Source organism: Trachemys scripta, chromosome 25 (assembly GCF_013100865.1).
Source record: "Trachemys scripta elegans isolate TJP31775 chromosome 25, CAS_Tse_1.0, whole genome shotgun sequence".
In the NCBI taxonomy this organism is placed as follows: domain Eukaryota; kingdom Metazoa; phylum Chordata; order Testudines; family Emydidae; genus Trachemys; species Trachemys scripta.
The window spans coordinates 6,078,384-6,148,524 of record NC_048322.1 but is presented as its reverse complement, the minus strand read 5'-3'; the positions used below and the strand labels follow the sequence as shown (position 1 = coordinate 6,148,524).

Below are 70,141 nucleotides of genomic sequence, written 5' to 3'. Positions count from 1 at the left end.
CGGTCTACGTCTTGGTACCGTCGGGATCATCGGTACCGATCGGACTCAAGACGTAGTTCTCGGCACCGGTACGAGCGCCGCTCCACTTCGAGGGGCTGCTCCCGGTACCACGTTTACTCATGGTCGTCGTCTTCTAGGTCCAGATCCGGATCTCGGCACCGACATGGCCACCGGCACCGATCCCGGTACCGCTCACTGGCACCGCGCAGGGATCGGTCGCCTACGGACCAGCACCAGTCGGCACCGTACTGCACCGAGCCAATTCCAGCTCGTTTGGCACCACCTTGGCCCTCGAGATCAGCGTCTCGCTCCTCAGACGGGGCTTCGAGATCAGCGTACCCTACTCAGGGCCAGGCTGCTGTGGCTGACTTGGGCCACTGGCAGGAGATGGCAGAGGATCCTGCGCAGGACCCTACGCATTGGTCTTTCTGGACCCCATGGGCATATCACCAGGCGCAAGGGGCTCCACCATCAGCCTCTTGCTCGGCATGCTTTGAGCCAAGAGTCCCGGAGGCCACCATCTCCCGTCCTTCCCCAGGGGGCATGGAGGCTCCCATGCCTACACTGCCTCAGGCCCTGGGTCCGGGGTAGGTGATGCTCCACTTCAGGGACCCTTAGAACAGGACCCTCCGTTAGACCTCTTGCCCCCTGAGGCATCCTCCTCATCTTCCCCGGATGAGGTGGTGGCGGGTACAACAACCTCGGGTCCGCCCCTGATAGATCTTCGTGCCCACCAGGACCTATTACGTAGGGTGGCGCGTAATATGGCCCTCCAGGCGGAGGAGGTAGTAGAGGTGCAGGACCCGGTGGTGAGCATTCTCTCGGCTGATGCCCCATCCCGGGTGGCATTACCAATAATTTGGACGATTCAGGCTAATGCCACTACTATATGGCAAACCCCTGCCTCTATTCCACCCACAGCCAGAGGGGTAGAAAGGAAGTACTTCGTCCCTTCCAAGGACTATGAGTACTTATATACTCATCCCCCACTGTGTTCACTAGTGGTGTCCTCAGTAAGTGCAAGAAAGCGTCACGGCCAGCAGGCAGCAGCGCCCAAATCGAAGGGCACTTATCGCTTCGATTGCTTCGGGCGTAAGGTGTGCTCGGCGGGAGGGCTGCAGCTCAGAGCCGCAAACCAGCAGGCACTCTTGAGCCGCTACAGTTATAACTCATGGAACTCCATGGGGAAGTTCAAAGAGTTGGTTCCCCAGGACTCAAGGGAAGAGTTCGGGGCCTTAGTGGAGGACTGTAAGAAGGTGGCGAGGACCTCCTTACAAGCCTCATTGGACATTGCGGACTCGGCCGCCAGGACGCTGGCATCAGGTATCGCCATCCGGCGAGTTTCCTGGCTCCAGGTCTCGGGCTTGCCGCCGGAACTGCAGCAGACCCTGCAGGATTTACCCTTCGATGGCCAGGGGCTGTTCTCAGAGAAGACGGACTCTTGGCTGCAGAGCCTCAAGGACTCGAACGATCATGCGCTCCCTAGGGATGCATGTCCCAGAGCCCCAGCGCAGGCCCTTTAGGCCCCAGCCTCAAAGGTTCTCCCCTCCCCCGCCTCGTCCGAGACAGGACTTCGCGAGAAGGCGGGGATGAGGTGGTAGGTGAAGGTCGACCGGCCCTCAACCCAGTCAGAACCAGGGTCTGCCCAGACCACCTTCAGGTCCTAGGCAAAATTTTTGAAGGTGCGGTCGAGGACGGCGCCCCAGCCACTACCCAGGATCCATCTCCCTCCTTTCGGGATCGCCTCTCCCGTTTCCACCGTGCTTGGTCCCTCATAACATCAGACTGTTGGGTCCTTCGCATGGTGGAGAGGGGTTACGCTATCCAATTTTCTTCGTTCCCCCCCCTCCAACCCCTCCCTCCCCATCCCTCTTCAGGGACCCTTCTCACGAACATCTCCTTATACAGGAGGTTTCTAGCCTCCTATCTATGGCAGCCATAGAGGAGGTGCCACCAGAGTTAAGGGGCAGGGGGTTTTATTCCCGCTACTTCCTGATTCCCAAGTCAAAAGGGGGTCTGCGACCCATTTTAGACTTAGGCGAACTCAACAAATTCATAGTAAAGTTGAGGTTCCGCATGGTCTCCTTGGGGACCATTATCCCTTCCTTGGATCCTGGAGATTGGTTTGCCGCCCTCAACATGAAGGACGCATATTTTCACATTGCGATCTATCCCCCTCACAGGCGCTTCCTTCGATTTGTGGTAAACAAGGTGCACTACCAATTTGCCGTCCTTCCCTTCGGCTTGTCCACGGCTCCGAGAGTGTTCACAAAGTGTATGGCTGTCGTGGCGGCATACCTTCGTCGGCAAGGGATACAGGGGTTCCCGTATTTAGACGACTGGCTGGTACGCAGCCGCACCAGAGAGCAAGTTCAAGCTCATGTCCACATAATAGTACAAACATTCCACGAGTTGGGCATTCTACTCAACAAAGAGAAGTCCACTCTAGAGCCAACCCAGAGGATAGAATTTATTGGGGCAGTCCTAGACTCTAGACTTGCCCAAGCTATTGTACCAGACAATCGCTTTCATACCGTTACAAGCATCATTCGAGGGCTCAGGGCTTTTCCGATTACCACAATAAGGACATGCCTTGCCCGATTGGGTCACGTGGCCTCTTGCACTTATGTAACCAGGCATGCCAGACTTCGACTTCCCCCACTGCAGGCCTGGGTATTGTCAGTGTACCGCCCTCATCAACACAGTCTAAACATGGTGGTCACGATCCCGACCTCGGTCCTGGTCTGTCTCGCTTGGTGGCTGGACCACAAGGCGGTTTGCGCAGGAGTGCCATTCCACGCCCCTCAACCCTCCCTGCATCTGGTCACGGACGCCTCATCTCTAGGTTGGGGCGCTCACCTTGGAGAGCACCATACCCAGGGAATGTGGACCGCACCCCAACTAGCCCTGCACATCAATGTTCGAGAGCTGATGGCAGTGCGCCTGGCCTGTCAGGCATTTCTCAGTCTCCTACAGGGCCGTTGCATGTTAGTCCTCACCGACAACACCACGACCATATTCTACATCAACAAGCAAGGAGGAGCCCGGTCGTCGCTTCTATGCCAAAAGGCCATTCGCCTGTGGGAATTCTGCATTGCCCATTCAATACATCTCACGGCATCGTTCCTTCCTGGAGTCCAGAACACTCTAGCGGACCGTCTCAGCAGGTCTTTCCAGACGCACGAGTGGTCGATTCGCCCGGACATCATCTATTCCGTCTTCCAGAGGTGGGGATTTCCCCAGGTCGACCTGTTCGCATCTTGAGCCAACAGGAAGTGCCACGCGTTCTGCTCCCTGCAAGGGCGTTCTCTGGGCTCTCTGTTGGATGCGTTCCTTCTAATCTGGAAGGACCACCTGTTCTACGCTTTCCCTCCGTTTCCACTGGTCCACAGGGTACTGCTCCAGCTACGCAGAGACCAGGCACGGGTGATTCTAGTCGCTCCGGCTTGGCCAAGGCAGCACTGGTACACCACGCTTCTGGAGCTATTGGTACAAATTCCGATCACGCTTCCCTTGTGCCCGGACTTGATCTCTCAGGACCACAGCCGACTTTGTCACCCCGACCTGCAATCGCTCCACCTTACAGCGTGGATGCTCCATGGCTGAATCGGACAGAGATACGATGCTCACATCTGGGACAGATTCTGCTGGGAAGTAGAAAGCCCTCTACACGGTCCACTTACTTAGCCAAGTGGAAGCGTTTCTCCTGTTGGTGCGAGCAGCGAGCCACGCCCCCCCTTGCAGGCGTCTATTCCTCTTATACTTGAATATCTCCTATCCCTAAAACAGCAGGGCTTGGCGTTATCTTTGGTCAGGGTTCACCTGGCCGCTATCTCGGCGTTCCACCCAGGAGAACACGCTTCCTCGGTCTTCTCGAACCCGATGGTCGTCAGATTCCTCAAGGGCTTAGACCGACTGTACCCACAGCAACGCCAGCCCGTTCCGATGTGGGATCTCAACCTGGTTCTCTCCAAGCTCACAGGGCCTCCGTTCGAGCCATTGGCTACCTGCTCACTCCTGTACTTATCTTGGAAGACAGCCTTCCTTGTAGCTATCACTTCAGCAAGATGTGTTTCTGAACTCAGGGCGCTCACGTCTGAGCCTCCGTACACTGTGTTGCATAAGGACAAGGTGCAGCTTCGCCCCCACCTGCCTTTCTTCCCAAGGTAGTTTCACCTTTTCATGTGAACCAGGATATATTTCTCCCGGTCTTCCATCCTAAGCCACACGCTACTTGTCAAGACCAGCATATGCATTCCTTGGACGTACGCAGAGCCCTGGCTTTCTATATTGACCGTACAAAGCCGTTTAGGAAGACGACACAACTCTTCGTTGCAGTGGCCGACTGGATGAAAGGCTCACCGGTCTCCTCACAGTGCCTGTCCTCTTGGATCACGTCCTGCATTCGTGCTTGCTACGACCTGGCCGGTGTCCCGACGCCACGCCTCACCGCTCACTCCACGAGGGCCCAGGCCTCCTCGACTGCCTTCCTGGCTCAAGTCCCGATCCAGGACATTTGTAGAGCTGCAATTTGGTCGTCAGTCCACACATTTGCTGCTCACTATGCGCTGGTACAGCAGTCCAGAGACGATGCTGCATTCGGATCAGTGGTTTTGCACACAGCAATGTCTCACTCCGACCCCACCACCTAGGTAAGGCTTGGGAGTCACCTAATTGGAATCGATATGAGCAAGCACTGGAAGAAGAAAAGACAGTTACTCACCTTTGTAACTGTTGTTCTTCGAGATGTGTTGCTCATATCCATTCCAAACCCGCCCCCCTTCCCCTCTGTCGGAGTAGCCGGCAAGAAGGAACTGAGGGGGCGCTGGGTCAGCTGGGGTATATATCCAGCGCCTTGAAGGTGCCACTCCAGGGGGCTCCACAGCCGACCCACCGGGTTTTGCTAGGGTAGAAAATTCTCCGACGATCGTGCACGTGGCGCGCGCACACCTAATTGGAATGGATATGAGCAACACATCTTGAAGAACAACAGTTACAAAGGTGAGTAACCATCTTTTCTCTTGGCTCATTCCTATCTGCTGCTCCCCAGGCCCGACGTGAAGGGTGACGGGGGCCACGTGAAGCCAGCTGCCCGCAGGAACCTCGACCCCAGGCTGCCTGAGGCCGGCAGGAGAGAGGTGAGTCTGCCGTGGCGGGGGGGATGGGCGCTGTCGGTGTTTGGGCACCGTGCGGGGCTCTGGGGCTGGGCTCTGTGGGTGCTGTGGGGGGCTGTGAGGCTGGGCTCTGTGGGTGACAGGCTCTGGGGATTGCTATGGGGCAGGGCGCTGAGGGAGAGGGCTGTTTTGCATCCTGAGGGGTCGCACCCTTCCCCCAGGGCCTGGGGCTCTGTTCCCGGCCGCTCACCCTCCTCCCCCCCCCTCTCCCACAGGTGGGTCCCCCCCGGCGCCCGGCTGGCGCCCGGCCCGGCCCTGAGAAGACCCACGGCGCTGCCAAGGGCGGGCGGAAGGCAGCCCAGCTCGGTGCCCGCACCGGCAAGGGGGGCGGCGTGTGGAGATGAAGCGGGTTCCCCGTGGGGCGTCCTGATGCCATCACACCCTGCACCCCCTGGGCACAGACCCCCCCACCCCTCAGTCCCAGGGGTCTCCCCACTGCCTGAGGGGCCCTGTTCTCAACCCCAGTTCGCATGTTGTGTTGGTGCCAGGGTGGCACATGGGGCTGGGCGGTTCCCCATTCGCACCGTGTTGCGTTGCTCTAAGTTATTGCCCCCCTGTTGGGGCGTTGTTGGTTATTTTTCTAAATAAAGAAGAGTTGGGTTTTGCAGCAGATCCGGTGCCGTGATTGGGGGGCCCAGCTCGCCAGCCCTTTGCTCCCGTGCCCTCCTCCGGGAAGGGTAGGAACGCTGGGCATCGTCCAATGGTAGCAGACCCATGGGCCCATCCACCCAGGTATCCCGCTTCCTGCCTGCTGCCCGGCTCAGCCCCATGGGCCCATCTACCCTTGCGTCCCGCTTCCTGCCTGGCTTAGCCCCACGGGCCCATCTACCCTTGCGTCCCGCTTCCTGCCTGGCTTGGCCCCACGGGCCCATGTCCCCCGGTGCCCCGCCTCCTGCTTGCCGTCTGGCTTGGCCCCACGAGCCCATCTACCCCGGCATCCCGCCTCCTCCCTGCCCAGAGTAGCAGAGCCTGTGCAGTGATTGGCAGAGCTGGGTTTGTCGGGGGGAGGGCTTCCCCCCTGTGCCCAGTCCCTCCTCCAGGCTGGGCACTGCCATCTGCTGCCCCCCCCCGGCAGTGCATCAGGCCACCGTGATTAGCTCTAATCTGCTTTTGTGCGAACGTGGCTTACACAACCCTGCGGTGCCCGCCCCGCGCGGATGCCTTGGGGCTGGCTTTCTCCCCGCCATCCCGTGCTGTGTTCCTTTCTCCCGTGTGACCCCCCCTCAATCGGTGCCCGGTGCTCGCTCGACGAGCCCCTCGGCGCGACGTGCCCGTCTCTTTTAACGGGCAGCCCGCCGATGTGAATCCTGCGCTGGGGAGACAGCTCCGGGAGCTGAGCCACGCCTTAATTTCTCCTCCCTCTGCCCTTTTTTCGGGTGCCCCGGCGGGCACACGGAAAGCATGGCAGACACATTTGGTGCCCACTGGGAGAGGGTCATGCCCACCATCTCCTGGGAACTCGTGAGAAGGGCCAGGCCGGGATCCGACTCTCCAGGGCATGTCCACACAGGGAGAAAAGACCCGCGGCCGGCCCGGGTCAACGGCTCCATCTCCCGGGGCTAAAAAATTGTGCCAATTTTTCAGCCCCACGGCCTGGGCCAGGCGTGGCTTTCTTTTATCCTGATGTGGACGTCCAAGGCCGGACACGGGACCTTTGCAACCGTCCAACCCGTCCCATGCGACCCCTCCCCAAATCGCTTCCAGAGCAGATGTGGTTGAAACCCCGCTCCTGATGGTGTCCCGGTTAATGCCTCTCGCCGGTGAAAACGCTGGCGTCTTTCCGGTGGGACTCGTCTTCAGCACTCAGCCCCTGGGTCGCGTCGGCACGTTCGTCTGGTTAGCCACCAGCAAGGCCGATTTCAGGGTCCTGGGTTCCTAGGACAGACACACTTCCTTCCTCCCGCCCCATCCTGGAAGTCTGATCCACCTTCTTTGCTCCTGGATGGCTGTGTTTACACCGAGCCGATTAAAATGAATCGTTGCTTGATCAACCAAATCAGCGACCCAGCTTCATTTCCCCGTCCTCTGCCAACTTTCTCGGGACCAAATGAACTGGGGCGCCCACCTGGACAATGCCTGTGCCCAAGGGGGCTCAACTCTGCCCCCCCCCCCCCGCGGCGTTCTTTTGCCTTGTGCTGCTGGAGTCGTTGCCGGCGATAGTACAGTGTTATCCCCTTGGTGGAGGGGGTTGGCCAGTGCCAGTCACTCCCCTTCCGCTCCCCGGGCTCCTCTGCCAGTGTCTGCCCCTTGGTTCCCAGTTCCGCTCTCCTGCCCCACAGGACCCCCACCCCCTGCTCACCCAGGCACTCTCGCCCCATGGGAGCCCGCGCCTGCCTCGCCTCACTGCCTGGGACTCCTCCCTAGAGCTGCTCAGCCCGCACACGGGGTCCTCTGATCTCCCTCCCAGCAAGCTGTGGTTGACGTGCCTCCCACTTCCCCCTGCGTCCCCTTTCCCTGCCAACAGGGGTGGAAGGGAACAGCCAATCCATGGAGACACCCCCTCTCCCTCCCTCACCCCCCCCAACACACAATCCTCCCCCCTTCACACAACCTCTCACACACCTCCTCGCAACCGAATGCACAGACCGCAACCCCCCGCACCCTGTCCCACACATGCCAATCCCCCCATCCCTGTTTGTCTCCCCATACAACAGATGCCCGCACTGCCCCCGCACTGCACCCGCACAGCCCCCCCCCAACAACACACAGCCCCCCAGCACCGGTACACATTGCACTCCCTCCATGCAGAACTCCACAGGCGCATGCACCCTCTCTCTTGCAACACCCCTGAGCTCCCACACCTGGACACACACCCTCCCCCCCCCCTTCCCCCTGACGTGCGCACAGACACTAGTCCTCTACGCACTGTAACACACGCTCTCCTACCCACTGCTCAGCCTTTCCACACAACCTCTACACACAACACACCCATACCACACAACACACACACACACACACACCCACGCACAACCTCTACCCAAATCCCAACACACACACAACCTCCACACACAAATCCCAACATACAACCTCTACACACACACACACACACACACACACACACACACACACACACACACACACACGCCCCCAATCCCCCCCCAGGTCCTCCACACACACAAATCTCAACACACACCCTCTACACCCCCCCACCCTCCGCACACAACTTCTATGCACACACCATACAACCTCTACACAACCTTCACACATGCACACAAAACACACACAACCTCTACACACACCCGCACACCCACCCACCGTCTGCTGTCCACCCCCCATGCACAACTTGCTCTAACACACACCAACACACAACCTGGTCTCCCCGGACACAGACCCACACCCAACCTGCCCAGTGCATGCACTCCCACGTCCCCCCCCCCCCCCCCCCCCCCCCAAGCCCAGCCGGCTGCATGGCCCCCCGCCAGCACCCTCTGTGTGTGCCCCCTGTGATCCCCCATCTTCCCAGGCACCTCCATCTCAGGCCCACTGTCCCCGGCATCCGCCATTCCCTCCTACAGCCCCCATTGCCACATAGATGCGGGCACCCCCACATACCCTCAGCCCCCCATCTCCCTCCTGCAACCCATTAGTCACCATCTCCCTCCCGGCACCCCATCCACCACCCCTTGGTAACCCCATCTGCTCGCGCCGCTCCCCTGGCACCGTCTGCCTGGCTCGGCTGGGAACCGGCCACCCCTGTGCTCCTGCCCCCCCCACAGCCTGTCCCAGCTCCCCCCACCTCCAGGACCCATAAGCTGATTAGCTCAGCAAAGACACAGGGTGAGGATTATGGGTGTTAACCCCCCCGCACCCCCGGCCTCATCCCCAGGTGCTGACAGCCCTATTCACACACGCCACGCAGACCTGCTACTCTTGGGGGGGACCGGCCAGCGCAGGGGGACCCCACGGCCAGAGGCCAGCCCTGTGGGACCTGGAGCTCTGCTGCGTGGGCACCCCTTTTACCCTCGGCACCTCTCAAGGACCAGCAGTGCCCCCCAGGATTGGACTTGGGCTCCCCCCCCGCCCAGCTGCTATTTCTTCACTCACCCCCTTTTTGGGATTCCCCTCCACAGCCCCATCCGGGGCCTGGAATATTTCGGACAGCGTCTGTGGGTCGCCCAGACCACAGAGCCAGGTAAAGGATTGGGGCAAGGACTCTGGGGTGTGTTGGATTGGAGCGGGGTGGAGCTGGGAGCCAGGACTCCTGGGTTCTCTCCCCGGCTCTGAAAGGGGAGTGGGGTCTAGTGGTTGGGGGGGTGGGGGGAGCTGGGAGCCAGGACTCCTGGTCCTTTACACTGACTTGCTGGGTGAATTCTGGTTGTTCGCTGGTTTTGCCAGTTTCCCCCAGTAGAAAACAAAATTATTTTTTGGGGGGGGGGGGGGGTGTCCCTGCTCCTCGTACCTGTTGAGTGCTCTTGGTCCCCGCCTGAGCAGAGAGCCCCCCCAACACACTCCGGGGAGGGCACAGTCTAACTCCCCAGGCGGGGGGGAGCGGAGAAGGGGCTTGGGGTCAGGAGACAGGGGGTGCAGTGTGGGGAGCTGTCTGCTCTGGGGGGAGGGTGCAGAGCTGAGGGGGGGAAATAGAGGGCAGGGGCCGATGCTGCCCTGCCAGTGGGTGGAGGGAGCTGGCTGCCGGCGGTGTGCAGGGGGATTAGGCCGGCTCACACCTGTCCGTCTCGATAAGCGGCTCTGCCGGGTCCCGGGGGGGGAGGGGGCTGGGGAGCGAAGAGTTAAATGCTAAAGCCAATTAATAACACAGCCGGCCTGCCCCACCGGTGGAGAGAGCTGGGGGCCTGCGCCGGCCTGGGCAGGATGGAGGAGGAATGGCAGGAGGGAGGGGTAGGGTGGGGGGATGGAGTGTATGCGGGGGAAGGAGGGATGGATGGGGGATGTTATTGTAGGGTCTCTGGGGGCACTGGGGCTGTTATTGTAGGGTCTCTGGGTGCACTGGGGCTGCATGTGTAGGTGTGTTGTGGGGTTTCTGGGGGCGCTAGGGCTGCATGGGTGGGTGTTATTGTGGAGTCTCTGAGGGCACTGGTCCTCTTGGTATGAGTTGTACACCACAAACCTGCATTACTCCAGCCTTTGGGGTGGGGGAGGGCGTGCTAGCCATGGGTTCCAGACCAGAGATGCCCCCTGTGTATTGCACACTCCCATTGGCTTTCAGAGCAACGGTGTGGGGGGGAGTGGGGGGAGCAGCATCAGCCAATTGGCTACCAGAACACTATGGGGGTTGTGTGCTGGGAGAAGGAGGGATGGTCCCCTGCATGGGGTGTAGGCTGCAGTGTGTGTGTGTGTGTGTGTGTGTGTGTGTGTGTATCCCCGGGGCCAGTGTGGTACCAGTCCCTAATCCTGTGAACTGGAACTGGGTGGATTTTTTGTTTTGTTTTGTTTTTGCGGGACAGCACTATTTACCTCTTTCCATTCTGAAAACTGACCATTTATTCCTGCCCTTTGTTTCCTACCTTTTAATCAGTTACTGATCCTGGAGAGGACCATCTCTCTTATCCCATGGCTGTTTACTTTGCTTAAGAGCCTTTGGTGAGGGACCTTGTCAATGGCTTTCTGAAAATCTAAGTACACTAGATCCACTGGATCCCCCTTGTTCACATGCTTGTTAACCCCCTCAAAGAATTCTAGTAGATTGGTGAGGCGTGATTTCCCTTTGACACTTCCCCCCAACAAATCGTGTTCATTTCTGTGTTGGATCATTCTGCTCTTTACTAGAGTTCTACCAATTTCCCTCATACTGAAATTAGGCTCCCTGGCTCGTAATTGCCAGGTGCCACCCTGGCTGACCCCTTTGATCTATTTCCCGGATCATGCCCGGTACACCTCACAGTCCTTCGAATGAGTGGGAGTGATCTTTTAGCTGCTTTGCAGCAGGAGGTCACGGTGCCTCGTCAGCTCAGGTGGTGTCTTTTGGTCTTGCTTGTGGGTCTGTTGTGTGTATCATTTGGCCCAGGTGTCGTGCCAGGAGCTGTGAGCAGTGGCGTCTGTACTATCGGCAGTTTCAGACGGGATTTGTTTCCGTGCAATCTGCACGGTCGGAGTGGCGTTTGGATCACACCAATGTTCGGTTTTTGTTTCACTTCGGTTGAGATTTTCTTTCTCCCCTTGCGTAAAGCCGAGGGAGTCCTTGCAACCTCCTGTCATGGCTGGGGCCTGGGTGCTCAGGGCTGGGGCACTCTGCCTGGGTTCAGAGAGGGATCAATCAGGGGCTATGGGGGAAGCTGTCAGTCCGGCCTTCCGAGGCGGGACTTCCTGTGGCTCCACAAGAACTATGTGGTGATGCGTTCGGCCTTACCATGGCTGCCGGGTCCTGTGCCCTGAATGCCCAATAGATAGTGGCGCATTAGGTAGTTGCTGTTGGGTTCTGCGCATCTGTCTTGTCTCAGCCCCCAGGCTAGCCTGAGTGTTTCTTTCCACTGCATAGATATCACCCGCCTGCCAAAGCTCAGCCTCGTCCCTTTGGGCCAGATTGATGGGGGTTTGGGCGCTAATTTTGCACCCATCTGCAGCTCTCAGCTGGGCTCCCCGAGAGTGCTTGCATCTTTCCTCTCCATTATTCGCCCAGAGCGAGTTAGCTCCTCCCTGGGAGAAGAGTCATTTGGGAAGGCTGGGTGGAGCCAAGCTTGGAGGGTGAATTGGTGCTGGGAGGCGTTAATGGCGGCCATCGACCAGTGCTTTGAACTGTAGACAACTGTAGAGGTGCTGGAAACCAGGGCTACCATAACTGGATGCCAGCTGCTTGGTATGTCCCGTTTTCTCATCCCTTCCCCTTTCAATTCCCCCCCCCCCCCCCAAATGAGTAGGATTAAGAACATAAAAACGGCCACACTGGGTCAGACCAAAGGTCCATCTAGCCCAGTGTCCTGTCTGCCGACAGTGGCCAATGCCAGGTGTCCCAGAGGGAGTGAACAGAACAGATAATCATCAAGTGATCCATCCCCTGTCGCCCATTCCCAGCTTCTGGCAAACAGAGGCTAGGGACACCATCCCTGCCCAGCCTGGCTAATAGCCAATGATGGACCTATCCTCCATGAATTTATCTAGTTATTTTTTGACCCCTGTTATAGTCTTGGCCTTCACAACATCCTCTGGCAAGGAGTTCCACAGGTTGACTGCGTTGTGTGAAGAAATACTTCCTTTGGTTTGTTTTAAACCTGCTGCCTATTAATTTCATTGGGTGACCCCCTAGTTCTTGTATTATGAAAGAGAGTAAATAACACTTCCTTATCTACTTTCTCCACACCAGTCATGATTTTATAAACCTCTCTCATATCCCCCCTTAGTCGCCTCTTTTCCAAGCTGAAAAGTCCCAGTCTTATTAATCTCTCCTCATACGGCAGCCGTTCCAGACCCTTAATCATTTTTGTTGCCTTTTTCTGTACCTTTTCCAATTCCAATATCTCTTTTTTGAAATGGGGCGACCACATCTGCACGCAGTATTCAAGATGTGGGTGCACCATGGATTTATATAAAGGCAATAGGATATTTTATGTCTTATTATCTATCCCTTTCCTAATGGTTCCCAACATTCTGTTTGCTTTTTCGACTGTCGCTGCACCTTGAGTGGATGTTTTCAGAGAACTATCAACAGTGGCTCCAGGATCTCTTTCTTGAGTGGTAACAGGTAATTTAGACCCCATCCTTTTATACATATAGTTGGGATTATGTTTTCCAATGTGCGCTGCTTTGCATTGATCAACATTAATTCTGCCCAGGGATGCCTGGAAGAATCCCTGAAATTTTTGAACAGGTTGGGTGTGGCGTTCAGAAGTGGTCGCATCCCATCCCCAATGGAAAAACGCCGTCCAGTTGAGCGCAAGGCCTGTGGTTAACCCGAGATGCTTGCGTCTGACACCTCGGCAGCTTAGCAACACACTGGTCAATCAGCTTCTCCGGGTACTTGGTCTTGCTGGCATAGGAGAGACCCATCACTCATCGACTTCAAGGCCAGGACGCAGGCCGGAGAACGGCCTCCGGCTCTGGGAATTATCGGATCTTCCAGAAAAAACAGCCAATCTAGATTCAAAACAATTGCCAATCACGGAGAATCCGCTGTGACCCTTAGCAAATTCTCCCCAGTAGTTAATTACTCTGTCACGGCTAAAAATTTGCACCTTATTTCCTGTCTGAATGTGTCTAGCTTCAACTCCCAGCTGTTAGGTCGTGATCTACCAACCTTTCTTGGCTAGATTAAATATTTGTCCCCCACAAATTGGGGTCAAATCATCCTGTAAAAGTCTCTCTAAGCTAAATAGCTGGAGCTCCTGGAGTTTATCACGAATAAGGCCGATTTTTCTAACCCTTGAATCATTCTTGTGGCTCTTCTTTGATCCCCTCTGCAAATTAGCCACGTCGTCCTTGAATTGGGGCCACCAGAACCGGACACAGGATCCCAGCGGCGACCCCACCAGGGCCAAATCCAGATGTAAAATCACCTTTCTGCTCCTACTCCAGATTTCCCCCATTTATACACCCCAGGGTCGCGTTAGCTCTTTGGGCCGCAGCATTGTGCTGGGAGCTTGTGTTCAGCCAATTCTCTGCCTCCAGCCCCTGAATCTTTTCCTGAGTCCCTGCTCCCCAGGAGGGAGTCCACCAGCCTGGAGGTCTGGCCTGCGTTCTCTGTTCCTAGATGTAGTTACACTAAACTGCTTTCGTGTAGGACACTTGGTGGGTTGAGACCGTCTCCTCCCGCTCGGCTTATGACTTGGCTGACGTTGTCAGAGCAGCTGGGTGCCTGTACGTAGAGCAGCTCCCCGTTCGGCCCGCTCCTTTCCCTGTCAAGCGAGAGCCTCCGGACGGGCTAATAGCTTGATGTACAGTATGTGTCTCCTGGCTCTATACGGGTGTGTGCAGGTGTCTGTCTGTTTCCTGGTGCTATAGGGGAGTTCCTGGATCCATAGTGGAGGTGTGCACACCCCCGGCTCTGTGTGTGTGTGTGTGTGTGTGGGGGGGCTTGGCTGTATAAGGGTGTGTGTGTGTGTTGGGCCCCCTCTGGCTCTGTAGAGGTGGGGGCCCTATCTATTTAGGAGTGCATGGGGACCCTGGCTCTAATGGGGTGCATGTGTGGCCCCCGAGCTCTATAGGGGGTGCATGTGCGCCCCCTGGCTCTATAGGGTATGTGTGGGGGGGTCCCCCTGTCTGCTCCATAGGGGGTGCGAGTGGGGGCCCGGTGGGAGTGAGGGGGCCTGTGCTCGGTGCTGCCCCCAGCTGGGGATGGGCACAGCAGCTGAACGGGGCAATGGGGCTGGGAATGGGGCTCTTCTCTCTGCCTGTGGCAGGGAGCACCCCGGGGGCTGGTTCTGCACAGGCCCAGCTGTGAGCAGGGGTCAGATAGAAGGAGCTGGGGCGGGGGTGCCGCGGAGCGCTGTGGCTGTCAGAACAGTGTGAGTCATGCCCCGGTGGGTCCCATCTATCCCCATCCATCACCCTGTAGCTGTCCAGCTGTCCTTTCTCCATCCACCCATCCCCCTCACGCCCCTTTCTCCGTCCGTCCCTCCCTCCCCCTTCACGCTCCTTTCTCCGTCCATCCCTCCCTCCCCCCAATTCAGTTCTGTACAATCCGGGCTCATGGAATCCCTCAAAAATGGCAATATGCCCATAGAATTTAAACCAAATTGTTGGCATGAGCTTGTCACGATGTGTGCCCTTTAATGGAACTACCCAGTCTGGGGGACCTGGCTGAATCAAGTCCTGTCCAGTTCGGCGGTTCCCAGTTTATGAGGAACTGTGTGATGTTCTTGCCTGCTGGCGTGATCAGAGACAGCTGCAGTTCCTCTCCGGGTAACGGAGGCATCTGGGTTCCGACACCAATGATGATACGTAGGGGCATGGTTGCTCCTATGATGTTGCACTCCATAATGTTTTATGGAAATATGCTAATGAGTGTAAACATAATGCAACTGGAATATGCTTTCTGCAAAAGGTCTCTTGTAGGGTATCATTACAAATCTTATAATCTACTGCGTGTGTTCATCCTATTTGTATGCCTGTATCATCCTTGTATCTGAAACTGGGAATATGCAGTATTACTCTGAGGTTCTATTGTAATTATGCAAAGTGTGGGCCATTAATGGTGGTGTGGAATTTTGATGGCTCCCATTTTGACTAGGGCAATTGGTTGTAAATGGCTGTTTACTTGCAAACCTCCCTGGGTACGTGCGGGCCAGCCCTGGAAGAATGAGATCTTACAGTGACATATGATCCTGTCACATGATACTGGAATCCATCTTAAACCTGGTGCTTTTCCATTTAGAAGGAGGGGTGGGAACCCAAAGAGACAAAAAGATTCCTGCTTTGTGCCAAAGATATAAAAGAGGGTGGAACAGAACAGACCGGGTCCCAATCATGAGACTGCCACTGCTTTTCACCTAAGATGCCTGCTGGAACTAACAAGGACTGTACCAGGGAAAGGATTGGGCCCAGACTAGGAAGGAGTCTAGACTGTGAAAGAAGCTTGTTGGAACATCTCTGAGGGTGAGATTTTACCTGTAAACAGTTTCTTAATGTACTAGGCTTAGATTTGCGTGTTTTGTTTTATTTTGCTTGGTGACTTACTTTGTTCTGTTAGTACTTGAAACCACTTAAATCCTACATTTTATGCTTAGTAACATCACTTTTGTTTATTAATGAACCCAGAGTAAGTGATTAATACATGGGGGAGCAAACAGCTGTGCATCTCTCTCTCTATCAGTGTTATAGAGGGCGGACAATTTATGAATTTACCCTCTATAAGCTTTATTCAGAGTAAAACAGATTTATTTGGGATTTGGATCCCATTAGGAGCTGGTTGTCCGGGTGCTGGAGACAGGTGACCTTCTGAGTAGTTTTTGGTTAAAGTCTGCAGCTTTGGGGGCGTGGACTATACCTGGGTCTGTGCTGTAGCAGGCAGGCGTGTCTGGCTCAACAAGGCAGGGTTCTGGAGTCCCAAGCTGGTAGGGGAAACGGGCTCAGAGGTAATCTCAGCACATCAGGTGATAGTGCCAAGGGGGGCTTTGTGACTGAGCCCATCACAGCTCCCCAAACAGCGGAGGAAACCAGGACTATCCTGCACCTTCCACCACCTTGGAGGCTGTCACTGGTTGCGTTTGATGGTGTACGTCCCTTTTGAGACCACACCAGCTTGCAGAAGAATGGGACGGAGCCTGGGGTGGTCTTAGTTTCATAACAAAACTTGAGTGATTCCCTGGTGGCTCTGTGCATGCAATTGGCAACGCTTTCCCAGGGGCGATCCGAGGAGTTGCCGACAGCATAGAACTGGTAGCGGATGCTGCCGGGCCAGGGGGTTGCTCCCATTCCCATCTAATCCATGCATGTGGCACAGCAATTTTACCTCCTGGGCTCCAGCTGGCAAGCACCTCCAAAGGCTCAGAGGAATCACAGATACAGCATAGAGCCTGGACAACATCAGACTCCAGACACTTATAAACAGCAGAGTGCTGGTGCAGCAGTAGGCTGTCATGGCTCGTGTTCGGGACCTGTGAGGGGGCAGAGAAGGGAGAACAAATTCCCCTCCCCACCCAGTATATACTGGGAGAATCTGGGACCAGGGTGAATCTGGGACCAGGGTGAACATGAAGCAGTGACCTATGTGAGGATGGCCAGAATAAATCAAGGACTTCTCTGGCCTTTTCCTGCCTCAACAGTGGGGTAGGCACTGACAAGTCCACCCACTGTGTAGTTTCTAATGGCCCCAAGCCGTACCTTCTTCCTAGCCAAGAAGAGTGTCTGGCAGGATGGAGAAGACAGTTATGCTATTCCTTGTGGGTCAGGTGGTTTACCCTTCCACTCTTTGAGCTGTGAAGGAATGAAACCACTTCCACCAGGGTTTCCCATTTTTTCCATTCAGGATTTTTACCTGATAAACACCAGGGTTGGCCCGATTCACCGTAAAACAGGGGCCATCCCAGGTGTGTGTCAAAGACTTCTCCTTCGCTGAATCCCTTCTGCCCATCACTGCTTGGCCTAATTCCCATATTAAAGGCGGTTTTTCCCAGCCTGTTTTTTTGTCCATGTTTTGCTGTACTATGCCTAGTTGTGTTGCCACGCGCTTGTGTAAAGCAGTTATCGTCTCTGCTAAGGTTTGTACACATTCACCCATTCCCACCTTCCCTTCCCAGGCACTAGGCAGTTCCACTCCCGACCACCAACTTCCAGGCATGGACATTTGATTTTTAGGGGGGAGGGATAGGTCAGTGGTTTGAGCATTGGCCTGCTAAACCCTGCGAGTTCAATCCTTGAGGGGGCAATTTGGGGATTTAAAAAAAAAAAAAAAGTTAGCTTCAAAGGGAGTGTATCCTGGATAGCCTTCAAGCCATTAAGATGACTGGTAGCTTCTCATCCCTGTCCCTGAGCTCTTTACTTGTTGTTTCAAAGCTTCCTTTAGCGTGCAGTTGGTTCATTCAACTTGTCCAGAGGACTCAGGGTGTCCAGCTACGTGGAAACAAGGCTTAATGCCTAAAGCCTTACATAGCTCTTGCATGTAACATCTCCCCCAAAATAGGATCCCAAATCTGAATCCATGACTCTGGGAATTCCCAGTCTTGAGAAAACTACGTTAAGGAGCTGCTTAGCAGTGACCCAGGCCGTGTTGGTTTTAGTAGGGGTGGCTTCTTCTCATTTGGAGAAGGGATCTACTCTTACCAGGCAGTATTTATTCCCTCTATTGGTGGTGGGTAAAGGGCCTATGTAATCTATCTGAATCCAGGACCAGGGACCCTCTGTTCTTTGGTGCCCCAATGCATTCTTTTGAACCTGGCGATCAGCACCACGGATCTATATCCACTTTCATGCCTGGCCACCACCCTGTATCTTTAACCCTATTTAAAGTATCCTGTTTTCCTCTATGCTCTTGTTCATGCACAAACTGAATCTGGTCCCCCCCTGTACCTGGCTGGGGACTATCCAGTGCCTTTGCCCACCTGCATCAACTGCCCACCAGACATCTCCAACCTGCTCAATCCTGTATTTTCCTGTGGGATCTTTCCCTGTCCTGCCTACGGACTGGATTTCTGTATCCCCATCTTGTAGGGTACTTAAGTCCAAGGTATCTGTTCCTTTGCCTAAAGTTTTTCCCCAGGTAGTTACTGCCTCTATTTGTTCTACCTGGCCTGCGTCTCTAGTGTGGTTACTAGGAGCAGCAGCTTTGGCTAAGGCATCAGTTCTGTTGTTGCAGTGTGCCTCTTCTGAGTGATTTTTTTGATGTCCCTTTGCATGAGTCACCCAGGTGTCCACAGTTCTTTCCTTGATAAGCTGTTTATCAGTGGGTCTCCCTCTGGAGAGGCACCGGGGACTTTAAATGTTTACTGATGCTCCGGTGTCCGCTAGCAATTGGGAAAATATCCCGGTAGCCCATACAGTAGGTCTCCCCCATATGTCGCACTGAAGTCTTGCGATCAGCTGGGGAGGCCCGCGGGGAACTGGGCACCCCTACTGATCGGCCGACTCCCTCGAGAGCCTCCACTCAGAAGAGGGGGCAGGGATCTGGTTTTGACAGGGCGTGGGCGTGAGGGATGCACACCGTACCGGGGCAGTGGGATGAAGGGGGGCTTCCTTGCATTAACTCTGTTCTCCGCATGACCTGAGACAAAGCATTAATCAGGATGCTGAGGGGCTGATCGTATTTTCCCATATCCTCCTCTAAATTCACCAGCTCCTTCCAAATCATGTTCCTAAGGGTCTGCTTGGGTCGGCACTGCCCGGAGTTGTGGGAGGGAGGGGAGTTATAATTGGGAGGGCGACTGGCAGAGTAAGGACCATTATTCACAAATGTGACAGCCTGTACTGGCTCTGAGGTAGTCTTTTTACTGACTTATCTTTTTAAGATGCCCGCCTCTCGCAGCAAATCCTCTGCCTGTGTGGTTTTTGCCACTAGTTCATTGCAGGTTATGTGTTCTATACCCACAGCCCCCATGGTCATTTATGTCTGAGAATTTAGTCCTGCGGAAGTGCTCTGTCCTAATTCGGGTCCCTGATAATGGGAAGCGATAATCCCATTCTCTTCTGGCTGGGGCAATGAATCAGAGAGAACTGCCAGCATCTTTTTTGGAATTAGGTAAGTTTTGGGGGCCTCGCCTGGTTTCTGCTCTTCCATTATATATAGTTTCTTGAGGGAAGAAGCAGGCAGTAATATTTTGAGAGCACTTATCATCCATTCCCAGGGTCCAGCGGCTGTCCGCTCCCAAGAACCTATGCCTATGTCCAGAGCATCTGCATCACAAGGAGAGTAGCATAATTGAGGCAATTGGGTTAAGTCCATGCCATCAGCAGAGGGGTACATTTGCCACACACGGGCCAGCCATGCAATGGCTGTGTCATGGTTCAGTGGCCCCAGAGTCTCGGCAATAGTCTTGGCCTGACTAGGAGACCATCTTACTACGTCCATAACCAGCTCCATTGTGGGAAGATGACATTAAACTGGGAGGAGTGGTAAATATGCTGGAGGGTAGGGATAGGATACAGAGGGACTTAGACAAATTAGAGGATTGGGCCAAAAGAAACCTGATGAGGTTCAACAAGGACAAGTGCAGAGTCCGGCACTTAGGATGGAAGAATCCCCTTCACTGTTACAGACTAGGGACCGAATGGCTAGGCAGCAGTTCTGCAGAAAAGGACCTAGGGGTTACAGTGGACGAGAAGCTGGATATGAGTCAACAGTGTGCCCTTGTTGCCAAGAAGGCTAACAGCATTTTGGGCTGTATAAGTAGGGGCATTGCCAGCAGATCGAGGGACGTGATCATTCCCCTCTATTCGACATTGGTGAGGCCTCATCTGAAGTACTGTGTCCAGTTTTGGGCCCCACACTACAAGAAGGATGTGGAAAAATTGGAAAGAGTCCAGCAGAGGGCAACAAAAATGATTAGGGGGCTGGAGCACATGACTTATGAGGAGAGGCTGAGGGAACTGGGATTGTTTAGTCTGCGGAAGAGAAGAATGAGGGGGGATTTGATAGGTGCTTTCTACTATCTGAAAGGGGGTTCCAGAGAGGATGGATCTAGACTGTTCTCAGTGGTGGCAGATGACAGAATAAGGAGTAATTGTCTCAAGTTGCAGTGGGGGAGGTTTAGGTTGGATATTAAGAAAAACTTTTTCACTAGGAGGGTGGTGAAGCACTGGAATGGGTTACCTAGGGAAGTGGTGGAATCTCCTTCCTTAGATGTTTTTAAGGTCAGGCTGGACAAAGCCCTGGCTGGGATGATTTAGTTGGGATTAGGTCCTGCTTTGAGCAGGGGGTTGGACTAGATACCTCCTGAGGTCCCTTCCAACCCTGATATTCTATGATTCTAAGATCGACTCCTGCAACTATGTGTTTAACCTCCCTTGTGGACACAGGGGCAACATTATGCATGTATGGCCAATCAGGGTTGAATGGGTTTTTGGGGTCAGCATCAGGAGGTATCTCTATTTTCCCAGGGGGCTCCAAATCACAATCCTCTCTCAACCTTACAGCTGCTACCACCCTCTGATGGGCGCTAAATAGGGCACGCAATTTACTAATCTCTGCCTTGCACTTCTGATGGCCTGCTGCTGCCTTTGCTGCCTTATTCTCGTCTACAAGGAAGCGAGTTGCTGCTCTCGCTTCTTCCAACAATTTTTTTGTTAACTGTTTCCTATACTGTTCTGCATCTCTGCTGGCCTTGTCTCTCTCCTCTTGCATATTTCTAAGTACAGTCACCATTTGAAGCTTTTCTGCTATAAATTCACACCCGTCGGTCTCGCATTTGTTCAAAGGCTGTTGTAACTGCTTTTTCTCCAGCTCCAGTTCTTGCCTTCCCTTTACCATTTCAACCATGTCCAGACATGTATAAAATAACACCCATACAGCAGCTGCTTTCTTTGCACTACCACGTGGCTTAAAGGTTGTGCAATACTGTTCAAAGCTCAGACTAGCTTCAGTCAGGGGATTCTCACCCTTAAAACACCCGCTTTCCCAGGGGCATTTCCCCTTCTTCATTACCCATCTTGCTAACCTGTTGGTTTTCTCCTGTCTCAAGCAAGCAACCAAGGTTTTTTCCCCAGCCATCTCTACTTCCCTTATCTCACTAATGATCCCCATCAAAAGCTCTTTCACGCAGTCACAGTATCGCTCTAAAATCTTTACTTTTAAAGAACAACTCTTTAACTCCTTATTGCATGGTCCTACTGTTATTCTAAGCACGATTCCTAACTTAAACGTTACAGAATGTTACCAAATATTCTGTGAGAAAGAGAGACCTTGCTAAAGGAGCTTAGTCTGAAAAAGGAAGAGACAGTTTGCTCAGGTCTGTGCCCGTTTCCCCTCTCTGCAGCAACTACTCAACAAGTACCACCTGATTAGGGTCACGTGCTGCCCTCATTCTCCACCACTTTGTTACCAGCTTTGCCCATTACTCTGGGGCATGCTCATTTATTAGGAAAAAGAACAAAGAGTACTTGTAGCACCTTCGAGACTAACAAATTTATTTGGGAATAAGCTTTCGTGGGCTAAAACCTATTGCATTGGATGCATGCAGTGGAAAATACAGTAGGAAGATATATACACACAGAGAACGTGAAAAAATGGATGTTGCCATACCAAGTATAACAAGATTAATCAATTAAGGTGGGCTAGCATCAGCAGGAGAAAAAAAACTTTTGTAGTGATAATCCGGATGACCCATTTCCAAGAGTTGACAAGAAGGTGTGAGTAACAGTAAGAGGAAAAATTAGCATGGGGAAATAGTTTTTACTTTGTGTAATGACCCATCCACTCCCAGTCTTTAGTCAAGCCTACTTTAATGGTGTCCAGTTTGCAAATTAATTCCAATTCTGCAGTTTTTCATTGGAGTCTGGTTTTGAAGTTTTTTGTTGGAGTATTGCGACTTTTAGGTTTATAATTGAGTGCCCAGGGAGTTTGAAGTGTTCTACGACTGGTTTTTGAATGTTATCATTCTTGACGTCTGATTTGTGTCCATTTATTCTTTTGCGTAGAGACTGTCCGGTTTGGCCGATGTCCATGGCAGAGGGGCATTGCTGGCACATGATGGCATATATCACATTGGTAGATGTGCAGGTGAACGAGCCTCTGATGCTGGTGGTGGTTCTGTACTTCTATCATTGTACTGCTTGTGTCACTTGGGTTCTCATACAGAGCTCTGCTTCTCCCTGCTGCAAGTTCCCGCCCAATGGAGCTACCCTGCAGGACCTAGGTTCCCCAGGGCTGGGTTCTTCCAGCCCCAGAATCAGACGAACACACACACGCATTAACAGAGAGGACCAAGTTAATCAGCACTCCCAAGCTGACCCCTTATATGTTCTTGGACTCAATAGGCTGGGTCGAACAGCACCTCCAAGCTCTCACTCTCCTATGCTGTGGCCACTGCACTGGAATAGAGCACGCTTGAGCAGGGTGGGTTGAGCAGCACTTCCAAGCTGCCATCCTCGTATGTCCCCTTTTCAGCACGTCCTTATCCCCACTTTCATGTTCTGGTAGTAACCCACTTGATGAGCAAACCCCACTGGATTTTTGAGCACTGCAGGAGCCTTTTAGCTTAGGTACGAGAAGCGTTGCTGCAGAGCGAATGAGGAAACCAAAAAACACCCACAGGGGGGAAAAAAGAGAGAGAGAGAAGCAACCAGCTTAATCATGAAAGTTATTTATTGCCGGGTAATAACCACAGGGGGGCCAAACAAACAAAATAGTTATAATATTAAATCTAACTTAAACTTGATTATAAAAGTCAGGTTTAGAAAACTATAACTGATCACACAAGTCAGGATCAGAAGGCTATATCGAGAGAGAGAGAGTGCTGGGTTCTCACCACTCCATGAAGCTTGAATCAATTGGGGGTCCCAGGTGGTGGTAGCTGAGGATCCGGAGTGCTGGAGACAGGCAGAGCCCCCAGCACGATCAGTCAGGGGACGATGAAGTCCCAATGGAATTGATGCAGATTTTGGATCCAGGGATCAGAACACTGACTTGAGCATGGGTAGGGGTTTTTGTAGAGAAACAACAATGGTTCAAGAGAGAACACTAGATTTGTTTATGGGTAAACTGTTGGCTCAAGGGAGTATACCAAAGAGCTGATCATTCCTGGCTATGGGCAGTGTCGGTGTTTAGATACCAATAAAGGATTTATTACTAGAATTGGTCTGAACTGGGTGTGTGCCGGCATGGGTTCATGAACATCTGGAGCAGAGATCCCCCATCATGCAGTGCTTCCCTGCTTTTCTGGTCCTAGACTTCCATGCGGTTCTTGCCTTGGAATCTCTGTTCTCCATTCTGTATGCTAATGGAGATGCCTCCTTGTCCCATCTTCGATGCAATTGAGGCTAGGGAAGTGGCCTTAATCCTGTCACCCTTGTCCAGAGAGGTGTGTCTCCCACTGAATTTTCATTGCTTTTTGTAAGTCTTTCTTCTGATTTGGTTTTGGTTCAAGCAGAGGCTGGGGCGGGGGTGGGGGGGAAGGTCTTTGGTGAGTCAGACAGGCTGGGTACTGCACCCTGGTTCCTCAAGAACACAGAACTGCTAGATAACAATCCCCCTCACTCCCCTTTCTCCTTCCATCCGTCCCCCTCACTCCCCTTTCTCCGTCCATCCATCCCCCTGTGATGTTCCCCTCTGGTGTTATCTGGACCAGTGATCTGCTAGATCTCTCCAATCCTCGAGTCTGGGAGCCAGTCTTACCCTGCTCTGCTGTGAGAACCCCCACTCCTGGGCTGTTCACGCACAGCCTCTGGCATGTAAACTGCTCCTTGGATTGTGTAACCGAATGACACTAGCCAATAGCTCCGGTCCCAGACACAACCCTAGGAACCTCCGTCTTGCAGTGTCCAGTTATGCCCGCTGGACGCTTATATGAGTTCGTCAATTTAACAAAGAAATTGATATTTACCGTGCTTGTTCTCCCAAGGGAAGTCTCTGACACACTTCAAATCAAATGCACTGCTTCAGGTAGAATAAACAAACAGATTTATTAACTATAAAGATAGATTTTAAGTGATTATAAATCAAAGCACAAGAAGTCAGATTTGGTCAAATGAAATCCAAGTAAAATGCATTCTAAGCTGCTCTTAACACTTTCTGTGCCCCTACAAACGTAGATGCTTCTCACCACAGGCTGACTGGTTGCCCTTCAGCCAGGTTCTTCACTTTGATCAGCGCTTCAGTCGCTTCATGGTGGTGTCTGTAGATATAGGTGGAAGAGAGAGGAAGAGCATGGTAAACATCCCTTCCTTTTATCATGTCCTTTCTTCCCCCATAGCTTTGTCCCCCACCTCCTTCAGAGTCAGGTGAGCATTACGTCATCGTAGTGCCAATCTGACCAAGGTAAGTGGGGTGACTCACTCGAGAGTCCAACAGATCTGTTGTTACTGACTAGGTCAGCATCCTTTGTTCCTGTGAGGCTGGGCTGGGTTTGTCCCATACATGCCCTGATGAGGTGTGAACTGCCCCTCTGTTCCTGGAGGGTTTTGCCTGGGCTTGTTTTAAGCCATGAGGACACATTTTCAGCCTCATAACTATATACATGAAATTGCAACCTATAACATTACTATAACAACAATGCTCAGTGCAACATAAGTCTTCTAAAGACACCTGACATGACAAACTTTGCATTGCATACCACACAATCATAAGGATGAACATGGGGGTGCAGAGTGTTCCAACGAGGTACAGAGTGTCACACCTGCCCCCTTAGTTTACAACAAGACTGTTAGTCACTGACTAGCTTGAAGGCCGTTTGTGTTATAATTTTCTTGGCATCTAGCCATTAAGGCCATGAGGCAGTGTGCCTCAGTTTCCCCCTCACCCAGCAAACCAGGTTTGTTATGGTTTCTCCGCTGTGGTAAGCTTTAAGTCTGTTTACAGGTATTAATTGAAAAGTAGCATTATCATAAGGTTTAACATCCCTGTCAAAATTCTTATACCCAAAACTTAACCATAATACTAACATTTTTATCATAGATGGGTGTTTACAAGTATCTCTACGATACCACACCCTCTGTTCAGATAGTGTAGTTTGAGGTTGGTTTGTTCATTACCCATGGTGTCCTTTGACTCTCTCCCACGTAATCAGTCACTGGCTTTTCTTTCCCTCCAGGGTTCCTTTCTGTGGGGGCCCTTAATTTAATCATGTTTCTGGCATTTTGGTGCCTCAAGGTCTGGCAAGACAGGTGTTCAGGGGGATCCTGCACATTGGCTGGCCCTTTGGGGAGCGGTCTCCCAACCTCGGGGACTGTATATATGCAGAAAATCCAGCTCCCCTTGTGGGGTTACCCTGTGTTTCCCCCTCCCAGCACTGAGTCCTCTGCTCCTAGAGGGCTGTGATCTGTGCTTTCTGAGCTAGGTGTGTTTCCCCTTTGATCAGATGCACCTTTTCCCAGCAGCTTTCCCATAACTGCTCTCTGTGCCCCACCAGTGTGGGGAAAGACACCCCTTTCTCTGTCCCCGAGCTGTGTGACTGCTCCCCTCCAGGAGGTCAGTTACACCGTTCCTTCTCAAAACCTGGGTCACAGGCTGAGTGCCTGGGTGCACAGATGCTGACCCAGCCATCCTCCTAGTGTCCTGGGCATCCTACCCCAAGTGACTAATGAGGAGACATTCCTGTACCCCCACTATTCCTTCCCCAGTTTCCTCCTCTGGGTCCCCTCTTAAGACACATTTCTTTGTGCTCCCTAGGAAGGGCTCTATCCCTTGTTTATCTGCAGACCTCTGCCAGCTAACAACTGGGACAGCTTCCTTAATCCCTGACAACACCTCTCCTGCCCCTGAGCCTGAGGGCATGTTGCCTTCTGCTGGAAAGGAGCTAGTCTCAGCCCCTCCCATACTTGGAAGCACACTGCTTCCCTGTGTTAGAGTCACAGGAATCCTCACTCACCTCAGTGGTTTCTGAGATCCCCTGCCTCTTCTCTGGGCTCTCCTCTGGGATACATTTCTCTCTGCTCCCTAGAGCTGGGTTCGTCTCTGGTTCAGCTGCGACCTGCTGGCAGCTAATAACCTGGACAGTTCTCTCCCTGGCAGACATTACACCCCCAGCCCTTCCTAGTGTGGTGTTGCCTCCAGCTGCAGTGCAGGAGTTGGTCTCAACCACCCTCCCACTTGGAAGCATGTGGCTTCCCCCTGCTGTAGAAGAATCAAGGAGCCTCTCTCCCATTCTCTCAGCAGTTCCTGAGATCTTACCCTTTCCCTTGGGGGTCCCAGCATAACACTCTGTCCTGCTGCAGGCAAATACTTTAACCTGAGCTACATGAAAAAATCATTACTAAGGCGCAGGTCGACTAGGAGGTGTTCCATTACCCCCACAGTCAAAACACTTCCAAACCTTCCCACACCACATGGATTTTGGCTAGTGGTACCAGGAATCTGCTTTTGCCTACCCCCACAATCTCTGCCATTTGGCCAGGCAGCATATTGGCCTTTGGGACCACACTCTGCTTAACCAGCGAGATCTGGGCCCCTGTATCCCTCTGCCCCAAGCCTTCCCTGCCATCAGTTTGGACAGCCTTAACATGCTCCATATCTAGTTCTGCAGAACTATATCACAGAACCGATATGATAGGTTTCAATTGCCTGGGGACGTTTCATTGTTGAGGACAGCTGAACTAATATAGAATCATCGAATCATAGAATATCAGGGTTGGAAGAGACCTCAGGAGGTATCTAGTCCAACCCCCTGCTCAAAGCAGGACCAATCCCCAACTAAATCATCCCAGCCAGGGCTTTATCAAGCTGGGCCTTAAAAACCTCTAAGGATGGAGATTCCACCATCTCCCTAGGAAACCCATTCCAGTGCTTCACCACCCTCCTAGTGAAAAAGTTTTTCCTAATATCCAATCTAAACCTCCCCCACTGCAACTTGAGAACATTACTCCTTATTCTGTCATCTGCCACCACTGAGAACAGTCTAGATCCATCCTCTTTGGAACCCCCTTTCAGATAGTTGAAGGCTGCTATCAAATCCCCCCCTCATTCTTCTCTTCCGCAGACTAAACAATCCCAGTTCCCTCAGCCTCTCCTCATAAGTCATGTGCTCCAGCCCCCTAATTATTTTTGTTGCCCTCTGCTGGACTCTTTCCAATTTTTCCATATCCTTCTTGTAGTGTGGTTCCCAAATCTGGACACAATAGTCCAGATGAGTCCACATCAATGTTGAATAGAGGGGAACGATCACGTCCCTCGATCTGCTGGCAATGCCTCTACTTATGCAGCCCAAAATGCTGTTAGCCTTCTTGACAACAAGGGCACACTGTCGACTCATATCTAGCCTCTCGTCCACTGTAATCCCCACGTCCTTTTCTGCAGAACTGCTGCCTAGCCATTCAGTCCCCAGTCTGTGAGCTATTAGTTGCCTGCTTCCTCCTAGCATGGGGCGTTTATTCCTCAGGTGATCAGTGGAATTACACTGATAGCACCTTTTGGGCTCTTCTGCTTTTACAGGAGATTTGGGATGAGGATTAGAGGAATGTTTTTGGGTAAGAGAATGTTTAGGCTCCCAACCCCCTTCTCTCTTCCCAGGGGCAAAATGGGATTCTCCTTTCCCACCAGTTTTAAACCCGTCTTTCTGTTGCTTGCCCTCAATAGACGCCTGAGTCTGTTCAAAGGCATCAGCTAAAAAAGCCATCTCATCCACCAGCTTAACATCTTTGTCCCACAGACACTGCTTTACATCAGCCTGACACACGCTGAAGAAACAAGATCAAGCATTCCTTCAGAACTTGCCACCTCTTTGTCCCTCACCCATTTTCCCAACAAATCTTTCGTTTTGTTCACATATTCCCCATTATTCGTACCAATATCCGTTTTGAGATTCCTACATTTAACTCTATATGTTTCGGGGGTAATCTGAAAACTTTGCAAAACGGTATTTTTAAATGTACAATGGTCTAAAGCATCTTCAATAGGCATTCCATTGAATCCATTTCGAGCTTTACCAGTTAATTTTGCAATCAGGGTAGGAACTTTCTTATCATCGGGGATTTCATGTATTACACACAGCCTTTCGAAGGTAGTCAGATATTCAGCAATATCATCCTCTTCACTGTATGCAGGACATAAGTGTTCCCACTTGTGGATTTTTGGAGTGATGGGAGTCGTTGGGATCAGATGCCTCTGGTTCTGCTTCTCTAGCAGGTCCAGCTGGTCAGGGCCAGCTTTAGGGCAATTCAGCCGATTCCCCAGGATCGGGCCCCGCACCCGTAAGAGGGCCCCGCAACGTCCCGAAGGAGCTGCCGCCGAAGTCCCGCCACTGTCATCGTCGGCAGCTCAATCGTTGCCGCTGTCTTTGTCGGCATTTCGGCAGAGGGTCCTTCCTCCGTGGCACCGATTGACCTGCCGCTGCAGACAGCGGTGGGACTTCGGTGGCAGCTCCTTCGAATCGGGCCCTGTGGTGCCTAAAGCCGGCCCTGCAGCTGGAGTTTTCTTTTCTTTTACTTTTTCTTCTTTCTCTCTCTCTCTTTTTCTTTTATCTCCAGTTCTTTCAGTTGCAATAATCTCTGGTGCTCCCTCTCCTTTTCTGCAGCCTGCAGCCTAAGGAGCTCCAACTTCACAATCCCTTTTCTGCTATCACTCATTTTCCTACTTCCCTTTCCTGAAATAAGCAAAACAGAAAATAACAAAACCGTGACCTTCTCCTGACTGTTCTTAGCCACTGCACTTAAGACTCACTTAAAATCACAAATATCAGGGCTTAAAGTGTGAACTTTACTTGGAGTAACAAGCTGTACTATGCCCTGTTTTGGGGGTAATCCCTGTTCACAGGTAAACCCTGTTCACTACGCCACGGTGGCGTTCGCTTCTGGTGTCTCTGTACCGAGGATCTGCTAGGTCACTCCAATCCTTGGCTCTGGGAGCCAGCTTTACCCTGCTCTGCTGTGAGAACCCCCACTCCTGGGCTGGTCACACACAGCCTCTGGCATGTAAACTGCTCTCAGCTACTTGCAAGTGACTGACACTATAGTCTGCAGAAGAGAAGAGTGAGGGGGGATTTGATAGCTGCTTTCAACTCCCTGAAAGGGGGTTCCAAAGAGGATGGATCTAGACTGTTCTCAGTGATACCTGATGACAGAACAAGGAGAAATGGTCTCAAGTTGCAGTTGGGGAGGTTTAGGTTGGATATTAGGAAACAGTATTTCACTAGGAGGGTGGTGAAGCACTGGAATGGGTTCCCTAGGGAGGTGGTAGAATCTCCATCCTTAGAGGTTTTTAAGGTCAGGCTTGACAAAACCCTGGCTGGGATGATTTAGTTGGGAATTGGTCCTGCTTTGAGCAGGGGGTTGAACTAGGACCTCCTGAGGTCCCTTCCAACCCTGATATTCTATGATGCTATGATCTCTCCAGTCCCAGACACAACCCTAGGAACCTCTGTCTTGCAGTGTCCAGTGGACGCTGTAAGCTTGTATGAGTTCATCAATTTAACAAAGAAATTGATATGTACCAGGTTTGTTATCCCAAGGGGAGTCTCTGACATGCTTCAAATGAAACACATTGCTTCAGGTAGAATAAACAAATGTAACTACAAAAGATAGATTTTAAGTGATTATAAGTCAAAGCACAAGTCAGAGTTAGTCAAATGAAATAAAAGCAAAATGCATTCTAAGCTGATCTTAACACTTTCAGTGCCCTTACAAACTTAGATGTTTCTCACCACAGGCTGGCTGGTTACTTTTCAGCCAGGCTCTCCCCTTTGATCAGTGCTTCTGTCACTTGGTGGTGGTGTCTGTAGATGGAGGTGGAAGAGAGAGAGAGAGCATGGCAAATGTCTCTCTCTTTTATCGTGTTCCTTCTTCCCTCTTGGCTTTGCCCCCCACCTCCTTCAGAGTCAGGTGAGCATTACCACATCACAGTACCAAACTGCCCAAAGGAAGGGGGTTGACTCACTCAGAGTCTAACAGATCCTTTTGTTGCTGCCTAGGCCAGCGTCCTTTGCTCCTGTGAGGCTGGGCTGGGTTTGTCCCATACATGTCCTGATGAGGTGTGAACTGCCTCTCTGCTCTTAAAGAGTTTTTGCCTGGGTTTGTTTTAAGCCACGAGGACACATTTTCAGCTTCATAACTATATACATGAAATTACAACCTATAACATTACTGTAACATCACTATAACAACAATGCTCAGTGCATCATGAGCCTTCTGAAGACACCCGACATGAAAAACTTTGCATTAGATACCACAAAATCATATTATAAGGATGAACATGGGGGTGCAGAGTGTTCCCCCAAGGTACAGAACGTCACACCCTCACTCCCCTTTCTCTGTCCCTCCGTCCCCCTCACTTCCCTCTCCCCATCCATCCCCTCACTCCCCTTTCTCCATCCATCCATCCATATCACGCCCCTTTCTCCATCTTTCTCCCTCACTCCCTTTTCTCCGTCATCCCTCCCCCTTACTCCTGTTTCTTCATCCATTTGTACACCCCCTCACTCCCCTTTCTCCGTCCGTCCACCTCACTCCCCTTTCTCCATTCATGCATCTGTCCATCCCCCTCACTCCCCTTTCTCCATCCGTCCGTCATAGAATCATAGAATATTAGGATTGTAAGAGACCTCAGGAGGTCATCTAGTCCAACCTGTGCTCAAAGCAGGACCAACACCAACTAAATCATCCCAGCCAGGGCTTTGTCAAGCCAGGCCTTAAAAACCTCTATGAGGGGAGATTCCATCACCTCCCTAGATAACCCATTCCAGTGCTTCACCACCCTCCTAGTGAAATAGTGTTTCCTAATATCCAGCCGAGACCTCCCCCACTGCAACTTGAGACCATTGCTCCTTGTTCTGTCATCTGCCACCACTGAGAACAGCTGAGCTCCATCCTTCAGGTTGAAGGCTGCTATCAAATCTCTCCTTACTCTTCTCTTCTGCAGACTAAACAAGCCCAGTTCCCTCAGCCTCTCATCATAAGTCATATACCCCAGTCTCCTAATCATTTTCGTTGCCCTCCACTGGACTCTCTCCAGTTTGTCCACATCCTTTCTATAGTGGGGGGAACAAAACTGGATGCAATACTCCAGATGTGGCCTCACCAGTGCCAAATAGAGGGGAATAATCACTTCTCTCGATCTGCTGGCAATGCTCCTACTAATGCAGCCCAATATGCCGTTGGCCTTCTTGGCAACAAGGGCACACTGCTGACTCATATCCAGCTTCTCGTCCACTGTAATCCCCAGGTCCTTTTCTGCAGAACTGCTGCTTAGCTAGTCGGTCCCCAGCCTGTAGCAGTGCATGGGATTCTTCCATCCTAAGTGCAGGACTCTGCCCTTGTCCTTGTTGAACCTCATCAGATTTCTTTTGGCCCAATCTTCCAATTTGTCTAGTATCAGGGGGTAGCCGTGTTAGTCTGTATCTACAAAAACAACAAGGAGTCTGGTGGCTTAGTCTTTAAGGTGTCACCAGACTCCTTGTTCAATTTGTCTAGGTCACTCTGGACACTATCCCTACCCTCCAGCGTATCTACCTCTCCCCCCAGCTTTGTGTCATCCGCAAACTTGCTGAGGGTGAAATCCATCCCCTCATCCAGATCACTAATGAAGATGTTGAACAAAACCGGCCCCAGGACTGACCTCTGGGGCACCCCACTTGATACCGGCTGCTAACTAGACATCGAGCTGTTGATCACTACCTGTTGAGCCCAACAATCTAGCCAGCTTTCTAGCCACCTTATAGTCTATTAGTCCAATCCATACTTTTTAAACTTGCTGGTAAGAATACTGTGGGAGACCATATCAAAAACTTTGCTAAAGTCAAGGTATATCACGTCCACAGCTTTCCCCATATCCACAGAGCCAGTTTTCTCATCATAGAAGGCAATCAGGGTGGTCAGGCATTACTTGGCCTTGGTGAATCCATGTTGACTGTTCCTGATCACCTTCCTCTCCTCCAAGTGCTTCAAAATGGATTCCTTGAAGACCTGCTCCATGATTTTTACAGGGATTGAGGTGAGGCTGACCTGTCCATAGTTCCCTGGATTCTCCTTCTTCCGTTTTTAAAAGATGGGCACTATATTTGCTTTTTTCCAGTCATCCGGGACCTCCCCCGATTGCCACAAGTTTTCAAAGATAATGGCCTGTGGCTCTGCAATCACATCAGCCAACTCCGTCAGCACCCTTGGATGCAGCGCATCTGGCCCCATGGACTTGTTGCATGTCCAGCTTTTCTAAATAGTCCTTAACCTGTTCTTTCATCACTGAGAGCTGCTCACCTCCTCCCCAGGTTGTGCTGCCCAGTGCAGCAATCTGGGAGCTGCCCTTGTCTGTGAAGACCAAGGCAAAAAAAGCATTGAGTACTTCAGCTTTTTCCACATCATCTGTCACTAGGTGGCCTCCCCCATTCAGTAAGAGTCCCACATTTCCCCTGACCTTCTTCTTGTTGCTAACATATCTGTAGAAGCCCTTCTTGTTACCCTTCACATCCCTTGCTAGCTGCAACTCCAGTTGTTCTTTGGCCTTCCTGATTACACCCCTGCATGCTTGAGCAATATTTTTATACTCCTCCCTAGTCATCTCTCCAAGTTTCCACTTCTTGTAAGCTTCCTTTTTGTGTTTAAGCTCACCGAAGATTTCTCTGTTAAGCCAAGCTGGTCACCTGCCATATTTGCTACTCTTTCTGCACATCCGCATGGTTTGTTCCTGTGTCCTCGATAAGGCTTCTTTAAAATACAGCCAGCTCTCCTGGACTCCTTTCCCCCTCATATTAGCCTCCCAGGGGATCCTGCCCATCAGTTCTCTGAGGGAGTCAAAGTCTGCTTTTCTGAAGTCCAGGGTCCATATTCTGCTGCTCTCCTTTCTTCCTTTTGTCAGGATCCTGAACTTGGACCATCTCATGGTCACTGCTGCCCAGATTGCCACCCACTTCTACTTCCCCTACCAATTCTTCCCTGTTTGTGAGCAGCAGGTCAAGATGAGCATGGCGTCTAGTCAGTTCCTCCAGCACTTGCACCAGGAAGTTGTCCCCCAACACTCTCCAAAAACTTCCTGGATTCTCTGTGCACTGCTGTATTGCTCTCTCAGCAGATGTCAGGGGGATTGAAGTTCCCCATGAGAACCAAGGCCTGTGATCAGGAAACTTCAGTTAGTTGTCCGAAGAAAGCCTCATCTACCTCCTCCTCCTGGTCTGGTGGTCTATAGCAGATGCCCGCCACAACATCACCCTTGTTGCTCTGGCCTCTAAACTTAACCCAAAGACTCTCAACAGGCTTTTCTCCAGTTTCATACTGGAGCTCTGAGCAATCATACTGCTCCCTAACATACAGTGCAACTCCTCCACCTTTCCTCCCATACCTGTCCTTCCTGAATAGTGTATATCCATCCATGACAGAGCTCCAGTCATGTGAGTTACCCCACCAAGTCTCTTGTTATTCCAATCACATCATAGGTCCTTGACTGTGCCAGGACTTCCAGTTCTCCCTGCTTGTTTTCCAGGTTTCTTGCGTACGTGTAAGTGCACCTAAGATAACTAGTCGATTGCCCCGCTTTCTCAGTATGAAACATGAGCCCCCCCATTGCATCCTCCTCTCCATCACTCCCCTCTCCCCATCCATCCCCCCTCTCTGTATGTTCATCCCCCTCACTCCCCTTTCTCCATCCTTCCATCCCCGTCACTCCCCTCTCCCTGTCCGTTCATCCCCCTTTCTCCATCCGTCCATCCGTCCCTGTCACCTCCCTCTCCCTGTCTGTTCATCTCCTTTTCTCCCCTTTCTCCATCTGTCCATCCTCCTCACTCCCCTCTCTCCATCCATCCATCCGTCCCGCCCTTCCCTTTCTCTGTCCATCCTCCCCCACTCCCTTTTCTCTGTCTGTCCATCCATCCCCCTCGCTCCCCTTTCTCCATCCATCCATCGATCCATCCATCCCCCTCACTCCTCTTTCTCCACCTGTCTGTCCATCCTCCTCACTTCCCTTTCTCCGTCTGTCCATTCATCCCCCTCACTCCGCTTTCTCTATCCATCCCCCTCACTCCCCTTTCTCCGTTTGTCCGTCCATCCCCCCTTTCTGTCTGCCCATCCATTCCTCTGACTTCCCTTTCTCCGTCTCTCTGTCCGTCCCCCTCATCCCCCTTTCTCCATCTGTCCATCCATCCCCCTCACTCCCCTTTCTCTGTCTGTGCATGCCCCTCACTCCCCTTTCTCTGTCCTTCTGTTCCCCTGTCACAGACTCAGAAGTTGTGCCCACTCTTGGCCCCCTGCGGTCCGTGGGGGGAACCCCCTTCAGTGCGACAGTCTTTCTTGGGGGTCCACTCTCTCTAGGGGGTTAAGCCTCTCCACCTCCTGGAACCGCACCTCGCTGAGCCTTAGCATGCCTGTCTCTCGCCGTGGACCGCTCAGGGAGTCCACTCGCTTCTGGACCCCCGGGGCCTCCACTCCCAGAGGGAATAATGAAACCCTGTTCTCTAGACCGGAGCAACTCTCAGACAGCATAAAACAGAAGGGTTTATTGAGCGTTTGAACACAGCATAGGGAACTCTCTGGGCCTCAGGCCTGGCCTCCCTCAGCCCAGTACATTTAAGTCTCCCCTGGATCCAGGTGGGCTCTGCCTGCTTCCTCTCTACCATCCAGAGACCCAGCTGGGCATCTGATCTCACCGGCCGCAACAGCTCCTCCCTTGTCCTTTGTCTCTCATCCCAAGTAAACAGGTCACTGGGGCCCTCTCTCTTTCGTACTTTGTTCCCCTCTGGTGGGAATCAGCTCACCAGGTCACCGGGGTCCTCTCTCCTCAGCCCTTTGTCCTCCCGCTGGCCAGAACCAGCTGACTGCCAAACTGGGGAGGGCCTCTTAGTCACCAGTTGTGAGGGTTCCCCATCTCCAGGCCGTTGTCTGGGGATCCCGGCTGCTAGGCGAGGTCCTCTGCAACAACAAACCCTCTCCCACCACCTTGTTACACATGCAGCACAAGGGGAAACTGAGGCATTCACACACTATTCACATAAAACACTACAAAAATCCCCAACTTCCTCACATCTCTCCCCCCTTCGAGACTGAACTGAGCGGGGTCACTCCAGCTAGTGACCTGGGGAAGGTCAGGCCCCCCCATCTCCGGGACAATGCATCAGCTATAACATCTGCACTCCTCTTAACATGGACCACCCCCATATGAACATCCTGGCAGATCAGACTCCACCGTAGGAGTTTGGCATTGGCCCCTTTCATCCAGTGCAGCCACATCAGGGCAAGTGGTCAGGGGCGAGTGGTCAGTGTACACCATAAAGAGCCACCCAAATAGATCCAGCTGCAGCTTTTTAAGAGCCCATCCCAGGGCCAGGCATTCCTTCTCTATGGCTGCATAGTTCTGCTCCCGGAGGAGCAGCTTCTTGCTCAGGTACCCGATGGGGTGTCTTTCCCCCTTCGCATTGGCCTGTGTCAGCACCGCACCCAGCCCCGTTTCTGAGGTGTGTCGGTGAACATCCTAAAGGGGTTTGTCCAAGTCTGGGTTTACCAGCCCCAGCCCCTGGGTGAGAACCTCCTTCAGCGCACAGAGCAACCCGCTGGCACAGCTCGGTCCAGACCACCTCATCTGGCTTGTCCAACTTACCGATCTTCGTAATGGGAGCGAAAGTGGGGTACAAACCTTCATTGGTACCCTGCCATCCCATTAGAGACCTGTGTCTTGGTTTGAGGAATGGGCCAATCTCTGGTTGCCTACACCTTGGCTGCCTCTGGCTTTAGGCAGTTGCTTTCCACCTTGTGGCCCAGGTATGACTCTTCTGCCACCCTCATCTTATCCTTTCCGGCCTCTATCATCCCATCCAGGGGAAAGGATTGGACCCAGACTAGGAAGGTGTCTAGTCTGTGAAAGAAGCTTATCGGAACATCTCTGAGGATGAGATTTACTTGCATTTAGTTTCCTATTGTATTAGGCTTAGACTTGCATATTTTGTTTTATTTTGTTTGGTAATTTACTTTGTTCTGTCTGTTATTACTTGGAACCACTTAAATCCTACTTGTTATACTTAATAAAATCACTTTTGCTTATTAATTGACCCAGGGTAAGCAATTAATTCCTGGGGGAGCAAACAGCTATGCATATCTCTCTATCAGTGTTATAGAGGATGGAAAATTTATGAATGTACCCTGTATAAGCTTTATAAAGAGTAAAACTGATTTATTTGGGATTTGGATCCCATTGGGAACTGGGTATCTGGGTGCTAGAGACAGGAGCACTTTCTAAGCCATTTTCTGATAAGTCTGCAGCTTTTGGGGGATGTGGTTCAGATCTGGGTCTGTATTTGTAGCAGGCTGGTGTGTATGGCTCAAGAAGGCAGGGTACTGAAGTCCTAAGCTGGCAGGGAAAATGGGCTCAGAGGTAGTCTCATCACATCAGGTGGCAGTCCCAAGGGGGTCTCTGTGACCCAACCCATCACACCATCTCCAATTGACCTGCTTCCTCCTGGAACTGTGGGCACCAGAACTGGGCACAGGATTCCAGCAGCGGTCACACCAGGAACAGAAGCATGCTGGATCCTTGGCAATTTGTCAACATCCATCTTGAATGGTGGATGCTGGGAAACATGGAGCCTTGAGGGAGATTTGAACCCCTGTCCCCAAAGACAGAGGTGACACATGGGGGGGTACGTGGGGGCCTTTCCTAGGGTAATGGCACCAGAACGAATGGGGCTAAACAGGCCAGGGATTAGTGGAGGCCAGAGAGCAGAAGGTTTCTACCCACCGGAGATGGGAGGGCCTGGACCAGCCTCCCATGAGGTGCTGTGGGGGCCAAATGGCTTAATTCATTTTGCAAAAGAGCTAGAGAAATATCTGAGGGGGGTTGAATGAGGGGGTTGCTGGTGAAGATCAGGGGGCAGGGCTTGCCAACCTCTGGGACCCCCGGTCTCCTCCTGGTTTAGGTCTCATGTTCCTAATGCTCATGCTTCAGGGCCTCAGCCGGTCACCTGCAAGGGTCAAGAAGGGTACCCATCCTGGTGTCTCCTGGCGCTGTTCATGCATCTGTGTGCTTGCTTCCTCTGAGGCAGCAGAACTTGGACACAGCCTAGATGGGACACGAGGCATGGTTCGGAGAATCCTCATGCCAGCAGCCTGGCTGGTGGGTCTTGCTCACGGATTCAGGATCCAGCCAATCACCTGATTTGGGCTGGGAAGGAATTTCCCCCCTGGGTCAGAGTGGCAGGGACCATGTGGGTATGTGGTTACACCTTCCTCTGTAGCATAGGGCGCTGATCCCCGTGGGGCTCATCTGGGCATGTCTCACATAGTCAGTTCCCTGCTGTGGCAGGGCCTCGGGCACGGAGGACACCTTGGGCTCACCTGTTCTCGGCCAGTTGAGTCACCTGAGGGCTGGGATACCGTGGTTTAATGTCAGAGGTTGGGTGCATTCGTTAGTTAGTGCTATGCAGGAGGTTACCCTAGACAATCATATGGTTTCCTCCAGCCTCATACTCACAGTGCCAGGGGAATGCGCCCCCTGCTGAGCCCTCCACCCTGCTCCCTGCAGCCCAGCACCCCCTAGTGCTGCCCTGGGGCCAGCCCTGCCTGCCAGGGGAGAGCACCCCCTGCTGAGCCCCTGCCCTGCTCCCTGGCTCTCTTCCCTGCTTCGGCCAAGAGCTGACTGAGGACCAAGGTCACCACTGACCTCCCCCGGTGACCCATCCATTCCCTCCATCCTTCCCCACCTTGCCCGTTGCTTCTTCCCCCCCTCGCCAGCCCATCCACGTGGGGCAGGTGACATGCAGGCTGGGGCTGCCAGAGATGAGCTCACACGTGGCTGCCTGGGCCATTGGGCTGCTTCACACCTAATGCGACTGGGCAGCTGGGGCCAAAGGGTTAATCCCAGTTTAGTTCATCTGGGGGATTAGGATTGGGGGGGAGGGGAGTGGGCAGGTTTATGGAAGTGCCGGGCGGCACGTGTCGCCGTCATTTGGCTAATACCAGCCGAGGCTGATGAGATCAGGTGGATTTAGGCCAGGACAGCTGTCCTCGCCCGCCGTGACCCTTTGCCTTGGCCTGCCGTGGAAACATGCCATGCAAGGCCCCATGCATGTGTGGCGAGAGGAATGGGGGGATGGGGTTGCCTGCTGTCAAGGCAAGGGACGCCTCTTTGAAGGTCACGGTGGGCTGGTACGGGCTGTGGGACCTGCGCACTGGAAAGATGGTTGCCATTGTTAGCATTATGTCCGCCTCTGGTGGCCATATTGCTGGCAGGTCGGGAATATAGCTGCTGTTATTCACAAATATGGCCGCCGTTGTTAACAGTATGTCTACAGTTCACAATGTGGCCGCTGTTGTTAGCAACATGTTATCAGGGCTGGCCATAAATGACGCAACATGCTTTTCTGGTGATTTTCAAGAGCCACCCACCCCTTGTAACGCTTTGCGATGCTGAAACAAACCTGCAAAAGTCAGGACCCACCCACTAAATGTTGTGTGATTTATGCACAGTCCCTTGGGGATTGGCCACCAAAGTTAAGAATATGGCCACCATTGTTAGCAATATGGCTGCCATTCATGACAATATGGCTGGTGGCTACTGTTGTTAATAATATGGCTGCCGTTGTTGGCAATACAGCTGCTGTGGTCACTGTTGACATCAAGATGGTCTCCATCAGCCGTAAGATGGGTGGTCCTAGCTGCAAGAAGTCCACTACTGGAAGTAAGGTGGTTGCCACTGGCAACAAGAGGACTGCCCCTGGCAGTAAGATGGGTAGCAAGACAGTACAGTACACCTCACTCTCCTCCCAGAGCCAGGGAGAGAACCCAGGCATCCTGGCTCCCAGCCCCACCCCCTGCTCTAACCACTAGCCCCCACTCCCTTCCCAGAGCTGGGGAAAGAACCCAGGAGTCCTGGCTCCCAGCCCCCCCACTCTAAACACTAGTCCCCACTCCCCTCCCAGAGCCGGGGAGAGAACCCAGGAGTCTTGGCTCCCAGCTCCCCCACTTTCTGTCTCTCATTCTGACACCTGTCTCCTCTCTCTTCCAGGCGCACTGTTTCCCGTAGCTCCGGCGGCAGCGACCTCTCCTCCCGTGATGTCGGGCGCAGTGGCCGGACCCTTTTCCACCCAAGCCTCCAGGGCCTGGCCCCCGAGGGGCTAAAGAGCCCGGCGCCCTCTCCCCACATTGTGGCCGCCCCCCCAGCTCCCTTGAGCCATGCCTCCCGCCTGGTTTGGCTTCCACAGGTTCCTGTTGCGCCTCTCCAACCACCCCAGGTGGGGACGACGGCGGCCCCAGGCTCCCCTGCTCTGGCTCCTGCTCCTGGGCTGGCCCGCCTGGGTCCAGCCGGCCACCTTCAAGGTGGGGGTGATGGGGCCCTGGACGTGTGACCCCATCTTCGCCCAGGCCTTGCCCGAGGTGGCTGCCCAGCTGGCCATTGGGCGGCTCAACAGAGACCCCACCATGAACCAGGGCTACTGGTTTGACTACGTGCTGCTGAACGAGGAGTGCCAGACCAGCCAGGTGCTGGTGGCCTTGGTCAACGCCGAGCGTTACGCCTCGGGCTTCGTGGGGCCACTCAACCCAGGGGCCTGCGGGGCAGCCGGGCCGCTGGGCCGGGCCTGGAACAAGCCTGTCTTCTCCTGGGCCTGCCTGAACGGGGACGCTGAGGTGGAGCGGTGGGGCACCTTTGCCCGGCCCCTGCCCCGGGCCTCGTCCGTCCTCTACGCTGTCCTCAAGTTCTTCCGCTGGGCCCACGTGGCTGTGGTCACCTCCCGGCAGGACCTGTGGGTGGAGGTGGGGCAGGGCCTGGCCAGCTCCCTGCGTGAGTTTGGCTTGCCCGTGGGCGTGGTGACCACCATGGAGCCCGGGGCTGATGGGGCTCGGAATGCCCTGCGGAAGGTGCAGAGGGCCGATAATGTCAGAGGTATGCTGGCAGGGGAGGGGCAGGACTCCTGGGATCTCTACCTGGCTCTAGGAGGGGCGTGAGGTCTAGTGGTTAGAGCAGAGGAGCCAGGATTCCTGGGTCGGGAATGGCTGGGAGCTGAAACTGGACAAATTCAGACAAGAACTAAGGGGGCCATGTTGTCCTGGGAGGGGGATCAGCTGTTGGGAACGGGCCCCCAGGGAGGGATCATGCCCCATCACTGGGAGACTTTCAAGGCTAAGGGGACACGCTGGCTGAGCTGGAAGCTGCGGATTCAACAGTGGGAGGGCTCAGTGAGGTCTCCTGGGCTCTGGCCAGTCCCACTGGCCCTCAGGCCTGGAGATGTATAAATTTACCAGGGGCTGGGTGCCTAGATAGAGAGAGAAGATGGATGTGGGTGTAGGGGGATGGATGTACAGAGAGATGCGGGGCGATAGATAGATAAATTCATAAGAACGTTTGTATGGGGGTGGGTGGATAGAGAGGCATGGGGAGGGATGGATAGAGAATGGAGTGTATGGAGATGGATGCACGGACAGACAGAGAGGTGTGTGGGGGGATGGATGGATGGATGGATGGACAGATGGAGAGGCATGGGGGGATGGATGGATGGACAGATGGAGAGGCGTGTGGGGTGGATGGATGGATAGATGGAGAGGTATGTGTGTGGGGTGGATGGATGAACAGACAGACGGAGAGGCATGGGGGGATGGATGGATGGATGGATGGATGGACAGACCGAGAGGCGTGTGTGGGAATGGATGGATGGACAGATGGAGAGGCATGGGGGGATGGTTGGATGGGCAGATGGAGAGGTGTGTGTGTTGGGTGGATGGATGGGGCCTGTGGGGAATGGATGGATACATGGAGAGGTTTGTGTGTGGGGTAGATGGATGGATGAACAGACGGAGAGGTGTGTGGGGGATGGATGGATGGACAGACGGAGAGGCATGTGTGGTGGATGGATGGATGGGGCCTGTGAGGGATGGATGGACACATGGAGAGGTGTGCGGGGGATGGATGGCCAGACGGAGAGGCGTGTATGAGGGATGGATGAATGGATGGACAGATGGAGAGGTGTGGGGGGATGGATGGGCAGATGGAGAGGCACGTGGGGTGGATGGATGGACACATAGAATCATAGAATATCCGGGTTGGAAGGGACCTCAGGAGAGGTCATGGAGACATGGACACATGGAGAGGTGTGTGGGGGATGGATGGATGGACAGACGGAGAGGTGTGTGGGGTGGATGGATGCATGGGGCCTGTGGGGCATGGATGGACACATGGAGAGGTGTGTGGGGATGGATGGAGAGACAGAGGCATGGGGGGAATAGAGGAGTGTGCGGGGATGGGTGGTCAGAGGACCCTGTGGGGTGATGGGTGGAATCCCGATGTCTTGGTGCAAGGGGAAGTCTGATCCCAAGCTGAGGAGGGCTGGGGGCCAGCCCCACCCACCGCTCTCACTTGGGTGCTTTTCAGCCTTCCGTTGTGTCTTCCTCCCCTCCCCTTCCGCCTGATATCCCCTTGTCCCCCATGCCCTCCGCTCCCCACAGTGGTGGTGATGTGCATGCACTCGGTGCTGCTGGGTGGGGAGGAGCAGCGCCTCCTGTTGGAGAAGGCTGAGGACCTGCGCATGACGGATGGCACCTTCGTCTTCATCCCTTATGATGCGCTGATGTACAGCCTGCCCTACCGCCGGACTCCCTACCCTGTACTGGGTAACAACACCAAGCTGCGGCTGGCCTATGACTCCGTGCTCACCGTCACAATCGATGCCCCTGAGCGCGGCTTCCGTGAGGCTTTCCAGGATGCCCAGCAGGCGCATGAGCTGCCGGCTCACCTGGACCCCATGCAGGTGGGCACCAGACACAGAGGGCACAGGCCATAGGGTGCTGGGCGTGACCCTGGGATGGGCGGAGAGGTAGGGGGTCTTGGGACCATGGCCAATGTGGAGGCGGGAGGGTTGAGCCAATGGAGGCACGAGATGGCTATGGCCTTGAGCCAATGAGAAGAGGGGAGGATAGGGATACAGTAGGTGCACAGCTGAGGCCAATGGCAAGACAGAAAGAGATGGCTGTGGCCAATGCAGAGTCGGAAGGTGCACACGGGTGGCCAATGGGGAGGTGAGATGGAGGTACCCAGCCATGGCCATTGGGGAGGTGGGATGGAGGGGCACAGGGGTGGCCAATGGGGAGGTGGAATGGAGGTGCACACGTGGCCAATGGGGAAACAGCAGGAAAATGAAAGCAGGAAAGTTGGCTGATGTGCAGCTGTGGCCAATAGGGAGGTAGAAAGGAGTGGCGTGGCTAATGCGGAGTCAACTGGCGCCCAGCTGTGGCCAATGAGGATACAGCACTGTTGGGATGCTGGAGCATGTGTGCCAAGACCTACAACCTGCCCTCGCTCCCTCTGACCCCGCTCCCCTTCTCCCCCAGGTGCACCCGCTCTTCGGCACCATCTACAACTCCATCTACTACCTGGCCAAGGCGGTGGAGCGCACTCGTCAGGCCAGCCGCTGGGTGATGGGCTCCAGCATCGCCGAGCATGCCCGCGACTTCCAACTGGATGGCTTCTGCCAGCCGCTGGCGGCCGATGAGGACGGCGACCCCATGGTGAGCTACATCATCCTTGACACAGATGGCAAAGGCAACCGTCTCTGGCCCACCTACAGCGTGGCCACGGGGCCCGAGGGGCTGCGCTACATGGGGCACGCCATCCACTGGCCCCACAGCGCCAGCCCCAGCTCCGACTCGAGCTGCTGGTTCGACCCAACGTCCGTCTGTTCCGGGGGTGAGCGCTCGCTGTCTGGCCATCTATCTTCCGGCCTCCCGATGTGTTCCTCCCCGTACGCATCTGGTCTGTCTTTCTGTCTAGCCGGATATCCACCCCCGTGCATGCTCACCTATCTGTCTGTCTGTCCAGCCATCTGTCCACACATGCACCCATCCATCTGTCTGTCCAGCCATCTGTCCCGACGCGCACCCATCCACCCCTCCGTCCATCCCTGCATGCACCTATCCGCCCATCCGTCCATCCCCATGCGCACCCATCCACCCATCCGTTTATCTGTCCATCCCCACGCGCAGCCATCCACCTGTCCATCCAGCCATCTGTCCCCATGCACACCTATCCCCCTGTCCATCCAGTCATCCTTCCCTACATGCAGCCATCCATCTGTCCATCCAGCAATCCTTCCCTATGTACACCCATCCATCCTTCTGTCCAGCCATCCGTTCCCACGAGCACACATCCGTCCATCCATCCATCCATCTGTCCCCATGCACACCCATCCATCCATCCATCCATCCCCATGTGTGCCTGTCCACCCGTCCATCCAGCCATCCCCACATGCACCCATCCATCCGTCCATCCGTCCCCATGCACCCCAATCCAACCGCCCATCCAGCTATCCATGTGCACCCATGTGCTTTTTGTCCAGCCATCTGTCCCCATGCACAAGCATCTGCCCGTCCTTCCAGCCATTCATCCACACTTGCCCTCATCCAACCATCCTTCCAGCCATCTATCCCCACGCACATCCATCCACCTGTCCGTCCAGCCATTCATCCACATGCACCCCAATCCAACAGTCCATCCAGCTATCCATCTCCATGTGCACCCATGCACCTTTCGTCCAGCCATCCGTCCCCATGCACAAGCATCTGCCCGTCCGTCCAGCCATCCATCCCCATGTGCACCAATCCACCCATCTGTTTATCCATCCCCACCTATGCCCATCTGCCCATCCTTCCATTCATCCATCCCCACATGCACCCATCCGCCCGTCCGTCTATCCATCCATCTCTACGTGCACCCATCCGTCCATCCATCCAACCATCCATTCCCACGGGCCCCCATCCACCCATCTGTCCATCCATCCCCATGCGCACCCATCCACCCGTCCTTCCAGCCATTTGTCCCCATGTGCACCCATCCGCCCTGCCATCCATCCCCATGTGCACCCATCCACCTGTCCGTCTATCCATCCGTCCCCACGTGCACTCGCCCGTCCGTGTATCTATCCGTTCCTACGCATGCCACCCCTTGTCCATCCAGCCATTCATCACCTCATGCATCTATCTGCCTGTCCGTCCATCTATCCATCCCCACGAGCACCCCTCTGGTCATCCATACAACCATCCATCCCTATGCACCCATCCACCTGTCCGTCTTTCCATCTGTCCCCACATGCACCAGTCTGCCCATCTGCCCTGCCATCCATCCCCACTCCCACCCATCCATCCAGCTATCTGTCCCCATGCAAACCCATACGCCCGTCCATCCAGCCATCTGTCCACATGCGCACCTGGCCACTCATTGGTCCAGCCATCTGTCAACACACGCAACTGTCCGCCTGTCCGTCCAACCATCCATTCCCACGCACACCAACCCACCTGTCCGTCCAGCCAATCTTCCCTACATGCACCCTTCCACCTGTGCATCTAGCTATCCGTCCCCACGCGCACCTGTCTGCCCGTCTATCCAGCCATCCATTCTGAGGCACACCCGCCCGCCCTTCCAGCAATCTGTCCAGCCGTCCATTCCCACGCGCATCCATCGGCTGTCTGTCCATCCAGCCATTCGTCCCCACGCATGCCCATTTGTCCAGCCATCCATCCCCACGCACCCCCTTCCGCCTGTCCCTCTATCTGTCCATCCCCATGTGCACTCATCTGCCCATCTGTCCATCTATCCATCCCCATGTGCACCCATCCACCTGTCCATCTATCCATCTATCCCTGTTCATCTATCTGTTCTTACGTGCACCACCCCCTCATCCATTCAGCCATCCATACCCACACGCACCAACTTACCTGTCCGTCCAGCCATCTGTCCCCACCTGCCCCCTTCCACCTGTTCGTTCAGCCATCTGTCCCCATGAACCCTGTAATGATGCTCGTTTTGGTGGGACCCAACTGAGAGTACCAATTCAGGACAAATCACTTAAAGCAGGGCAGTTACAGTCCAAGCAATTCCCTTAGACACTCCAGTTTCCCAGTATCACCACCAGTGCCACTCGTTATGGGGATGAATGGTTTTGAAAACCAATACCCCAGTAAAAGAAAAAGATTCTCCTGATCCCAAAGGACCAAGCCCTAGGTCAATATACAAGTCAGATCTTACCCACAAATCACGGTGTTGCCAGTTCTTTAGAATCTAAAATCTAAAGGTTTATTCATAAAAGGAAAAAGATATAGATGAGAGCTAGAATTGGTTAAATGGAATCAATTACATACAGTAATGGCAAAGTTCTTGGCTCAGGCTTGTAGCAATGATGGAATAAGCTGCAGGTTCAAATCAAGTATCTGGAGTCCATCCACAGCTGAGATGGGTCATTCAGTCCTTTGTTCAGAGCTTCAGTTTGTAGCAAAGTCCCTCCAGAGGTAAGAAGCAGGATTGAAGACCAGATGGAGGAGATGCAGCAGCCTTTTATATCCTCTGTCCTGTGGACAATCACAGCAGCAAGATGGAGCCTGGAGTCACATGGGCAAGTCACATGTCCATGCATGACTCAGTTTGCAGGCTGACGCCATTGTTTACATGTTAGTTTGAATGTTCCCAGGAAAGCTCAGATGTGGATTGGTGTCTCCCAAAGTCCATTGTCAGTTAAGTGTTTCTTGATTGGGCACTTACTGAGAATAGTCCTTTCTCAAGAAGCTGACCAAATGTTTCACTGAGGCTACTTAGAATCAAAACACATTGATATACAAGTACATAGCCAATATTCATAACTTCAACTACAAAAATGCTACACACATACAGATAGCATAATCATAATCAGCAAATTATAACCTTTCCATAGACACCTTACATGACAACCTTTGTACAATATTTGCTGCAAATATATAACAGTGGTTGCAACAATGATCTATATGGTCACAGGTTATATCAATAATGTCACACGCCACCTTCTGCCCGTTCATCCAACCGTCTGTCCCCACATGCACCCGTACGCCCATCCATTCCCACGGGCACCCATGAGCCTGTCCGTCCAGCCATCTGTCACCATGCGCCCCCACCCACCTACCCATCTGTCCAGCCATCTGTCCGTCCCCATGCACACCCATCTGTCCATCTTTCCAGCCATCTGTCTGTCTCCAGCCATCTGTCTGTCTGTCCAGCCATCTGTCCCCACGTGCACCCATCCCCCATCCGTCCAGCCATCTGTCTCCACGTGCATCTTCCCAACCACCTCTGCACCCACCTGTCCTTTTATCCATCCATTCTCAAGTACATCCACCCATCCGTCTGTCCATCCATCCCTCTGCATGCACACCCATCCACTCATCCACCCCATCTATCTTCACACACATCCAACTGTCCATCCACCCATCCCCACACACAGCCACCCATCCATCCTCATGTATACCCACCCACCCGTCTGTCCGTCCATCCACCCGTCTATCCATCTATCCCCATGTGCATTCACCCGACAACCTCCCATCCATCTCCCGTGCACCCACCCGTCCATCCACCTCCCTCCCCACATGCACTCTCCAGTCTGTTTGTCCATCCATCCCTCCATCCATCCCTCTGCATGCACACCCATCCATCCATGCATCCATCTGTCCATCCATCCATCCCCATGCACCCCCCATCTGTCTGTCCACCCATCCATCCATCCATCTGTCCCATGCACATCTACCCATCTGTTCATCCATCCTCCCATCCCCACGTGCACCCACCTATCTGTCCATCCATTCATTCACTCACTCACCCATCCATCCGTCTGTCCCGCCCTCCCCACACCCACCCATCTGTCTGTCCATCCACCCACCTCTCCGTCCAATCACGCATCCCCACGCATTTCCACCCATTTCCATACACGCATCAAACTGTCTGTCTCTGTTCAATTCCTGTTCATGGCAAAGGACTTTGTTGGTGGCAATGTTGAATTCTGGCACTTCCTGTTGTGGACTTGTTAATACATTGGAGCCCATATTGGATCCTGGCATTTCCCGCTGTGCACTAAGAATGCAATGGACTAGCTATTTTACTTTGAGCTGACCTTTATTGGCTGGGCACAGAGCCCCCTCCCCTGTGTGTCATAGACCCTATACTGCTCCTATTCCTGGAGATTTCCTTTGGTTGGAGCCTGTGTTTTTGGAGCAGGTTACTCTGCGCCAGCCGGGAATTCCTCAGCTGGTCATGGATTTGCCCAGTTTGATGCCTGACAGTTGCCCTGGGACGTCCTTGCTCGGGTCTGGAGCTTTAATTATCCCATGACCACTTGAGCATGTGGCCAATAGTCAGAGAATCCCCTTCCCCTGCCCTCCTTCCATCCGTGGGGTGGTGGGGAGTGATAGGGTGTCCTTTTGGGACAGAGGAGGGGAAAGAAGAGGAGTTCTGCTGAGGGGAAAGGGGGAAAGAGGAGGGGTCCGTATGGGTGAGATTGAAGGAGACGAGGAGAATACTTTTGGGGGTCTTGGAACTGGGAAAAAAAGGGGGCTGAGACACAGGAAACCCCTTGTAGGGGATCGCGGGGGACAGGAGAAATGGGGGCATCCCTGTGTGGGTTTCAGGGGGAGAGGGAGGGCTCATCCTGAGTGGGGGTGGGGGAGCTGGAGTCTCTCCCGCCTTCCATTGCTAACCCCGCCCCTGCTCTCCCTCCCCTGTAGGGGTGGACCCCAGCTTCATCCTGCTCCTGTTCATCCTGGTTTCCAGCTTGATTGTTGGGGGAACGATTCTTGCTTACTACATCAGGTGAGTCTGGGAGCAGCTCGCCCGGCAGAGCTGGAGTGGGCAACTTCCTGCTATGGACTAATAGTGTCATTTACGGCCATGTTGGACCCTGGCCCATCCCATTGTGGGATCATGGCTGTGCTGGTGGCCATGTTGGATCCAGCCCATCCTGCCATGGTCTGATGACTTAATTGGTAGCCATATTGGATCCTTGTTGCTTATCACTAACTATGGGCTAATGACCGTATTGACAACTGTGCAGTCTCCTGGCTTTTCTTGGGACTGACAGGCAGAGGTTGCTTGGGGGAGGCCCCACATTCATGCCTGCTGCCCTACTAGCTCCATAGACTCACCCTTTTAATTAATCCTGGGGGGGGGGGTCATCTGGTGTTTCTGTGCCCGAGTGCCCAGCACGGGAGGTAGCCCAAGTGAGGTCCCCCCATTTCCCAAGGTGGGCTCCCCCCATCCTTTCCCAGCAGTCTGGGGGAAGGTGCAATGCCCCCCCACACTTTGGGGCTTGCTCCCCATGTCTCTGTATTTCCACGCCCTGCAGGCGCCGGATCCTGCACGCCCAGCTGATGAAGGGGCCCAACAAGATCATTCTGACCATGGACGACTTGACCTTCATCCACACCCAGAGCAGCAACAAAGTAAGATGCAGAGCAGGGGGGCAAAGAATGGCAGGGGGGAACCCCACTGGGGCCAAGGAGGCAGGGGCCATCCAGGGTGATGTGTGAGGCAGAGCTGGGGAAGTGGGTCTTAGGAAGGGGTTCAGGATGGTGGAGTGAAGTGGAAGGAGGTTAACGAGGAGGGTTGGATGTCAGGTTGGACAGCCGTGGTGGGTAGAGAGGCTGGGGGTATCAGACTTGCTTCCTGGGGTCACAGACATGCTTCAGGGGTCAGGGACTTTGGACAGTGGTGCCCCCAGGGTCAGAGGGAGAGACTCCCTCAGGACTGGGGGCCTGGGGTCAGAGATGCCAACTGGGGGTCATGCTCCCTGAAGGGGTTCACAGGGGCACACCCTACAGGTCAGGGGTCAGAGATGCCAATGGGAGTTCATTGGGTGGAAGGGATCTGGGATCAGAGGTTGGAGGTCAGAGCCCCCCTCCACCCCTAGAGCCAGCCTAATGCTCTGCCCCCTTGTCCTGACAGAAGATGGACGACAGCCGCACCAGCCTGGCGGGGAAGAGCGTCTCCGACATGAGGAGCTTCAAGAGCTTGGCAGCTGCCCCCGACAACACCAACGTGGCTGTCGCTGAGGTAACCTTCTCCCAGACCCTCAGCACCCCCTCTCCAGTGCCCTCTCCCTCTGTGCTGGCTCTAGGACACAGCCCCCCCCACTGGGCAAATACCCCTTGGATGCTTCCCCCAGGGCACAGACCCCCCACTGGGTAAATACTTCTGGGCACTGCCCCCAGGACACAGACCTCTCCACTGGGTAAATACCCCCTGGGCACTGCCCCCAGGGCACATATCCCCCACCGGGTAAATATCCCCTGGGCACTGCCCCCAGGGCACAGACCCCCCCATCGGGTAAATATCCCCTGGGCACTGCCCCCAGGTGTTCCCACCAGGTAAATACCCCTTGGGGACTGCCCCCTGCGTGCCCCTACCAGGTAAATACCCCCAGGCATTGTCCCCCACTGGGTAAATACCCCAGGACACCCAGGTAAATACCCCTTCCTGGGTAAATACCCCCTGGGTAAGTATCCACCTGGGCTTCACTCCCTCCATGCCTCTTGGGGATGGCTCGGCCCACGGCCCCGGCCATGCAAGCCCCTCTGGCACATCTGTGCTTCCCACCCCCCAGCTGTCATCCTCCCAGTGCATCTCCACTGCCTCCCAGTGCCCTGCTGGCATGCGAACCCTCCCCCCAGTGCCAGCTACCCCGTCCTTTGCCCAGCCCAACGGGATCCCCCCTTGCTCCTCCACCTCCACCCAGCATTCAGGGCACCCCCTGCCCGTGCTTCTCTCTCCCCCCCACCCTGCCAGGCACGTGATTGACAGCTGCTTCCTGCCATCCCTAGGGAGATGAGAAGCAAAAATGCAACAGCCACGTCCCCTTCCTCCTCCTTTTGTTTAACAACCAAGGGCTAGTGGCAGCCGTGCAGGTAAGCGGCCAAAGGTTCCAGGTGCTGCCTTTGGGCTCCCGCATCCTCCCCCTTGGCTTCTTCCCTTCCTCCCCCCAGGTTTTGCTCCTTTCCCAAGGACAGGAGGGAAAGCAGCGGCTATGGCACCCGTTAGCCGCCCCCCATTCCCCACCGCCTGGAGTTGAGTCGGTAATGCCACCACTGGGCCTGGGTCCAATTCCCTCATTGGCCGCATTGCCTGCCCATTGGATCCACCTGTCACGGGAGGGGGGGGACTCCCCCTTCCCAGGGGAGTGTATTTTGATTTTTTTTAATGGCACAAAAAGCGAGAATTTCTCCCCGCAATGCACACAGCACGCAGTAGAGGACACTATGGGGAAGGGGGAGTGTTTCTTACTATTGTTGTTACGGGGCCAGTTACTGCTCACCGGGGTCCTGTCATGCTGGGCGTTGACCAGACCCCAATTGAGGTCTGGGCCCTATTGTGCCAGGTGCTGCCCAGACCCAGACCCAGATCCAGGCCCTGTCATGCCAGGCGCTGCCTGGATCCTGACCGAGATCTGGGTCCATCATGCCAGGCGCTGCCTGGACCCAGACCCAGATCAGGGCCCTGTTGGGCCAGGCAATGCCCGGATCCCAACCGAGATCTGGGCTGTGAACCTCCCATAATGATCTCCACTCCAGGAGCTCACGCCACCAACATTGCAACCCTCATGAGCCCACATTCAGCACCTATTGACCCATCAGCCAGTGGGGTCTCCTTAATGCTGATTCAATTTCCTCTCGCTAGGCAGCAGGGTTTGGGCAGGGAGTGACAATGTGGAGTTTCTCCTCCCCGCACCTCCAGGAGCTGAACTTTTAGCCTCCGGCAAATCTCTCAGAGATTTCCCAGCTCCGAGGTGGGAATAGTGGGATTCCCAGCCACAATTCCCCATGGGGGACTCTCTGAACACTGGGGGTGACTCCTTGCTTCCCACTAGTGGCCAGTCTGGTGATGGCAATGGGTGAATTTCTGACTGCCGCTGTCCAAATTGCCCTGCTCCTTCTATGCCAAGTGCCAGGTTTTTATATCTATTCTTTGACTGGAAGCCTCAAATCTACCCCATGTGGTATCCTTGGCAGAAAAACACTGTGGGAAGAGGACACCCCATCCTGTTTTGCAGCTCCAGGAGAAAGTTCACAGGGTTGGAGGCTAGATGTGTCCGACTGCCTGCATGTGACACTATTTCTCCCTGTGCTGAGCCCAATGACCCGTTACTTAGCCATAAAGAATGGGAGGGTTTTGAAACCCTGCAATGACACCCCCCCCACTGGGGCCCATGATCCTTGAACCCTGGCTCTAACATTTTGGGCTTTCTTACCATTGGCATCGAAGTTTGGCACCATCGGCCATTTGAATTTTTTTATGTTTGAATAGGGGGTATGTTGTGTGCTTGTGCTTTGATACAGTTGTTTGTTTGTTTAGAGAAAAAGGTTGAAAGAATGGAGTGAGAGAACTTAAAGTTTAAAAAAAGAATCAACTTTTTTTTTCAAAATGGCCGACAGCGCCAAACTTCGACACAGGGGACAGAAGGCAGGATATAAGCCCTAAACGGGACGTGGAAACCTGTCAGAAATACATGGTGATGAATGCTATTGAGCCATATACTACTGACCACCCTCCCCTCCCCCCGCCTCCGAAATCAGCTCTGGTCTTTCGGGTCCTGAGGCCCCGATCCTATCAATGGATCTGCCCCACGCAGGATTGGTGTTTTCTGCTCCGATTCTGGTCACACTTCCATCCGAGTGGGACTTTCAAAGCTGAGTCCATGCCAAAGTGCTCTGGTGAATCGGGGAGTTTTGAATCGAGCTGGTCAGAAATTGATTTTCTGTCTTGCAATTTTATTTTTTGAGACTTTTTTGCTGGGGAAAAATCCAACAAAATTTATTTTTGGGGAGGGGGACATTTTGAACCTTCAAAATTTCAGAATTTCAAGGTCTTTTTGTGCGAAACCCAATTCTGAAATAGATTTTGCTTCCGCTGGAAGTCTCTTATCACAAGGAATTCCAACATTTTGTTCAGCTCAATCTGAATTTTTCCATGGTTGATTTGAATTCTCTTTGACTGTCGAGTAATGAAAAGTCATTTCAGAATGGAAAAAACCCACCCAAACGTTGCACTCCCAAATCGGACGTTTTTCACCCTTTTGGAACTCCAATCCCCCCCTCGCCCCTTCCCCAAATTTTTGAACGAAGTTTTGTCAGAATTGATGCCAAAAATTTTGGTGTGGCCCAAACGGTGTCTGCCAATGAGAAACTTTTTTGATGAGAATTTTCCTACTGCCTCTACTCGGGGGAGATCAACAAAGGCCTGTGAAATGAGGGGTTGTGAGAGGGAAACCTTAGCCTGGTGCAAACCTTGGCCCCCCCATGAATCATAGCCCCTGTAACAACTGGTGGGATGGTGCCATAGCTGGCTGAGTGGCTGCCCGCTCACACAGGGTTTGTTCTCTTTCTGGCTGGGGTGGGCAATCATGGGCCTGGCTTTCCCCAGCCAAGGCTGAAGGCATGAGGCCACAGCTGCAGGATACAGCGATTTTGATGGTGGGTCTTAGCCAGCTGGGAGGGGCAACTAGCAACTCAACCCCCTTCTGCCATCCCCATCTCCAGCCCAAGCCCCCGGGGTCAGGTGCCATCTCTGCTCGGGGGTGGAGGGGGTGGAGGTGAAAAAGGAGGATGCATTTTTTAAAGCTTTGGCACTAACCAATGAGTAGCCTTGTGCCTGGTGGTTAGAAGGGGAATGGCTGGGAGTTATGACTCCTGGGTTCTCTCCCCGGCTCTGGGAGGGGAGTGGGGTCTGGTGGTTAGAATGGGGGGCCCAGAGCCTGATGCAGTGAGGGATAAAGAACCAAAGACCTGGTGCTGAAAATGCAGTGGGCAGCTCCCCTTCCCATCCCCATGCTTGCAGCATCTCTGCTGTCTTCTCCACCATTGGGAAGACCAGCTTTCCCTGCCCTACCACTGGATGCCCCTGGAGGCCATGCTGGTGTCAGCTGGGTGGTGTGATCTGGGGTGCAGTGTTGCTGGCTTCTAAACCTGCTATTGTTTGTCACAAATCTGGCTGGTTTTGATCCCTGCCCTGGTGTGGCTGGCTGCGGGAATCCGCCACTCGCCTGGCTCTGGGGTTACCGGACTGCCCTTCTGTCTCATCCCCTAGGGCGACTGGGTTTGGCTGAAGAAGTTCCCGGGGGAAAAGCACACAGAGATCAAGCCGGCCACCAAAACCAGCTTCTGCAAGGTGAGTGAGAACGGCAGTGAGCATGTCACTGTAATGGCTGCTCTGAGACACAGGGAGCATTCCCCTGCCTGGCCACTGGATGTCACTGCTGCTCCGGGGGGCTGCGATAGACCCTGTGCATTCCCCTCCCTGGCCATTGGCTTTCCCTGTCTCCCCTGCCTCCAGCTCCGGGACCTCAGGCATGAGAACGTGAACCTGTTCCTCGGGTTCTTCTATGACTGCGGGGTGTTTGCCATTGTCTCGGAGCACTGCTCCCGCGGCAGCCTGGAAGACCTCATCCGCAACGAGGACATGAAGCTCGACTGGATGTTCAAGTCCTCCCTGCTCATCGACCTCATCAAGGTACAGCCAGGAGGAAGGGGGTGGGACAGGGCTGGGATCCTGCCTTGGGGTCTGGGGCAGGAGGCGGGAATCAGGCCTGGTGGGGGAGGATACCGGAGGATCCACTGGTGAGTGAATTTAAGGACATGGGGTATCAGCTGGGAGAGATGCGCAAATGGGGGTGGGGGAAATAGATCCACTTTCAGAGATCACCACCCAGAGGGGATCCTGTTCAGATGACAGATCTGCAGAGAGGCCTGGGAGATCCACTTTCAGGGATCACCAAGCTGGCCAGGATCCACTGATACGTGGCAGATCTGATGGGGTGGGCAGGGGAATCCAGTTGCACACCCAGGGAACCCAGTCAGTAGATCTAGTGATGACAAGGATCTACTGGATCAGCCAGGTGCTGGTCAGGGACCCACTGGGATACACGGGCCAAAAAATCTGGTCAGGGAATCCACTGGATAGATCAACTGGCTGGGGCAGATGGATTTATCGGACCAATCTGGGGGCAGATTGGGCATCCAGTTGACCTACTGGTTCAATGCATCGATCAGAGAGGAAACCCACTGGACTAATTAATCGATCGAGCTGGTGGATCCACTGGATCACTTAGGCACCAGAGCCCAGTCACCCACAAAGAACATAAGATCCATTCAATCTTGGGTCAGCCAGAGGGATCCACTCACTTGACCTGGCATCAGGACCAGAGATTCCCTGGGACCTACTGATCCAAATAAACTGAGGAGCAAACTCCCTGGTTTGGTTGGAGGGATCCACTGGATCTCCCACATGATCAATCAGGGCTGTCACTCAATCAGAACGGACCCCAGTGCCGTCGGCATCTCTGGGGACCAGCCGGGGGTGGGGAAAGTTGTACTCATCCCCGTCTCTCTCCCTCCTCCCTCCTGCAGGGGATGAAGTACCTCCATCACCGGGACGTGGTCCATGGACGGCTGAAATCACGGAACTGCGTGGTGGATGGGCGCTTTGTGCTGAAGGTGACGGACCACGGCTACAACGAGCTCCTGGAGGCCCAGAAGATCCCACATGACCCACCCAGGCCTGAAGGTGATGCCCCGGGGGAGTGTCTGGGCAGGGGAAGGGGACAGAGCTGGGGCCCATGTGGGTGGAGGGGGGCCAGGCTGGAGGGGTCGTCGTGTCCAGGGGAGGGGGGGCTATAGGCGACTGAGCCAGCCCTTTTTGTTGTTGTCCCCAGAGCGGTTCTGGACGGCGCCGGAGCTGCTGCGGGACCCGACGCTAGAGCGCAAGGGCACCTTCCGTGGGGATGTTTACAGCATCTCCATCATCATGCAGGAGGTGATCTGCCGCAGTGCCCCCTACTGCATGCTGGACATGCCGGCTGATGGTACGGGGGGAGGGACTGTGCCCCCATCTCCTCCAGCTCCTGCCTCCCTGCTCTGCCGGTGCCCCTCACTCCCAACCTGCAGTCCCCTGCCAGCATAGCCCTGCAATCCCCAGCTCTGCCAGTGTCCCTCACTCCTGACCCGCAACCCCTGCTAGCCCAGCCCTGCCCCCCAGCTCTGCCGGTTCCCCTCATTCCCGACCTGCATCCCCCTGCTATCCAAGCTCCGGGCTGCCCCCGAGCTTCAGGTGGGCAGTAGGTGGAGGCAGAGCAGGGTGGCAGGCGCCTGTGGTGACCATGGGTCTCCTCTCATGGGCAGAGATCATCCGGANAAGGCGGCAGGAGCCTGTGGTGACCATGGGTCTCCTCTCATGGGCAGAGATCATCCGGAAGGTGGAGAAGCCGCCCCCACTGTGCCGTCCCTCGGTCTCGGTGGACCAGGCCCCGCTGGAGTGCATCCAGCTGATGAAGCAGTGCTGGAGCGAGCAGCCTGAGCGGCGGCCGACCATTGACCAGATCTTTGACCAGATAGCGGGGTGGGTGGCCTGGTCCCTTGGGGGATGGGGCACAGGGGATGAGCCAGCCCAGTAGGTAAGGGGCAGAAAGGAGGGTACCGGAGCTGGCCTTGCCCACCAGAAGCAGAACTGATTGGGGCGGCGGGGGAGCGTAGATACTTGAGCCAACAGGGAGCTAGGACGCTGGAAACAGGTGACATTTGGGTGCCAGCAATGTTGGAGCCGGTACCTAGGGGAGCAGGGATGCTGGAACCAGAGTTGATAGGGAATGGGGATGCTGGAGCAGGTGCCCAGAGAGGGAGCAGAGATGCTGGAGCCAATGGGAGGCGCCGGAGCCAGCAGTGATGGGGGAGCAGGGGCACTGGTGCCCGGTGGGAGCCGTCCCTCTCATGTCTCCCCCCGCCCCCGCAGTTCAAGAACATCAACAAAGGCCGGAAGATCAACATCATCGACTCCATGCTGGAGCAGTACTCCAGCAACCTGGAGGACCTGATCCGGGAGTGGACGGAGGAGCTGGAGATCGAGAAGCAGAAGACGGACAAGCTGCTCACCCAGATGTTGCCACCATGAGTCCCAGCTTGGAGGGGAGGGAGCCTGGAGCCATCCAGGCAGAGGGGTGGGGAACCCAGAGCCATACAGGACAGACTCATGAGGCCAATGCAGCCATGCTTGCAGGGCCTGTACACCAGCCAGCCCCCCAAGTCCTCCCAGAGGCTGGCCCGCACCCAACTGGACACTCCCTGAGTCCCCAGGCTGGCGGTACCGAGAAACAATGCATGATGCGGCCACCAGGTTCTACCTGAGACTGGGGGCTGGGTGCGCAGGCTCTGGGGAGGTGGTGGGTGACCAGTGGGGGGGGGTCGGGGTCCATCCCAGCCCCGCTGATGCCCCCTGGTGATGCAGGTCGGTGGCACAGGCGCTGAAGATGGGGACTCCGGTGGAGCCTGAGTACTTCGAGGAGGTGACACTCTACTTCAGTGACATCGTGGGCTTCACCACCATCTCGGCCATGAGTGAGCCCATCGAGGTGGTGGACCTGCTCAATGACCTCTACACCCTCTTCGATGCCATCATCGGCTCCCACGATGTCTACAAGGTGCCCCCCCTGGCCTGTGGGGCAGGGCCTGGCCTGAGGGGGAGGCAGGGAATTGACACAGGGAAGATCTTGACATAGGGGAATGGGGGCCCGCGAGATGGGGGGCAGTGGTTGGGGGGGCAGGGGCCCTGACTTGGGGGTGGCCAAGATGGGGGGGCAGCCTGAGGGAGGTGGAGGTTGTGGGGGAGCAGGGATCCAGAGTCCAATCATAGAAGGGAAGATCAGGTGACCCCAGCATGGGGGTGGTAATTGGAGGAACCAGGGATTGGGGGGCCCCCAAAATGGGGAGCAGTGGCTGGCAGCACAGGGGAGCAGGATCAGAGGGGCAAGGATGGGAGGCCCAGCCAGGGGCAGGTGGAGGTTGGGGGTGGGTTTTGGGGAGCCCAATACTGGGGGGGTGGGAGCAGAGATTTGGGGGACTGGGACAGGGGAGTTCAGGTGCTCCAGGGTGGAGTGCCCCACAGGGTGAGGACAGGGCTCCCTCTCTGACCTCGCCCCCCGGCAGGTGGAGACCATCGGAGATGCCTACATGGTGGCCTCAGGGCTGCCCCATCGGAACGGGAACCGACACGCGGGCGAAATTGCCAATATGTCGCTGGACATCCTGAGCGCCGTCGGCTCCTTCCGCATGCGCCACATGCCTGACGTGCCCGTCCGCATCCGCATCGGCCTGCACTCCGGTATGGCACGGGCAGGAGGGACACAGTGCCATGGCCATGCCCCCTCCCTGTGCCCCCTGAGCCTTGGCCACGTCCTCTCCTCCATGGCCACACCCCATCCTCCATGGACCTGCCCTATCTGCGTGCCTCCTCCCCAAGCCATGGCCACACCCCCTCTGTCTGCCTCCGCCACTTCATGATGGCTGTACCCCTTATTTCTCTGCCCCGCCCCCCGTGCCCCAGCTTGCCCCCATCTGGAGTTGTAGCATAATGGGGCCCTTCATTCCCGCCCAGGAACCCCTCCCTACCCCCACCCATGGAGAGGTTTTGGTGTCAGCAGTGGGATCCCAGTACTTCCTCCGGGGTTTACTTGACTGAGTGGTGGTGGGGAATCAGGGCTGCAGAGCTGCGGTCCCCCCACAACCTCCCTGTTGGATTGGGACTGGCTGGGCCCCCCTAGAGCAATGGGGTTCAGAGATAACTCCCCACTGAGATGCAGGGGGCATCTCCCCTCATCAGAGCAATGGGTTCAGGCTCTCTGCAATCTCAGGCAGCATCGCTGGGTCAGTCACGCCCAGGGCTGCACCCTGTAGCCTGTCCATCCGTCCATCCCACCGTAACCCATCTCCCGGCCTGTCTCCCCCAGGGCCCTGCGTGGCTGGTGTGGTAGGGCTCACCATGCCCCGGTACTGCCTCTTCGGGGACACCGTCAACACCGCCTCCCGCATGGAGTCCACCGGCCTGCGTGAGTCCCCCCCTCGTCCTCTGGCAGGGCCCGGGGCAGTGCTAGGGAGGGCGGGAGAGAATCTCCTGGGGTGGCATCCAAGGGTGTTTGTACGAGCGGGGCAGGGTATGTGTGGACAGAGCAGAGGGTGGGGATTTTGTTTGGGGATTAGGGATGCTCACCACACATGTCCTGGGTGCTTCCCCCAGCTTACCGGATCCACGTGAACATCCGCACGGTCACCATCCTGCATTCGCTGAAGGAGGGATTCAAACTGGATGTTCGGGGCAAGACGGAGCTCAAGGTAATGGTGCCCCTCACTCCTGATCTGCAGCCCCTGGTAGCCCAGCCCTGGGCTCCCCCCAGCTCTGCCGGTGCCCCTCACTCCTGACCCGCAGCCCAACCCTGCCCCCCACCAGCTCTGCCAATGCCCCACACTCCCAACCCACAATCCCTGCTAGCCCAGCCCTGTGCCCCCCAGCTCTGTCAGTACCCCACACTCCCGACTCACAGCCCCCGCCACTCCAGCTCTGGGTTCACAGTCTCTCTCTCTTTGCTTTGCCGTAGGGCAAAGGCATAGAAGACACGTACTGGCTGGTGGGACGAGATGGATTCAACAAACCCATCCCCACGCCCCCCGACCTGCAGCCGGGGTAAGAGCCTCATGGGCCTGGAGCCCCCTCTGACCTCCATGGGGGGATGGGAGGGGAAGGACAGGATGGGTTGGGTGGTCACCATCCATGCCCAGCCCTGAGGCCACCCTGAGAGGGGACCTGAGGGTAGAGGAGTGGGGCAGCCAGGGTCTTGAGGGAGATGGGAGGGGATGGCTGGAAAGAAATGAAGTGAGAGGGGGCTGGGAGCCAGGACTCCTGGGTTCTCTCCCTGGCTCTGGGAGNGGTGGCCACCAATTAGCAAAGGGCACACTGCTGACTCATATCCAGCTTCTCCTCCATGGTAATCCCCAGATGCAGAAAAGGACCATACCATTGATCTTAAAGGTGTTGGTGTGAATTTAAAGGGGACAAACTGTTGGGACAAGTTACTGAGTGTCGTGGGGGGAATACTCCATCCTGGGCAAGTTTTCAGTCAAGATTGGGTGTGTTTTTTGTTTTTAAAGAGCTTTTGGGGCAGGTCTTTGGCCTGTGTTCTCCTGGAGGTCAAACTACCTGAGCAAAATGACCCAGCTGGCTTTGGAATCTATGAACAAATATTTTTTTGCTCTTTTTTTGCTTCTTTGGGATGGGTAAAGAGGGCCTTCAAGGTTTGTTTTCTTACATATATATATATATATATATATATATTAATCTGGGTGCCAGGGGATGAGCTCCCTCTAGGGGCTCTGATAGGAACAATATTCCGCTCACTCCCTGCTATCACAGCTGCTTTGTGGGGCTGGAGGTCCTGCATTTGGTTCCTGCCACTGGCCATGGGGGCTACATGCATGTGGGCCCTCCGCAGTTGTTTTTTGCTTGGAATCGCAAGTCTTCGGTGTTCTTAGCTGTTCCGAATCTTTAGCCGGGATGACTTTTCTCCCCGCTGTTTGTTGGTTGCTTGAGTGAAATAGCCGGCCACCACAGTAATGCCCTCGCAGTTGTTATGAAATGGTTGGAAATGCCAACACCTTGTGACCAGGTTTCCCCTCGGCAGGGTCATAACCTGCCCAGATCGTTAGTCAGCCACAATGTTGTGTGAAAAACTGGTCCCAAAATAATCGTAATATGCCCGACCTTGAGGTCCAAGGATCCAGTGACCTGTCTGGAAAATTATAGCAATGCCAGCCCAGGTGCGCTTGGTTAATATTTTTCTGTGGACAAAAAATATAGTCATAAAGGGCTAGAGGTTGATTGGCTAGGTTCTTCCACATGGGTTTTTGTCATTGCTCGACAGACTTGGTCAATATTGATCTGCAGACAAACACCCCCACCCCCAACCAAACAACAAACTCCCCTCTGTAAAACTCATACAGAGGTGGAGGCCAAGCGGCCATAGTACTCGGTCAATATTTACTTGCAGTGGGAACTATTTCTTAAAAGGGTGGCTGCCAATCAGCCATAGGTAATGGTCAATATTTGTTTGCAGACAGCAAAAACTCTTAAAGGGATGGTCTTTTGACCAGCTGTCTGACCTGTGTTTCAGGTGGTCCTTGATAGACTTGGTGAATCTGCAGACAAAATAAAATCTTAAAGGGATGGCCTCTGATGGGCCATAGTATCAGAACTAGTGGTGCCTCATGTACCTGGTCAGGATGTGTCTGCGGGGGAAAAAATATTTCTTAAAGGGATGGTCATTTTTTAATCTGTAGAGTTGTTTTTCCATAAAGGGGTGGCCTGAGTCTAGCCACATTTGTCTATGCTACATTTTTCGTGATGGTTCCATTTCCTTGGAAGATACACTACTACCTTAATATAACGTGACCCAATATTACACGAATTCGGATATAACGTGGTAAAGCAGTGCTCCCGGGGGGGCGGGGCTGCACACTCCAGTGGATCAAAGCAAGTTCAATATAACGCGGTTTCACCTATAACACCCTAAGATTTTTTGGATCCCAAGGACAGCGTTATATCGAGGTAGAGGTTTATTTGTCTGCAGACCAAACATTTTTTTCCTTGAGGAGAGGGGGAGCTGTGAGCGGACATCTCTTAAAAGGATGGCCTGTGAATGGCCATCTTTCTCTAACTTGCATTTCTGATGACACTTGATGTACTTGGTAAATATTTGTTGGTAGACCAAAAAATAAGTTTCTTAAAAGGCTGGCATGTGATCATCCATCTCTTAAAGGGGTGGCCTGTGAGAGGTCATCGTTCTCTAACCTGTATTTCTGATGACACTCAATGAGCTTGGTAAATATTTGTCTGTAGACCAAAAACCATGTTCTTAAAGGGATGGTCCATGATCAGCTGTGTCTTAAAGGCCCGGGATGCTCATAGCTGTGAGGGAGGAGCCGGCTACCCAGTCTGGGAATCTGATTGTCTATCATTTTTCATAGACTTGTGTACAAATTGTACTTTTTTTTTTGCAATAACTTTTGGGTGTATCTTGTGGGGGAGGAAAGCGGCCGGGATGGCGGGGGAAAGGCAGGGGAATATCAATCTATCTATCTATATAATGTGTCATGGGGAGGAGATGAACAAGACACCTCATGACAGGAGTCATTAAAAACTGTATGTGACCATGTAAATAAAGGGTCAGGCTAGAGACTTCAAGGCGTGTCCTTCCCTGGGGTGATCTGTTCTTGCCACTTGGGGCTGACCCTGAGTCTGACCCAGGTTAGAACTTGGCCCTGCCCCAGGCTAATCTTAGCTCCCCCTGCGGAGGAGCTTGGGGATATCATCTCCTTTTGATGAGGGGTAAACTGAGGCACAGTGAGCACAGGATACCTATCCCTGTTGCTTATGGACAACAGAACTCAGGAGTCCTGACTCCCCACCCACCCTGCTCTAACCCACCAGCGCCCACTCCCCTCCCAGAGCCGGGGAGAGAACCCAGGAGTCCTGGCTCCCAGCCCCCTGTGTTGTACCCCACTAGACAGAATCAGCCATTCAGAGTGGAGCCAGGCTGTGGTTTATTGCTCCTGGGACAGGATCTCAGGGACAGCGTTGCCAGCGGCCTCAGGGGGCCCGTCCCTGGGTTTCGCTGGTCGGGCTCAGATAGATGTGCTGTTCTCGATTTGGTGGGGATCCAGGTAGCGGTAGGGGATGGGCAGGGATTTGTTCCTCTCTTGGATCACCTGGGAGATCTGGGCCAGGCGCCCCTGGAAGGCTGTGATCAGCCGCTTGGGCTCCTCCTCCGTGAAGTGCTCATCGGGATACGTGCCCAGGGATCTCTGCAAGGGAATGGTAGAGCAGTGAGGTACAGCACAGAAGGGCTCCCGCACCTTGCGCTGAGATGCAGCCACCTTTGGGGCGGGGCAGCTGGTTACACAAGGATCCCTCGTGTGCCCTAGAGCACAGGGCAGGTGTTTAACAGAACTGTAGCAAAACTGGGAAGAGTTCAGGCCAGGGAGGGAAGGAGAATCCTGCAGCCGGTTGAAACAACAGGGCATCCCCCAAAGTGCAACTGGGCCAGGACACCCCGGTTCATCCCCTGGCTCATGTGAAATGTCAGTGGGTCCTTTATTGCTACCACAAAGGAGGGGATGGAGAAATCAGCAGAATGGCTCATTCAACAGACACCCGCAGCCCATTGCCCCCAAGCGCCACGCTGGGGCCACCCCTGCCTGCCAGGGGAGAGCGCCTCCTGCTGAACCCCCTGCCCCACTCCCTGCCCCACAGCGCCCCCTATTGTCGCCCTGGGGCCAACCCTGCCTGCCAGGGGAGAGTGCCCCCTGCTGAGCCTGTGCCCTGCTCCCTGCCCCACAGTGACCCCTAGTGCCCATGTTCTCACCGAGTCTGCCGGCTCGCAGCAGATGACCCAGAGGGTGAAGATAGCGAGGCTGGTGCTGTTGACCTCCGGGATGGTGTCCAGGTAGCTCTCCAGGGAGGTGGTGCCCTTGGCCTGGGGTGGGGGGTTCCTCATGGAGGACGGGAAGTTGGGCATCCAGGCACCAAGGTCATACTGCGGCCCAGAGAGACCCCCCACAGTCAGAGCAGCCGGGGACCCCCTACCAGCTCAGCTAGGGACCCCACCCCCCAGCCCAGCCCAGGGGACACCAGCACAGGGAAGGTCTGGCTCAGCCAAGGGATCTGGGCTTCCAGGGCTTGGTCACGGTGTCACCCATGGGCAATGGTTAGGAAAGTCAAAGTGGGGGTTGGGGGTGCTGGGACAGGATCCAGAAGTGTCCAGGGTCTCACTGGGGTTGGGTGCTGGGTGGGGGATTGGCTGCTAGAGCAGGATTGTCATAACTATAAAGGGAAGGGTAACGGCCCTCCTGTGTACAGTACTATAAAATCCCTCCTGGCCAGAGACTCCAAAATCCTTTTACCTGTAAAGGGTTAAGAAGTTCAGGTAACCTGGCTGACACCTGACCCAAAGGACCAATAAGGGGACAAGAAACTTTCAAATCTTGGTGGGGGGAAGGCTTTTGTTTGTGCTCTTTGTTTTGGGGGTGGTTTGCTCTTGGGACTGAGAGGGACCAGACATCAATCCAGGTTCTCCAAATCTTTCTGAACAAGTCTCTCATATTTCCAACTTGTAAGTAAACAGCCAGGCAAGGCGTGTTAGTTTTTATCGTTGTTTTCTCAACTTGTAAATGTACCTTTTTGCTAGAGTGTTTATCTCTGTTTGCTGTAACTTTGAACCTAAGGCTAGAGGGGATTCCTCTGGACTCTTTAACTTTGATTACCCTCTAAAGTTATTTTCCATCCTGATTTTACAGAGATGATTTTTACCTTTTTCTTTAATTAAAAGCCTTCTTTTTAAGAACCTGATTGATTTTTCCTTGTTTTCAGATCCAAGGGGGTTGGATCTTGATTCACCAGGACTTGGTGGGAGAAAGGAGGGGGATGGTTAATTTCTCCTTGTTTTAAGATCCAAGGGGTTTGGATCTGTATTCACCAGGGAATTGGTGAAGAGTCTCTCAAGGCTACCCAGGGAAGGGAATTAGCACTTTGGGAGTGGTGGCAGCGGACCAGATCTAAGCTGGTAGTTAAGCTTAGAAGTTTCATGCAGGCCCCCACATTTGTACCCTAAAGTTCAGAGTGGGGAAGCAGCCTTGACAAGGGTCCTGGGGATTGAGGTGTCAGTGGGGTGGGAGACAGGGTGGGTGTGTCAGTGGCTGGACCCCAGGGACCCGTGTTGGGTGCAGGGTGGGGGTGTCAGTGGCTGGACCCCAGGGTGCTGTGGGGGGCAGGGTGGGGGTGTCGGTGGCTGGACCCCAGGGCCCCGTGGGGGGCTGGGAATTGGGCCCTGACCGCCCAGACTGGCCTCTCCCTACCTGCCCGTTGTTGAGGGCGGCGTGCCGGGCCGAGCAGCAGTAGATCCACATGGTCAGGTACTTGATGAGCTCGGGGATGCTCTGCAGGGACGAGGGGAAGCCTGCGGGATGGAGACTGGGCATCACTGAACTGGCCCAGCCCTGCACTGCCTCACTCCGCTGCTCCGGGCCTCAGCTTGGCCATGTGCCATCTCCCCCCCTTGCCCATTCCCCCTTGGGGCCATTCCCAGTCACCCCATGGCCCCATCCAACCACCGTGACCCAGGCCACCCTGTTCCTGCAGGGTCGGACAGCTTGCTCCCCGTCCGGGGGTTATGACCCCTGCCTGCAGGGCCACTTGATATGAGCTGGGGTCTGGCCCCATTGATTCCAATGGAGAGACGCCCATTGACACCAGCTGGGATCTGGCCCCATTGACTCCAATGGCGAGACGCCCATTGACACCAGCTGGGATCTGGCCCCATTGACTCCAATGGCGAGACGCCCATTGACATCAGTCGGAATTTGGCCCCTTGACTCCAATGGGGAGATGCCCATTAACACTAGCCAGGATCTAGCTGACAGTCGTTCAGCCTCCTGAATCATGCAGTCCAGAGATGCCCCCCAGTGGCTCCCGTATGGAGCCCGGTGACCAGCGGCTACAGAGCTCTTGGTTCACATGGTCCCTACCAGATGCCTCATTCCCCAGGAAGCCTTCACGAAAGATCTCGTCTGCCCAGGCCTGGAGCTCGCAGTCGGCCAGGACGTGGGCATCGCTGTGGTAATAGTATCTGACGATGCCGGAGACGAAGCTGGAAAGAGCAGAGATGTGTCAGCCTGGATGGGTCGATGCAGGCCTCATCGCTTCCTAGTGCACCAGCGTCATTCAGTCAGTGACTGCAAACAGCCCAATGCTACCATGCACCCTTGCCGGAACCTAGTGTCCCCTCCACTTCGCCCTTTCCTAACTGTGGGAGCATGGCCTGGTGGCTAAGCCTGGCCTGAACCCCAGGTGATCCTGGATCTCGTCTACGGCAGAGTTGAACTTTTCATTTCAAATTGGACTTGCTCTTGTGGAAGTTAATACATTAAACAAGAGTCGCCACTGGCACAAAACATCTTGTCTTGACTGAAACCACGTGTTTCCATTCACCCTCAATGTGATCTTTCCCCGGAAATTGGGTTGGGGCAAAATTGCTAAAAATTTGACTTTTCCTCTCAATTTTTGTGTATTTACCAGTTTTCATTCATTTTTCCAAAGCCAACCAATCTACCACACAAAGTAAGTAACGTGGGTTCGGATAAAGGCAGGGGAGGGGATGTGACATATCTATCTTCAGGGTCTACATTGATCATAGACCTCTAATAAATCAGCCCAAATTGCTTTGAATTTTTTGAGCATTCCCTTTCTCTAGAATGCCAGCCATTCGTTAGCTGAGTGATCAGCCAGATCGCCAAGCCAGGCATCAATGTTTGATGGGGGTTGACTTTTCCATTGTGGTAGGATTAATTTTTTAGTGCCCAAAGCTGCCTGTTGAGATCACGCTGCCTTGTTACCAGGGAACCTCCAGGTATTAAGAATAGAATCTGTGACACACTGTACTGTAAAACCCATATGCATCATTCCTATATAGTTGTGATATTTCATACAAAGCATGCCATGTACGATATCGTATGAAAGGTCATGATTTGCTGAAACCCCTTGTTCTTTCCAAATATGTATATCGTTAGTGTGTATGAAGTTATGAGATTTTGCTGTGTGGTTATTATTGAAATATGCTTTAAATTTGCTAGTGACATACAAAGAACTTCTCCCCACCACACCCAGGAGGGTGTTCAATGATCATTAATAAACAGGGGAGTTGTAATTAAGGGATTTACACTTCAATGAGGGCTGCCCAAGCATCACTGAGACTGGTCCCAGGCTTCAGGGAGAAGCCTGTGTATTAAGAACTGTAACATCCAGTGGGATGAGAAAATTGTTTGATCTAAATGCTGCCTAGGTAATAAGGTTTAAGATTCAGACAGTGCGCTTGCCTTTTATTTTCTTTGGTAACTATCTCTAACCCCTTATGCCTGCCACGTATAATCACTAAAAAGAGCTATCTTTCTGTAGTTAATAAACCTGTTTTATATTTGACCTAAAACAATTTGGTTTGGTTGAAGTGCTCAGGAAATCTCAGCTCATTTACAAAGACTGGTGCATGTCCTCTCCGCATTGAGGGAGGGGCGGACTGGGTAATAAACTGAAACTGGCCAGGCTTCTGACCAAGGCAAGATGGTATCATTCTGGTGTGCAAGGCTGGAGAGAATTGGCTGGTGCCCTTCTCTGTGTGATTCATGAGTGGCTCAAGGATCATTCATGCAATCTAGCTGTGTTTGTGTGTGTGTGGGGGCGGTGTCTTTGAAAAAGTGTCTTTTGGGGAATCCCAGTTTTTTTTTACTCAGAATTCTTTATGTGGCAGGAAAGCCATGTTCTAAGCAACTCTGAGCTGGTGGGAATTTTCCACATGCCATCTGCTTCATCGCTACCCTCTGCCCCGGCTCCTGCTCCTTACCTCTCAATGGCCGACCAAATCTTCAGCCCATCATCCCTGTAGTAGTAATTGGGGATGCAGTCAACCCCGCGCTCTTGGATGTCATCAGGGACGCAGAGGGAGGTGTAGGTCAGGCAGGACATGCCCTTGGCCATCAGCACGTTGGTCCCCTCGTGCCCCGAGCCCATGGCCTGGGAAGGGACCAGAGACAGAGCCTTAAACCTCTGAGCCACTGGACCAGGAGGTGGGTTAGAATGAAATACCACCACGATCTATTTCAGCACAACACAACGACGGACAATACATCCATGACAAATGTGTCTCCCCGATGTTTCGCTTTGCATTGTACCTCAAAATGACTGATCACTCATAACACCCCTGTTTTCACAGAAACGTAGAATCGTGGGGCTGGAAGGGACTTTGAGAGACCATCCCTAAACCTAAATCTCCCTTGTTGCAGATTAAGCCCATTACTTGATTTAGCCCATTAGAATCATAGAATCATAGAAGATTAGGGTTGGAAGAGACCTCAGGAGGTCATCTAGTGCAAGCCCCCGCTCAAAGCAGGATCAACCCCAACTAAATCATCCCAGCCAGGGCTTTGTCAAGCTAGGCCTTAAAAACCTCTAAGGATGGAGATTCCACCACCACCCTATGGAACCCATTCCAGTGCTTCACCACCCTCCTAGTGACATAGTGTTTCCTAATATCCACCCTACACCTCCCCCACTGTAACTCGAGACCATTACTCCTTGTTCTGTCCTCTGCCACCACTGAGAACATTCTAGATCCACCCTCTTTGGAACCCCCTTCAGGTAGTTGAAGGCAGCTATCAAATCCCCCCTCACTCTTCTCTTCTGCAGACTAAATAACCCCATTACTTCTTGTCCTGCCTTTAGCAAGACCAGAGAACAATTGATCACCATCCTCAACATATTTGAAGACTATCAGGTCCCCTCTCTCGGTCTTCTCTCAGGACTAAATGTGCCCATTGTTTTTTTAACCTGGCCTCATGGGTCAGGGTCTTGAAACCTTTTATCATGTTTGTTCCTCTTTCCCAGACTCTCTCCAATTTGGCCACATCTTTCCTAAAGTGTGANGGCCTCGTGCACCAGGAACTCGGCGTAGCGCACCCAGGTCTTGGCCAGGATCCAGTCCCACTCGGAATCGCTGGGCAGGAAGATGGGGCTGTCGGGGCCTGGACACTGGCTGAGCTGTGGGGGGGTGGGAGAGAGACACAGGAGGCTTGGGGGGCCGGGTTGGTGCATGCCGGGGGTGTGAATCCTGCTGCTTCCCCAGGGGAGCCCAGGGGCTGGGACCCGGCTGCCAGGATGAGGGGACATGACGGTACAGCAAATCCAGTGTTAGGAAGAGGAGACACACAGCTGGGGTGTGTGTACACACACGCAGGCACACACAGAAGGGTGTGGGGGGATTAGGGAGCCAGGACTCTTGGGTTCTCTCCCCGGCTCTGGGAGGGCAGTGTAGTCTATTGGTTATAGCAGGGCAGGACTGGGAGCCAGAACTCCTCGGTTCTCTCCCTGGATCTGGAAGGGGAGTGGGGGATAGTGGGTTAGAGCAGGGGGGCTGGGAGCCACGACTCCTGGGTTCTCTCCTGGGCTGGTCCCTTAGACGGCAATGCCCAGCCCTGGGACTGTGTAGGGGTGGGGGCTGCTTGGGGCTCCCACTAGGCAGCATGTGGGGGCGCCAGGGGCTGTTACCTGGATGGCCACGGGGACGAGCTCCCCGGAGGGCTGCAGGTGCAGCAGGCAGAGGGGCGCGGCGATGTACTGCTGGTAGCCGTTGATCGTGTTGGCTGGGACGCCCTCCAGGATTTTATAGTCAGCGAGGAAGATGTTCCCCATCTGCAAGGCACAGGGAGAGGAGAGCAGAGTGCGGGGGCCACCGTATTCGGGGGTGCAGAGCGGGGACTCCGGGGCATAGGGGAAAGCTGGGATGCTAGTGCTGTGAGCTTCCCCAGAGCAGTGCCCTCTCCCAGTGCTGTGAGCTTCCCCACAGCAGTGCCCTCTCCCAGCGTTGTGAGCTTCCACGCAGCACTGCCTCTCCCAGCGCTGTGAGCCTCCCACAGAAGTGCCCTGGGACTAGCCCCTGGAGCCGAGTGGCCAGTGTGAGCGCAGCCACTGGCTCTGGAGTAGGGCCAGCTGGACACCTCTGACCTGTGGCTGCTCATGCCCAGAGCGACACTGGGGAGGGAGCCAAGAGCTCAGACGTGGCGGAGTCCCCCCAGCGGTGTCCCTGGCACCCCACTTACCTCCAGCTCGTCCTGCAGGCTGGTGCTCTCCCCCAGGGAGGAGGCCACCATGACCGGTGTGACAGGGAAGTTGCAGGGAAGCTCTATGCAGCGCCGGATCACCATTGGGTGGACCCCGTTCAGGAACTGGTACCCGAAGAACGTGTCCTCTCGCCAGTGCACCCGCACGTACTCTGGGGGGACACAGGCAGGGCACCCACAGGGTTAATGTGCCCTGTCGGGGCTCAGGGGAGCCGGGTTTGAGTCCTACCCTGGGTGCCTGGGGCAGCTTTCAGCGTCTCTCGGGGCCATGGCCTCCCCCCGCTGGAGAACGGAGCTAACGGTCCAGCATGAGGGGGGGTCCAATCTCCGTGGGGGTCTGGGCAGCCCCCAGCACAAGGGGGTCTCTGAGCATGATCAGGGGGGTGTCTATACAGTGCCCGGCACAAGGGGGTCCCTGAGTGCGGTAGGGTGGGGGGTGTCAGGGCAGCACCAAGCACAAGCAGCACTGGAGTCTCTAGCTGATTGTGTCACACCCATCCCAATCACCCTGCTCTGTGCGTGGGGGCTCCCCTGGGCCCAGGTGAGTGGGATTTGGGGGTGGGTTGGGGGGTCACCCACCTGTGATCGGGGTCTTGTTGAAGCAGAAAACCTTGTTGATGTTGTCCAGCTTCGCCCAGGAGTTGGTGCAGCTCAGGAAACCCTTCAGCCGCAGCTCCGCCTGCCTGGGGGGACAGAGGAAATGTGTGGGAACAGGCCAGGGGTTCGGGCCTGTCCCCGGGAATGGGGTGGAGATGGATGGGGCGTGGGGCAGGGTTAGTGTACAGGGTTGTGTACAGCGTTAGGGTTGTGTACAAGGTTACGGTTACTGTACATGGTTGTGTACAGGGTTAGGGTTACTGTACAGGGTTAGGGGTAGTTTCTAAGGGCAGGCCTGGGGTAGGCACTGGGAACAGGTCTGGCCATGGTTAAGCAGCACTCACGCGTTCCCCCCACGCAGCAGGAAGTTGGTGCTCTTGGTGAAGGAGTACATGGTGTTACAGTCCAGCTCAATGACGTTCTCCACCGCCAGGCACCGGGGCAGTCCGGCAGCGTACTCCTTCCACCTGGGCAGGGAGAGACCGGGAGGGATGTTAGCCCTGGCCTGCCACTGCCCTGCCAATCCCCCAGCCACAGTCCCAGGCTGACCTGTCCTGCAGTTCCTATCACCCCCTCCATCCCCGGGACCCCTGTGACATTATGAGTGTAATATAATATCTCATTGAAAGATGACAGGGCCAGAAAGAGTTAATTAACTCACAAACTGACCTGACCTATGGCCAAACTTTAGAGACTGGTTAGGAAGATCTGTAAATGAACAGAGCTTTGAAATGCAGCCGGCGTTGTTAGAGCTAGAAGGGTCGGTGTTTGCTCAGGTCTTGTGATGTAAGCAACCACGTCTTGTCTATTGGTGTGGCTTTGATTCAAAGATCAAAAAAGGAATATTAACATTTAGGAAGACGCTTGAATGAAATCCTATTATTGTCTCTTTGAAAGTTGTGGTTGTGGAAGAAACGAACTCCACTCTCAGGTTGGAAGCAACAAAATCAGAGACGGTTTTATTCAGGACATGCAATTGCAAGGGAAGAACACAGCTGACAGAGAGCATCTCTGCCTCAGTTTCTCCAAAGTCCAAGCAAAATCACACAAGCATTTATACCTCTTTGTGACGTGCATGAATTAAAAACATCTGCATTTTATTTAGGCTATTTGCTATCTAGTCCAGTATTTTCTCACTTTCTCTTCTCAAACATCATTATCTCAAGGCTGGCTGCTGAAGTGAAAAAACAGATTGA

The 70,141-nt window shown here is 54.1% G+C and overlaps 3 protein-coding genes across 3 annotated transcripts in view; 2 read left to right on the top strand and 1 right to left on the bottom strand.

Moving 5' to 3' along the window:
* Window positions 1-7,202, top strand: part of CNTROB (centrobin, centriole duplication and spindle assembly protein) — an 18,249-nt gene extending 11,047 nt beyond the window's left edge. Inside the window, 2 exon segments of the mRNA XM_034757033.1 lie at window positions 5,051-5,138; window positions 5,390-7,202. Of these exon segments, the coding sequence (XP_034612924.1) occupies window positions 5,051-5,138; window positions 5,390-5,518 (217 nt within the window). The 3' untranslated portion in view covers window positions 5,519-7,202.
* A 31,943-nt stretch (window positions 7,203-39,145) lies between these two features.
* Window positions 39,146-58,321, top strand: GUCY2D (guanylate cyclase 2D, retinal). Its single transcript, XM_034757064.1, has 18 exons — window positions 39,146-39,927; window positions 41,484-41,785; window positions 42,366-42,720; window positions 47,550-47,634; window positions 48,167-48,263; window positions 48,766-48,873; window positions 49,641-49,724; window positions 52,900-52,980; window positions 53,146-53,322; window positions 54,219-54,375; window positions 54,524-54,673; window positions 55,050-55,210; window positions 55,597-55,751; window positions 56,089-56,281; window positions 56,787-56,961; window positions 57,587-57,685; window positions 57,874-57,968; window positions 58,232-58,321. Exons 1-18 carry the CDS (start codon window positions 39,219-39,221, stop codon window positions 58,319-58,321), a joined length of 3,273 nt encoding a protein of 1,090 aa, XP_034612955.1. The 5' UTR covers window positions 39,146-39,218.
* Window positions 58,322-61,228: 2,907 nt separating this feature from the next.
* LOC117870109 (hydroperoxide isomerase ALOXE3-like) lies at window positions 61,229-66,243 on the bottom strand. Its single transcript, XM_034757305.1, has 5 exons — window positions 66,077-66,243; window positions 64,209-64,330; window positions 63,540-63,640; window positions 62,051-62,221; window positions 61,229-61,490 (listed from the first exon to the last, which is right to left on the bottom strand). Exons 1-5 carry the CDS (start codon window positions 66,241-66,243, stop codon window positions 61,311-61,313), a joined length of 741 nt encoding a protein of 246 aa, XP_034613196.1. The 3' UTR covers window positions 61,229-61,310.
* Between the last annotated feature and the right edge of the window lie 3,898 nt (window positions 66,244-70,141).

Coding starts and splice junctions, on each gene's coding strand:
- LOC117870109 (XM_034757305.1), bottom strand. CDS start 66,243: ATGGGCTCGGGGCACGAGGGGACCAACGTGCTGATGGCCAAGGGCATG. Junction 63,641..64,208: donor CCTGGGGAATGAGGCATCTG/GTAGGGACCATG, acceptor TCCATCCCGCAG/GCTTCCCCTCGTCCCTGCAG. Junction 62,222..63,539: donor CCGCCCTCAACAACGGGCAG/GTAGGGAGAGGC, acceptor TCTGGGCCGCAG/TATGACCTTGGTGCCTGGAT.
- GUCY2D (XM_034757064.1), top strand. CDS start 39,219: ATGCCTCCCGCCTGGTTTGGCTTCCACAGGTTCCTGTTGCGCCTCTCC. Junction 48,264..48,765: donor ACACCCAGAGCAGCAACAAA/GTAAGATGCAGA, acceptor TTGTCCTGACAG/AAGATGGACGACAGCCGCAC. Junction 54,674..55,049: donor GCTGGACATGCCGGCTGATG/GTACGGGGGGAG, acceptor TCTCATGGGCAG/AGATCATCCGGAAGGTGGAG.